Raw genomic sequence first — 72,089 nt, 5'->3', positions numbered from 1 at the left:
TTCTGTCTGAAAATGATTTTTTTTCTGGTGGAAATCTATGTAAAATATGTTCCAGCAATTCTTGAGAATAACAAAACAAAACTCAAAACAATCCCACAAACCCATTATTTTTCCCATAAAAAGAATAACTAAAGAAGTCTGTCTTTTATGAACAGCTTTCATTAAAATAGCTTGAGGAGGAGGATGAAGAGACAAACAGTTGGTATAAACAGGGAAATGTCGATTGGAAAAACAGGACTTGTGGTTGTTTTCACTTGTGGGAAATTTGGCACATAACTTGCCATGGAAATAGCCTGTTTAGAGAGGAAGTGATTTGGTAAATATTGGTTGTGTTTTGACCAGAACATGAATCTTTGGCAACTGGGCTCTGTTTGTATGAAGTAGATTTCTTGTATGTAGCTATGAACTGTCACTCAGTGAAGAGGTGATCTGACAGTGTAGTGAATGAGAAACATTTTGGAAATTTGAGGGGGTTATACTAAAGTTTTGCCTTCACAAAACTCATAAGGTAAGCAAAGCTTTAGCACTCAGAGTATCCAACATCACTAAAACACATCTTTGAAAAGGACGGATGGCTACATCTCAGTGGTCCACATTTTGGATCTTCTTCCAGAGTTTAATTACTGCATGAATTTTGCACACACTCTAAACTAAGAACAGAAATTTAGCTTAAATTTTGATTTAATGTTTTTCTTTTATAGTAATAGATTTAATAATTTTGGTTTAGTACCTAATCTTAGTCCCAAACACTACTTTTGAGACAAGATCCTCATGAAATCTCAGCTTTCTTTTGGCTGATAGTTCATTATGTAAGGTCATTACACATTTTACTCACCACCACTAGTAGAATTTTCCACTTCTGCTACCTTTTTCTGTTTTATTCTACATCTGGGCATTTATTGACATCTGGGTTCAATTTGACTGAATATATAATTGTAAATACAGTGCAAATAATCAGATCCCCTTTTTGAAAGGAATGTAAGCAAGTAAGCCAAATAGCTTGATTTTGTCCCAGATACATTTTCAGCATCACTTATTGTAGAAGAGCTGTGCCTGTCTTTATGCTTCTATCATTTAGCAAAATTGTACTAGTTGTGTGTAGAAGGAAAAGAGCAGAGTTAATCCTGAAAGTAAATTGTAGGCTTTACTAATCACCTGTCAGCTAAGGACTAGCACAGTAAAGATTTGTAAGAGAAGCTGAGCAGTGCCTCAAAGAAACCTGTCACTACTGTGAATTCTGACCCATCAGCATTATTGATGGCGAAACTCTTTATATCTGATTTTAAACACTCAAAAGTTAGGCATTTAGTTTAAACTGGTTACTGAGGTTCAGTCTGTAGGCAGTGGAGAAACAAATACCAGTCCTTTTGGATGGTGGTGCATCCTAGCTTTTAGGTGACGGTGGTGGGTGATACAGGATAAAACATCCTCTGAAGGTGATTTTTTAATTCCATGAGGTTTGGAGAGATCTTCATGCATCACTGCAGGCATCTAACTCTTAAACTCCTAAAATCAGATGAGACAAATCCCAGAGCAATTTATCTACCATCGGCAATAGTCACACATAACCAATTGCTCGAATTCAGCAGTTTATTAAAGGATCCTTTTTCAATGACAGAAATAGCAGGACTTGGCTATGCCCCTTAACAGAAATGTTCCTGGGGTGGGAGAGGTGGGGAAGCTGTATGTGTTTCACACACTGAGGAGCAACTTCTGTGACTACTGAGTCTCAGAGAAACTTTCTTCTTGTTTCTGCCTCTTTTCCAATTTCTGGAAATTGCTGAAGTCTGAGGTGTTCTGTTAGTGCTATTGTATACCTAAAAGTACCTTAGTTGGCATAGTCTTGTGCTGTGATATTCCCTGCTGGGAGTGGTAACCGTCACTTATAAGCATATTTAATTTCCTCATAGCTATAAAGCAGAGGTCACTTCATGACATTTTATAACTTGAGGAATATTATATTTAAAAACCTGTTAGTTTTAATCTTTGTTCTCACATTCACTCCCTTAGCCAGTGCTAGATCAGTTGAAAACTATGGGTTTTCTTCTAACCCTGGAATTAGTATTTTCAGCTGGTGTAAATATGTTTAATTCACCACAAGTTCTTTCCCTTGCATAGATCTTTTTTTTTTTCTAATGAGTTTTCACTTTCTTTTAAATATACACCATGCTATATATGAAAACAGAAAGTGTTCTGAATTGGTAAGCACACACATAAAAGCAAGGTGTGGAAAAGAAATGGTTTCATGGTTCTGAAACCAATGATCACAATGTCACTCAAGACCACCCCACAACAAGTGAGAAATTAGAAATGTTGAGGGCTGTTGAACACCGAATTTTCACAGCAGATAGGCACAAAGTTATTTAGCACAGATGTTTCTGTAATTGTGATACACTGGGAAAATTCTCAGTGTTCAAACTTCAATGGCTCCCAGACTCACACTTCCACCTGTGTGTTGTGGTGGTCTACTCTTAACACACTGGCCTGTAATGTGAACCATGTGGTAACATGTGTCTGGCTCAAAAACCTGTTAAAACCCCTCCCTTCCCCCAGCGGTCCCCTCACATCTTTAGGCTTATTTCCTCATTTCTATTTTTACGTTTAAGGGATTTACAAGATGGAAAAAATAAAGACACTGGGAAGCTCTTGGGACTGGAGGAGTGGGAGAGAGCAAGTTCAGGTACTTCCAATTTAGTAGTGATCAAAAGTTGTTAGCTGTTCTGTGCAGTACATGCCATGGCCTTTGAAAGAAACGTGGTGGTGCTTGTTACAGCTGGCCAATCTGTTTGTCAGGGAAAAAAACATTACCTGAAACATTGCTTCTGTTGTTTGGGTTAAGATACTACCTTAAAAAAAAGCTATCATGCAAATACATTTCAAGTCATTAATTTTTGTTGCGAGCTATTGATTTTGACCAACAGTATTATGATGTCTATTAGCCCTCACATAATACTTTGCCTAAGCAGATGTCAATGTGTTTGCCAAAGAGTGTCCATTATATACTTGCTGTCAGAGGTTTGCTACTGAACTCATAACTGTGTATGTGTGTGTGTGTGTGTGTGTGTGTGTCTGTGAGAACAGATGAGCCTCAACCTCATAACACAGGAAATGTGAACAAATATTTTGCTATCACTTTTATAAACATGTAGTAGCCTGTGAGTAACAGAAATGCATCAATAATTTTTCTCAAAAAAAGGATGTCTGTAAAAATATTGGTAGATAACAGAACATAATGTATACAAATTCAGCAAATATCCTATTGAAAAAAATGAGCAAAATACTTGTTTCTCCTCAAAGTCCTTGTTAAAGCAATAGAAGTAAATTGTATATTATTTAAGTTTGTATGTATAGTCTCACCTACTGCTTGCTATTTTGTTTGAGTGCCTCAATATTGATAATATTCACAGCTAGAGCTTTTTGGTGATTTCCCCACAGAATGTTTTTGCACTGGAAAATTGCTAGTTCACCCAGATCAACTAGTTTTACAGAAGGAAACAGTTTTTAGTGAAGTTGTTTATAAAGGAAGAATAGAGAATTATTTGGGTAAAATCAAACCTATTTATTTTGTTATTTTCCAAACAAATAATTTCAGTTTTTTAAAAATACTATTTATTTTTAAATTTATTTGAATTATAAAGTCTATTTAAAAATATTCTTTGGAAGACATACTTAACTGCTCTAAAATATAATTTCCCAGGGAATTCAATTTTGTAGGAGGCTAATTTTAAGGATTTTTCTTTCTATTAAGAAAGTAAACCTTGTTTCTGACTGCCATTACTTACAATATCCATGCTATTGATATTTGAGAAATGGTGAAGTTAGATAGGGACTTAGAGCTACTTGAGCAGGTTTTTTTTTTGTGGTATCCTTAAAAAGGCAAAACTATCCATCACTAAAATTACAGTTTTACCATGGAAAAACTCTTATACTGATAATAAATGTTTCATTACAAGTACTTTTACATAGGTTAAACTGTATCCAACCTAAAGAAGGTCAGTTTTAATATCTTAGAATAGCATAGTTTGAGTTTATATATCAGTTAGAAATAGTGTCACCTGTGTCATCTAGAGCATCACTGGGTCACCTAGAAAAACCTTTGAGCAGTCAGACCTTAAACCCCAGATTTTTTAAAAGTGTGTGGAAAAAATTAGCTATCCCATCAAGTTCCTAAAAGCCGTTTAGAATTTTGAACTGTTGCTTCTGGAGATATGAAAACTGAGCTGAATTGAATATTGAAGTGAAGCCCCCAAAGACTGACACAACCCCCTTTTCCTAGCTGTTAATATTAAAATAACACTGAGGCAGAGATGGAAACCATGCTGTTTCTGTTCCTGAGAAGCAGAGATGCCTCTCTGGATGCTTCCCACAACCCACAGAAAATGGTTGAGCTTTTGGCAGCCCTCCTGGTCCTCACTGACCTTGGGCTAATGCTTCACCATGGGGTCACCAAACAATAGATTGATCATCCTGAAAGTGCGAGTTTCTCAAGGGTTACGCAAACAACCTTCAGTCACTAAAATTAACCATAGAAAAAGTCCAATTCTCGTTTTTTTAAAGTGGATGAGCCACAGTGTGAGAATGGAAAAGTGGACAAATCCACTGAATAAACTTATCTTAATAAATAATTTGTTTACTTCTAGTTAGCAGGCCTTGTAGATGACAACACAAGTAGAGATGGATGTGAATACCCTCTGTAGCTATTGAAATGATTATTTTTTTTTCACATTTAAATTAGAGCCACCTCAAATTAGCACTGCAGAATAAAGGTGAGTTGCTTCTACAAATGCTATACTAAACTTGTTTTAGTCTAAGGTTGATACATCTGAGTTATGGCTCAAGGAATGACCTCACCTGTACTATGAAACAGAATGAAATAGTTTCCAATTCAAGAAGGTGAAGATTAAAACTGGTTGAAATAGTAGTGATTTCTTAAAAAAAATAAAATAATCTATTTTCATTGAAGTTCAATTTTTAGTTGTTCCAAATGTCAGAGCTTTGACTAGCTTTACAAGTGTTCAGACAGAAGTAGATATCACGTTTTTATAGAGACAGAATGTCTATCAAAACACAACCTTTCTAGAAATAATGGTCTGAAATGTTTTAATTTAGAAAAAATAAAAACGAAAAGTATTCCTATTTTTCATTGAACTTTGCTATTTTGACAAAAAATAAACAGATTAAAACTCAAAACATTATTGCAAGAATTTCACTTTTGGAGATTATTAATGTACATCTTTAAAGAGAACTGAGAATGCACCTAAAATAATAATTATGAATAAGAAGTTACTAATTTTTCTTTTAGAGCTTTGCATGAAAAAAAAATTAGTAAGATCTTATCTCTGTATTTTCTTTTTTCTCTTTTTTAAATTTATTTTCATAGTGAAAAATCTAACGTAGGTGTAAAGAGCTTTCAGAACACTGTTTTTGTGTCATGGACATACCCAGTGTAAAAAATCATACACCGAGGTTCCAGGATCCTGATCTTTTGCATTTTGTTAAGCGGCCAAACGCAAAGCCTACATTTCTACCATTTAGAAATGGTCATTTCTAAATCTTCTGGAATAGTCACTTTTTCATAAAACAATGCTATGGCAGTATAAAATGTTATCTTTTTGTAGCTGATATTTCTGTTCTGCTGGAAATTCATTTTAGTGTAATTAAACATATTTCAGAGTGTCTATCTCAAGTGCTCCAGCTACCTGTAAAATAGGTTGGACCATAGGTCAGAAGATACAGATCATAACTTTAGAGAAGCTCGTGTTTATGCCAAGGATCAAAAAGGTGCAGTGTCAACAGTACGAGGATTAAGTAAAAGGATGACATGCATCTGCCCCATTTTCTTCTTTCCCAAGATGCATCACATTTGCTTGGAGTTACATATTCTCTGCTACTAGCAAAATATGTATTCAGACAAAGTTTGTAATAATTACAAACATACTTCCTTTTTAGTTACTTTTTCTCTGCGAAGACTGTCTTTCTATGTAAGGTATGAAGATACAACATATGTAACATAATGAATTAGCTCTTAAGCTAAGTTAAGTTTGGACTTAACGATTCATTACTGCTTCATGTCACACAGACAAAAGCTGATACAACATTTAAGTTTCTGGCTGACTTTTAATAAGTGTTATATCCATTTAAAAGGCTGAATAAACTCTCCAGTTTCTGTGAAATAGTATTTCTTACAAGAAGCAATGGACCTATTGCAGCACTTGAGTGCTTAGGTTAGAATTCATATGCTTTGTCTTTGAAATTTAGATTCTCTGTCACATCTTGAAAAGGACTCTTGGGAGCTTGAATAAACAGTTTTGAAGAAAATGCTTTGCTTTAATGATGTTTGTGTTTTCTTTGTAAACTGCAGTAGAACCTGGTAACCCACGGAAGACATTTGCGGCTCCAATGTTTTCATCTATAACTGAGAGAGAGGAGGTTACACTGAACTCAGCACTTAGCTTGTGACTGATGCTTTTATATACAGTTTGAAACTCATAAAAAGCATAAAGGGTCCTTCCTTCCCTCACCCTAAATTGCAACAGATCTGGTGGTGGAAACTGTTTGCTAAAGGAGTATCTAAAGAGAAACACAAAGGTTTCGGTAAACTTTTTCTGGAGAAGAGCTGAGCTATCCTGTCCTCTCAGGCCTTGAGAAAAAAGATTAGAAACTTGATACGTTAGGACTGAGGGGAAATAACATCAAAACTATTTTCTGAGGAGAACTTTTATATTGGTTTATGTGTCGCAGAAAAAAAAGGAGCAAGCAGGGCTGGGTAGACAGCTGGGTTAACAGTAGGTAAGCACTTGCAGCCTGGTGACATTTATGAAAATAACAATATTTATCATTTGTGAACTCCTCATTTAGGCAGCCAAGCTTTTTGAGCAAGTGAGATCCCTGCAGAGTGAGATCCTTTCATAGGGTAAACTAATGTGTCTGCATATTGGATGTCTTTTTCCTTGTTCATGTATGTCACTTTCTTGCTCCTCTGCTTACTTTTTGAACTTTTCTGAGCTACTTTTTGTAATAATGACTGGCAGATGTTGTGGATTGAATGTGGATGGCACCAGTTATGGAGCCAAATCAAGAAAAATTTAATCTCATTTTGACTGCAAGTTTAGAAGCCGGTTCTGCAGAAAAAAAAAGAAGCTGGGTCCAAACTCCTTGGCTTTATGCTCTCTGCTTACTACAGCTCCTGCAATTTTACTAATTTTCACTGTGTCGTTATAAAAGTAGTGCTCACCTCAGATCTGACCTGCAGCAGCTCTTCCTGCTGCCAACTTTCAGTGAAATTTATTGCCTTCTTTTATCAGATGACATGAAACAATGCCAGCAATTTCTCCAGTGCTATCTATATGTGATCAAATGGCACCGAAGTTACTCACACTGAGAAAAGATATGTTAGTTTCTCCTGAACATTTTTAACCTGTAAAGTCTACTGGAAACATATTTGTTTGACAAGAAGCAAATAATAGATCTTTAAGCCGGAAGCTTGTCAAAAAGAATACTTGACAAGCCAACATTCAAAAATGCTGGGAAAAGGCATCTTATTTTATACTGCAGAACCCTGCAGTATCGTTTGATTTAGAGGTCAGCCCACTGAAGTTATTTATTGTTCAAAAGGTGTTTTTAATCAATTTGAAAAAGTATGGCTTCTCTCCAACTATGCCTCCCTTCTCCACAAGCACCAGTAGTCAGGATTAAAGAAGTTTAAATAACAACAAACCGAGCTTTGTATTTGTGCCTAGTGTCAACTTGCACTGCTGTAGGAAAAGGAAAGTTGATTTTTCTTTTGTTACAGTGCACTTAAAAATAGTTTAAAAAATCATCTTAGAGTATTTACGAATACCCCAAAGAATTCTCCAAGCCCTCTCTTTCACAGTGCTTTATACCTAAAATCTCTGACCACTCATTCCTTAAACCTAAGGGCATGTCAACATTTGCAGTGGAGTGCGGCAAATATGCTTATGCTCATGGAAATGGAAGTCAGTAAAGCCTCTCTGTGCATCAGCATCCTGCTGATACATTGACAGGAATCCAAAAAGAGGACAGCCATGTTCATGCCTTGCTGTGACCAAAACACTTTGAAGTCATTTGAGACCTTTTTCTCTCAACGTAGCTCAGCATAAATGCAGTGATCTGCTCTGCAAACCGGCAGAGCTGTCGCTGCATTGCACTCTTCCACCTCTCCACCAATATGCACTGAACTCTCTTGTATCTAACATAAGCTATGATCTATTGTACTTTTACAGTCTTTATTACTGTGGCTTCTGAAAACCTCACACATTTTGCTGCATTTATATTAACCTGACTTTCTCTTTAGGCAGAGAATGCTATTAGTCCATTTTACAAATGAGGAATTGAGGCACAGAAAGGTTAAGCAATGTACCTATGGTCACAGAGAAAGTCCAGGGCAGATGTAGTCACCTTAGACAACTTGAAACATGTAACTCAAACCCTCTGAGTTGCTCATTACCTTCCATTGACTTAGTGAACAGCAATGCCTAATTAATTTAAATAGTATTCCAGACTGAATTAAATGCTTCAAATACCTTGCCCCATCTTCACATTGGCGCTCCCTTTCTTTGCTTCTGTGAGATTATAAAGATGTGTCAGCATACAGATTAAATCCTGTATTGTTCAAAACATGAGTAAACCTTGAGTTGCCCTACTGCAGTCCTTGGCAGAAGATTGCATAAACTCAGTGCATACTAGTCATCTGTTGAATGAATCTTTGTGTGTTGCATACCGTTTGATATGCATTGTCTAAGTTACTATTCACCATAAAATCGAGGTTTTTCATGATGACAAACATTATAAAAGATAAAATGAGGAAGATAAAACTGATTACAGGATAGCTTCTGTACTCCAGGTCAATGGGAGTTTGCATGTATAGAGAAAATTTCAGCACTGCTACAGTCAATGGGAATTTTGTCTTTGGCTTCATTGGGGCCAGATTTTCATGCTCAGATTTTCTATGCATTATATTCTCATTTTCCAAAAGTCTACATGGCTTATTTTTAATTTGGTGGTAGAAAGTATGCTCAAAAACTAGTTGCAAATCACAGTGCAGTGATTTAGATATACTACTCTTCATTTTCATGACTTCGTCTGTTATGTTTATTTTTAGCCAAGCAACTTCTGCAGAGTTCTATAAACTTACCTTCTTTCAGTAAACTATTTGGAAACAACCATACTTTTATAATTAAAATTTTCCTTGCTCCTTCCCCACAAACAGGTTGGCAGCTAAGTAAAAGCTGAACTATCAAGTGGTATTTATTTAATTGTGATTTTCTGTAGTTATTTAGGAGGGGTTATTGGGTTAGGTTTTTAAACCTAACTATATTGAACAGAATATGCACTGTACACATTTACATCAAAGTTGTATAGTCCATAATATTAGACTTCTATATCAGCATTTTTGTTCTATTTCAACATTTCAGAAGGTATTTTTTGTTGTGAAAATGTAGACATCTGCATGGAAAAAGCCCAACACCATTGACAGTATTCCACCTGAAGAGAGTCTGCCTTATTGAATAAAGTAACTGAATGGAATATGACTCTGAATATTATGCCTTTAATATTGTATGAGCATTATTCTTCTCTCTTCAGTCCTTTTACATTCAAAAATACGCTGGGGGAAAAAATATCCTTATAAACTCAAAGACTGGGGCTGGAATTCAGTTTATACCCGCCTAAGGTGGAAAGGGCTTGGAAATTCTCTCTTGCAAGGAGTATTCCTATCCATTGGCTGTCTACGTGTGGGACAGAACTCTCTGTAGTGTTAACCCTGGTCAGCGCAGGCGCGACCACTCTGAACTTTGGCTCCATGATGCACCATCCAGAAGAACTGAGCTGACACATGGGAGTGAATATAATTTGTGCCAGGTACCAGACACTTGCTGATCAGTGCAGTGGGAGAAGGGGCTGCGTTATAACTGAGTCACAGTCTAGTGGGCTGCCTCTGGGGCAATGCAACCGCCTGCTGCATCATGCCCTGTGCTTGTGGCTAAGCCATGGTTGATTCCTAAATTAGTTGGTGGCGCTCACTCTAGTTTTTCAGGACATGCTGCATGACCTACACTCTTTGGCCCACATGTCAAGGAAAAACAGGGAACTTGCTATTCACAGATTAGGTAACTGAAATACTTTGATATTGGCTGCAATGAAAAATTACTGGCTGTGGATGCAGAAACCGCTATACTGTATGGAAATCGTTCCAGTTTAATGAAAACAGAAAGGTGACTTCACTGGCATTAGTAAAACATTGTTGAAGTGCTTCTAAAAAAAAAGAGGGGATTGAGGAAAAGGGGTGGGGAGGCCAGGGGAATTTTAATGGGTTTTTTTATCCTTACTTTTTATAGGAACAGTGCTGTTAATGGTTTAGCAAATGCTTGTTTGTCTCCAGGTGAAGGAAGATGGATGTGTGAAGAGTCACCCAAGTTCCAGGGAGAAACTGAGCAAGACAGATTAGTCCCACCTCAGCCTGACACCTAGGGCACGTCCTTATCTGAAGGGGTAAATGGATCAGAATGTTACTGTCCGTTTATTTATTCTCCTTCTGTTTGGAGACTTTCCCTGATTAATTACTCTCTAGTAATTGCTGCTGTTAACTAATGTCAAACCTAATTAACCTGGAGTCCCTTCATCCAGTACCTCCACCATCCCTTTGCAAAGACGAGAAGGTCATCAACAAGGAGGTTCTGAGGATGGCCACACTTTACCCATTCGTTTATTTGCTTTGGGCCTTGTTTGCTATTCCTGCTGCAATGCCTGGCGACAGCTTTCTAGAATTCCCATCAAGTCTAATTGGCCTGCTGAAGCAGCAGTGAACACAAGATTTAAGAAATGTTTTCTTTAAAAACTTCTGGTCCTACAGACACTTTGAGATCAAGTTTCACTCTGCTGAAATCACACACGATTCCCTGTGATTTTCATGAGAAATACTGTAAGAAAGTATTAAAAGAGAAACATGTCTCAGTGGTTTGGAGGGACCGATGGCCAGGGGGGTTGAAGAGTGGGTGGTGGTAACATAGCAAGGCATCTACAGAATCTTTAAAGGTTGCCAAAATTAACACATACAAGGTATTCAGTATCAAAGTTTTCAATATTTGGCTCCATAAACACAATACCGGTTGCAAAAACAAAGCTAAGGATTTCATGCTGATTACTTAAATAAAAACTGTTTAATTATGAACATTTGGGAAATGAAGTTATGAAGAACTGACCAATATTGCTATGGCTTCCTAGTGTTCATACCAGACTGTGAACACTGTGCCAGCATCTTACTGTGTAGATCCAGCTATGGTAAACAGTTCTAAGGATCAGTGTGGCTCAGGCAGATAGCTCAATGTAGAAGGAGGTCTGTCTCATTGCTAAGACCTATCTCTTTCAGCTTCAATAAGGTGTGGACCTTCCAGTCCAATAAAAGCTACCAGCATTGTCTGTGGAGGTGCTGATCAGGCAGGTCAAGTTCCTATCTCCTTTTCTTGATTTTATCTGCTTATAGGCATTTTCATACAGCAACACTAGAAGATTTATTTCAGAAATAAGAATAAGTCATGTTTGTAGTCAGGAAATGCCGGATGACACTTAGATTGGTCAAAAAGACCATATTTGTCTACCTGTTCTTCTATAGTTACTACTGAAAATATGGATCTCTTCATAATTTCTTATCTGGATTACTTCTGTGTCTCTGACTTTCGTTCCTCTCCTGTCCACCATTCTGATTGTCTGTTACCAATTTTTCTGACTCAATTGCTTTATCTCACCATTTAAAAGTCTCATAGATATAGTGCCCATTTAAAGCTTTGGAAAAATAAGTGAAAGTTGTAGAGTGACTATGGTAATAGAGTAATGAGTTGTATGTTCTCATAAAGACGGTTTAGGGTCACACGATTTACACTGTAATGTATAGTGGAGCACATACCCAGTCACCACCTACCAGCTGGTGAGCTCTTGGTATGACTACTATGACGACGTGATCACTTTAGGCTTCTGTGCCCACCCACCCAGCTTCAAAGAGTATTTCTTACTCTATTCGTTTGGCATCAATTCAATGGGTGTGTAACACCTGTTGAGGCTTTTCACTCACAAGTGGGGAGAGTAGAAAACCTCATAAAACTACTGCATTGAACACTCTGTCCTGCCCTATTGTATGGGAAGAAGAGTTGTTTATGATATAAATGCTGCACTGCTCCAGTAGAGAGTCCAGTATTACAGGGTAAACTAGCTTCAATTTTAATTTGCCTTAAAAATGTAGATTACAGCAGTTCAGTTGTTGTTTCACAAGAAACTTAATGTTTATACTGAGGAGAAAAGGAACGTGAGGACAACAGGCATCTCAAGTTTGAAGTCTTTCTAGGCATCCCATATAAGTTGTTCCCAATCAGGAGTCCAAGTTGTAGCTTTAATGATCTGATTAAACCAGTGAATTGTAGTTACAGGGTTGAAGGTTTGTATGTTCCAGCATGATACTCCTTGTGTTACGAGTACTCACATCTTACATCTTCTCTGAACTCCTCTAATTTTGGCCTTGTAACTCTTCTGTTACGAAAATTTTAAAACATGTCACTCTTATTGGCTAGATCTATACTTGTAAGTTAAACTAAGCCAGATAATTTTTCCAGCACAGAAATTTACTTATCTATCATATTGGATTGCTGGTGTGGTGCCTGATTTATAATATCCCTGACATTTTGGCCTGGGTCGTTCTTCATTTGCCTAAAAAATTCCTGCACAAGCTCTGGGAGTTTGCAAATACCAGAGACTACTCCCAGTAACTGGTTTGGGCACAGCCACCCCACTTTAAAAGCTAGGATAGAAGTAGGTTTTTCCATCATACTGTGCCCCATGGCTTTGGTAGGTCACTTTGCATTCCTTCTTTCTTCTCTCAGAAGTACATTACCAGCCATTGAAAAATAAATAATGTTGAGTAATGTTAACTTTTAAATAGCTAACATTACGATTGTGTTCTGCTTCAGTTCTCCTGTGAAGGCAGAGTTGTTGGAAGCTACAAAACTGAAGAAAAAAAATTTCTAGTATTTCTAAGTGAAACACATCACCACCCCTAGCAACAGGAAACCTTTTTGTTATAATGACTGGACCTTTTGGATTTCTTATGAACAATAAAGGAGATGAAATTGATGCTGCCATCTAAGGCAAGAAAGGAACACTTTTTCCAGCTATATGCATACATGCATATATGACATAAAAGTATTCTGTTATTACTAATTTCAGTCAATGATACAAAATATTGTGAGTTTAATGTTAATAAAAACACAGGTGCAAATATCTATGGATTTCATTTATATGATCCTAAGGCCTTAAGCATATTTACTGTTTCGAAGAATGACAGTCTTTTGTATAACATCATTCTGTTAATCACTTACCTTCTCTGTGCAGGTGCTAACATGAACGTGGAAAATGGCAGAATTCCTTCAACTTTTATGTCCACAGAGGAATGATATCAGAGTAAATAAATTTTAACAAAAAGTCTCCTCTCCTCTCTCCGCTCTTCTCACAGTATGGAACAAATGATACTAGAAAAGGAAATATGGGAGAAGGTTTAGCCAGGTACCATGTGGCTAAGGATCTCAACTTCTGGAGCTCCAAAGCTACCTCTGTAATGGCAAGTTAAAGAGTACCTGGAAGCATTCCCAGATACTGAAACTCAACCCTGTACTGTTAAATTGTTAGCACAGCCCCTGGCATGGCTTTGACCCACTCCAGTTAGCCTCCTTCCAAACATTCCTAGACAAAATGCAGGAGTTAGCATGGGTGGGGGACCACTCTCAGGAGGCAGTCTGGGTAGAGTTACAATTTAAGCTAAGAGACCTTAATTATACAGATTTGGCCAAACTGTGCCACTTGGCCAGCACAGAGGTCTTGGCACTCCTTAGTTTACTAGTACAGATGTTACCTGAAACTTCCAAGATCTGTCTTCATGTAGATTCACTTCTGTTACAGATTAGACTCTGTTTTTCTGGAAAGATTTCTAACTGATCTATTGTAAATGCTTATGAAATTACTATTCTGAAAGTATTTTTATCTACATTTACCAGTTCTAGCACATCTGAGAGTTTCACAGATACTTCTATTTATTTTTATTTGACTATACAAAATGTATAAACAAAGCAGGATGATGAACAGATTCTGGAAGTCATTCATAGATCTGGAATGAGGAGACATCTCCAAGGCCATGCACATACACTTCCTCCCCATCCTCCCCCACCTGCCCACCCATACCCTTTTCCATTTTGACTCTATGGTTTTTTTTAGTTGTTTTTTTTTGCTTCTCAAAATGTTGTAAGTGATGTCCAAGCCTGAATCCTTTGTAGTCACATCGAGTCTACAATTTAAGAGGCCTAAAACACATTAAGGAAAAGCAACAGTTAAGAGCATTTTCCAGCTCTATTTTACATCTTCAATAACTGTGCAAATGAAATGGCTTGTTCATGTAATTCCCTCATAAAGATTCGTCTTGACAGAGCTGCAGCATCTCTGAAAACATGACTCAATTACCGATATCAGTACTAAATCTAAATGCTCAGATTTTACATTGATGTATCTGAGAACAGAAATGTTCCCTAATTATTTGTCCTTTTCCTTTTATGAACAGGTCTTGTCTATGTTTAAAAGTGACAACAGTCAGATACAGGTGTATGTATGTTTTTTTTTTTTTTTGGCTTCCTAGCTGCAGTTATACTGACAAACCCTTCATTTTTCTTTAAGAGCATAATCCAAGCAGAAAAACATGAGTTAACATCTTAAAAAAGATCTTTACTGTAAGAAGGCTTGCTGGTATGTTTCTATCAATTAAGCTATACCAAGAAAACTCTTTATGTATAGAGAAGAGCTAATGTTCCTACATACTGAGTAAGAGAAAATCTCCTTGTTAATGATCAGCAACTTGTTAGACTCAGTCTCAAAATATGTGTGAGGGGATTTGTCAGAAGAGGTTAACATTAAAAATTCTGAACAATGTGATTTGTTGTAATGAAGACAGAATATAGTTAAAGCCCTCTTAAGAGTCTTTGTAGTTCCTAGGTGCCCTAGTTGCCTTTATGAACAGCAAGTTACAGTGGGGTTATCCACCATAGACAAAAGTCCCTACTTTTGTTTTTTTTTTTTTCTCCTTGAAGGCTTATGTATTTCTGACTCATATAACACATCAATTTCCACATCTTCTGATGTTTTAGGTCTTCAGAAGATCTGTCATCACCAGAGAGGAAGACATGCTAATACTAGCAGGTTTGGCACAGGATTTCTACTTTTGGGTAGAAAAGCTCAACTGATTACATTAATTTAGGTACTGTGGTTAGAAATACTACAGTATAATATTGGAAATACTGTACAATGCATGTTTTTGTTGCTCCTAAGATGTAATTGATTTGCTTAGGAAAAGTGTAACCTAAGAATTAGCTCCTAACCTATGAGGTAGGCCTTTCCAGCAAGATGTAAGTACACACAGATGAAGATAGTTTTATGAAAGAGTGCAAAAATGAGACAGGAAGGGGAGAACTGAAGCAATAAATAGATTTATAACTGAGATGCAGCTCTAAAAATCTTGGGAACTCACAGCCTAGAAGAATTGTGACTTTCATTCTTGGGTGTTTCTTTGACTTGTTGACAGATGAGAAGTCAAGGAAAACTGTGGGCACTCACTGAGTGTTTAAATCTTGGACGTGGTTCTTTCTTTCTTTCTTTCTTTCTTGGATTTCTGACTCCTATCTCAAATGCAAGATGAGGATAATGACGTTTAGGGTTTGTTTTTCAGACCTAAAGAACTAAAAAATAAGTTTCGTCAGTGACAGCAGTTGGTCTACCTGCTTATTCCACAAAATAGAGCATGGTGCAGAGATCCATGAACTATGAGTTTATTATGACCATTAGTTTACCATATATCCAACATAGATGTGTCATCATGCTGCTGTTCCTCACCTAACTATTGCTCCTGAGAACTCAGGTCTCTGAGTGCGACACTGAACCTTTAGGGACTAAACCAGGAACATGAAATGATGAATGGATCTAAAACCTTGCTTAATACTGTCTTCATGTGGCTTCTTAACACTACAGTGGAGTTACAGACATACTTTCAGGAGTTTTGCTCTGATCTCACATCATTTCTCTGAGACATGATAGGTGATAGGCGAATACTTTCTTCATGACCACTATTAAAATGACCTGACCTGCTACTGGTGGACTTTCAATGTCCAAGAAAGTTTTTATTGCTCTAAAACACCTCACTGTGCCTCTCAGTATTGAATGTTGCTTTTCAATGAGCAGAAGTACCAAAGTCTGTTGCCAATGAGATTCCAGCGTGTTAAATCATAGATTAAGTATCAAACCTAACAGAAAATCTTGCTACGCACATATAAAAAAAACCCTACGACCTCCAAAACTTTCAGTTTTCATATTGTCCAAAGAGCTGAACAAAATTCCTTTATCTGTGGCTTATTCCTGATCTAAAAGAGAAACTTAGTTTAGGGTAAAAATGAATTAACTGGGCAAAATTTCTGAGAGGAATGCATGCAAAAAAAGGACATTAGATTTTAATAGAGCTCCCTGAACTCTGTCAAAATGATTAAGAATACCAAAATTTCCAGAAAGTCTGAAAAATTGCTACAGTAAAATTTAAAGTAGCAGAAACTATCTTTCAGTTATAACTAATTTGTGATCAGAAACTACTTTATTACAGGGAGAATTTGCATTTTGTGCAAGAAGGTATAGATTGGGAAAAATAAAAGACATTAAGGAAAAAAATTAATTACAATCAGACAAAATCAATCAAGAAAAAAAAAAAGAAGAACTGGGCAATCATACTGCAGCTGAAGTTAACTTCCTGTTAGGTAAAACAGTCTGCTGAGAATTTTACAAAGCATATAAAAGCTATCATCTTCCATGTCTGGAGTTGATAACATGCTGTGTCTCATGGTACTATTTCAGCAATGATTTCACTCGGAATCCTGTCTATAGAGAGCTGTGCCACCAAAGTCCTATAGCCAATTGAGCTATAAATAGGATGTGCATGACTCAACAGCAAAGGCAGTTAACATTTGAAAAAATTTGCCGACAAATGTCATCGATTCTACGTTACTGGGAGTCTTTCCATCAGAACTTGTGGCTACAAGATACAGGCTAACATGAACAGAAGCTATCAAAAAGGTAATGTAAGGTCAAAATTCCCTGTAGCCTTAAAAATCCTGAATCTTTCCATCGGTAATTATCAAGATGTGCTTCCTCAGTTCAGTAGTGGAAAAGAGAAACAGAAATTGTCAACTTTGTTTTGCATTTACATGGATGTATTTGAATCTTACAGGGCTGCAGAGCAGTATATACCAAGTGAATATTTAAACGATGCAGTTGCACTTAGTTTGTTGATCTGTGTCATCCAATATCATGAAATGCTCTACAGTTGCCAGGGTTAGAGTAAAACCCAGAAAGTCAGTAACAGTTTACAATATTTATTAAAAAAACCCAAACAAACAATTCTTAAAACATTTGGCATCACACAATAGCATATGTTGTCAGCCCTTTGGCAGCACTGTGTGGCTTGATCAGAATTTCCTCCTGCTTTGGACTGCATTTTGTACTTGCTCAGACTTCTTATGACAGAATTTGAATACTTCTCTCAGAAAAGGGAACCTCAACTGAAATCTCTTTCCTTCCTTTGTGATTAATCCATTCTTTTGCCTTTCTCCATATCTGTATCTTTTACATCTCTTTGACAGTTCACAATACATATATTAAGCTTCTAGTGCTACTTCAGTAAGGAATTTCAAAAGTGTCTGCAGTATCTCTAAGATGCTGGTCTTAGGACACGCAAATAGGGTTGTATTTTAACAAAATCCCTTGCAACATGTAAGAGAGAAACAAACTGGATGAAATTCTGGCCTCATTCTTGTTAGTAGTTATTTTGCCATTGATTTTAAAAGGTTTATTCATAATTTGATCTATATTCCACCCTGTTTTGATATGAGTTGTTACCTGTATTTATATGAGCCCGTAAATTTAACAGGCAATCCATTTTTAGGCAATTGTAAGCAATTCCTTAACACTTTTGCTGTATTCCCAGCTAGACGCAAATTCACCAAACCAGTTCTTCTTAACACATGCAAAATTGTTTTTTATTTGTCCTTGGTAGATTTTTTTCAGGGTTGACAATTTCCTTCACTATCAATTTATTAGTAAAATCTAGGCATCTTTATCCAGTGGTCCCAGCCAACTGCAAGTGGAGCTTAAGATATCTAAATAAGACATCACTGTTTTTACTGACATCTCAGCCAACATCTTCTCTTGCTCAGTTTCCCTGCCAGCTACAAAATGCCAAAAAAATCCAAATACAAGTTCCCACCCTTATTCTTAGCCTGAACTGGTATTTTCTAGATTACTCAGAAGTCAAAGTTAGCTATCAAGGAACGGTCTTAGATATTACATTCTCTGAGCTATACAATCAATCCCTACAAACACAGCTCTGATGCAGTTTCTTTCTTGGCTCCAATTTCTGTGTCAGTGGTAAAGAGAAGTTTCACAGTTAAATACACTTGCCATCTGCAATGTACAGTAAATCAGAGATCCCATTGTTCAAAATGTCTCCTGCAAAGATCCCTTTAAATATCTTTGATGTCATATTTTTAAAACCTGACTTTTTGATACATCCAGATCCCTTCTCTGATGGCATTTCCAAATGTCCCCATTGGTTATCTCTTTCTTATAGATCTAACAAAGAAATAACGTTGGACATTAATTGGGTTCAAGAGATATTTTAAAATTTAGCATCTCTTTCCCTAAAAAACAATGTATGGGGATTCTTACTACTTCATCCATCTTTCTCTTCACCCCGGGTGGCTGGGAAGGACCATCCCATCTTGGCTCTGACCCTCCACTCCTGCTACTGTTGTTGATATTGCTGCTGACTCTCTGTTGTCATGATTGATGTCTTGCTGACAGGCACATAAATCATGCCTGTTCATAATGGTTAATGTTCGTATTTGCATGTATTAGGCATGTTTTTTGCTCTAAAAACACTTAGCACCATGTGTGCTGCATTCATCCCGCTACCTCAGGGTTTTGGAGGGAGGGGAAAGGAGTTTGCCATTTATAGATATTTTTGTTTGGGCAGTGCAGATTGCAGACACCATTGTTAAAAACCCATCCAGATGAAAACGGATGAACTTTGCAGCTGCAGCAAAATTCACTCACACTACAAGACCCTACAGGATATATAGTCTGGCCAACAGCATATGGGCAGCTGCAAACAAAGATATATCTGCAGTATCACTGGATTTTGAACCATGTGCTAGAGTATGAGTGCAAAAGAAAGATATTCCTTAACCCCAAAGGCTTTTAGTGTTTTACACACCCTTTCATGGACACCTGACCTTTTACAGATGATTTTTGCAAAAGTGTAAGGCCTGAGACAACCAAGAAACTGTTCTTATTATTTCATAATATAATTATCAATCATGGATCCTATGTTTCTGTCCTCCCCAAAAGTTCTCTGAAGGAAACAATTTGTTCCAGAATTTGGCAGCCTGGACAGCATGCAGTTTATATGAATCCTCCTGATGGGAGCAAAGTTTTGGCAGCTGATCGAATCACGGAGGTATGTGAAAGTCAAGACTGAAGAAAATCCAAGCTGAAACCTACAAATCTGCAGAGAGATTGTCCCTTTGGGGATCTCTAGCTCTTCTATAGCCCGGGTCATGCAGGTAGTCTGTGACCCTCTCCACGCAGTTGTAGAAAAGAAAGTTAATGACATGAATAATTTTCTCCTTTGTAGACAAGGCTGTTTATTTTACAAAACTAGAGTTGGAGAGCAGATGTCCTAATTGACATTCTCCATTTGTGATGATAATCATCGGTTTTACTTTTTAGTATTAAATTGTTACCACAGTCACTGGCATAGTTTTGGCCCAGGCCAACTTCCACCATTCCAAAAGACACCCTGTATAGCTTGCACCTTGCCACAGATCAGAAATAATTTTTGCATGGTCACTTTGCATGATATAGTTTTTAACTTCATTTTAGCCAACATCAAGGAATTTGTATATGCTTTTATTCTTCCAGCAGTCACCTTAGTATAAAAGAAAGGAAATATTGTAATGCAGAACATTGCAGAATGGACCCCAGTGAGGTCTAAGCAGACATCTTTCAAAGAAAATTTACAGCAGAAGCTGTGATATAAGTCCAGAAGCACATGCATTTAAAAAAAAAGGAACACAGTTTTGTGGACATTGCATTCTATGGAGAGAACTTTTTTTTCAAAGGGTTACATTTTTCTAAGCCATTTGGTAACCATACTCGTTGTATAGTATTTTTCCATTAAATAATGGGCTACATTACAGCGAAAAGTCGTCATCAGAAGTCCTTATGATGATAGGTCCCTATCCTCTATGCCTGGGAATTGAACCCAAGCCCTTTGTATAGCAGATAGCAGCGATTCTTGTAAATGTCAGTGCTGATTAATTAAGAGCCTTGCCTGGACATACCTATTAAAGTAAAGCTGTTGTTTATTTCAGAGGGAAATTTGCTTGATCAAAATAAATCACTCAAATTTTACGTAGTTAAAACTAGCACTGAATTTAGAAAATGCTAGTTTTGAAAACAACGAAGGGCCATCCTCCAAAGAAAGCTTTTCCAGGCAAAAATGGCATGAGGCCATGACTATGGATTTTTGGTCAGGCTCATTTGTTTATTGCTATTTCACAGAAGTTCTTCAAGTGTGAGACACCAACCCAAGGACAGAGGTCTAAGACCTTTTAGTTTACAAAACCAACATGTTCAACTGCAAAAAAAGGGATGCATTATCTTGTTACCTTCTCCTGTCCGTTTTCAGGGCTCTTATAGACTATCAAGAGTCTTTTACTAGGGAGCATGACAGTTTTCATATTAAGTGACAACCAAGGAAGAAGAGAGAATCTTGGGCAGGTGAGATGAAGAAGTGGGTAATGTACAGTGTGAATTCTTAGGCAACAATAAGGTTATTGGAGGAAACTCCAAGGTTGTTTAAAAAAAAAAGAGAGCGAGCAAAGGGAGTAGGAAAATGAAGAAATACTACGAAATTGTCAGTTAAATATACATGTCATCATATACATCTTAAAAGTTATGCATTTTTTTTTGATTGCAATAGTAAAAGGTGAGCCAAGGAGAAGGTGCCTGTTTTTTTTTACTACAAAAATTCTCACAGTTTCTTGTCTTACAAGTTTTATAAAGATCCCAAGGAGTAAATACTTTTTGTGTACTCCTCTGATCATCCGTGACATAGTAAAGTTTAGACACTGGTCTTCCATCAGGATGAGACTTTCTGGCACAATTTTTCTTTAAATTTGGAGACTTAAAAAAAATATTTAATTTGTTAATATTTTAAATTGACTTCTATCTCCCTGAAAGCATAGTGAGATAAGCAACTTGTCCTTACATAAAACATTCCTTCAGAGGTGCAGAATATATTAAGACACCTCGGAAACATTCTTCCATGGATTCACCAATAGCATAAGGATTCAGCAGATGGCAGGATGTGGCCACTTCAAGACAGCCAAGAATCTGGGCCTCCACCCCTCCTTTCTGAGCATGTGTAACCAAGCTGTCTGTCTGTCAGACAGTGGGAGAGAGACCAGTGTGGGAACTGCATGTATTATTGGAAAGCTTTTTAATGAGTATCACTGTCATAATTAAGAAATTATCTTTATGCATTTAAACAGAGGCCCCACTTATGTGCTGTATGAAATTCTTACTTTGCATCTCTGGAAATCATAGAATATTTCTTTGCATTTGCTAGGAACCCACAACTTAGCACATGCATTATGGTAAGTATGAAAAGACTTTTTTTATGGTCCATTAAGATTAAGAAGTACACGCACCCCTTGCCAACAAGCACATCATCTAATCAATCTTGCATTCCATTATTTTGTTTCATACTATTTTTGATGGGAAAATTCCACTGGGTGGGCCATCATGCCTTTTATAAATTAAGGAATAAAACAAACAAACAAATAACCCACCCGCAACTCAGATTCATTCTAAGACTCAGAAGGATCTCATATATGAAATGATTGCATCCGAAAGTAACATCCATTTTGCATTTGACTTCAAGTGATTTCAATGAAAATTAATGGCAGTTGTGCACATTTGGGAAAGGAAAGATAGACCCTGAAATACAACATTATTGCCTGTCAGTGATGGATTTGGAAGGCTTGCAACCCAGCTTCCTATCAGAGGAGAAATCAGTGATACAGAATATCTTAGAATTGTTTATTTATACTATGTACAATAGTCAGTGAACATAGGTGGTCATAGACTACATGCAGGCAAAAACTTATTTAGAAGTCTTAACCCAAAAGCTGCTTTCCAGTTCTCAGGAAATAATTCTCACCAAGAATTGAATCTAATCAAAGGGCATAAGATAGGTTGAACTCTCTGGTTGTTTACAAAAGCTCCCTCATAAACCTGAATCACCAAAAACTAACAGTACAGCATTCCTTGAAAGTGCATGTATTCTTTATAGACTAAGAAAAGGAATGTGTAAGATTATATTTGACATGACCACCTGGTGACTCCTATCATAACAAAAGAAAGTTAATATTTTCAAAGATGCTTAAGACTCTCCGACTTTAGTGGAAATAAGTTTTATGTTCCATAAAGGATTAAACATCCAAGTCCACATACAAACAGGATTCAAAAAGTAGTCAGCAGGTCCAGTGCTGTTGACTTGAATATTTTCTAGACACAGAGGTGGGGTTCATCTGGGCAAATCCAGTCATCCGCACTGCAGGAATCTGTACCTGAGCTCACTGCTGACACTCTCTTTTCAGTTCATGGAGAGTTATAGTCATCTCATCCTGAAAAAAATGTCTGAGCTAGGTCAGATAAGACTTTATCAACCTTAAAAAGATATGGGGAAGGAGTCTGGCTGGGGCATTGATTTCTACATTGCAGAGGTCTACATTTGGGTGAGATGAATCCCACTACTTCTGTTTTGGCAGTTTTCAAATAGGGAACCAGCCCAATTTTGACAGTAATGAGTGGCTGGTCACTTAATTTGTCCTTGGACTCAAGAAAGCTCTAAAAGCAAGGTGTCTCTCTTCTTAAATCCTTGGGGACATACAGGCCTCTCAGAGGTCACCAACATGCTCCAACAAGTGAAAGGTCTTGACAAAATGTTGCTTTGGGTTTCTTCTTTCAAAATCCCAGGCAAGGACTCCCACCATGTATACAACCATGACTGTGTCCTTGTGGCAGAGGAAAGGTTGAGTTCCCCTTCACCCTGTGGGATTCTGGAATGGCATCTCCCACCTTCTCCAGAAGCATCCTAACCCTGTTCACAGGAGAAGGGGGAGAACAGACTCTGTCTTTCTTACTGGAGATGTTCTGTCAGACCAAAATAATAAAATATTTATTGAGCCAGAAAGAAATAGCAGGTAGGACTCTGATATTTTATTGCTAGTGATTAAGGACTTCAGGGCATAGGAGAAGGGAGGATTGGGTGAACTGGATCACAGACAGTTCTCCGAGAAATGTTGCACTGCTTGGCATGAGACAAATCTTGGATAAAATTTATGAAATGCAGAAACAAAAAAAGATATGTCTCACAGGAGGAAAAGTATTTCACTTGAGTAAAGGAAATCAGAGGTAATATTGTAGTTTCCCAGTCCATGCAGTTTTTAATGTAATCTGTGGGTGACTTGCTTTTTGTGTAGCATAACGCTACAGAAAGCAGACGACGATGAAAGTGTAAAACTGTAGTAAATCAATAACAAATAAACCCAAAGCAGTTTAGACATCTAACCAACTCTGCATTTATACAGCAAGCATGAGATTGAACACAGCTTACATAGTTGTGAATTCTTTGCGTTTGTCCTTTGAATTTCAAGAGCAGAAAGCAGGAGTCATGTTTATTAAAGGTGATAAGGGAGGTGGAAGATTTTGCAGGAGTGTGCTTGAGCTTGCTCACCTCTCCCAGACTTCCTTAAGTTAACTTTCCTGTGCGTCTCCAAATCCCAGAGGCTTTGGAGCTCAATCCTTAGACTGTAGTAAAGTATTTAAGCAAATATTTTAATAGCTTTTCAACTCCTGTTCAAACACATGCATTGCTCAGCAGCAGTTCAAGGGTTAACAAAAACACACAAACATAATTTACTATACTTTTTTTTTTTAATGTGTATAATGAAGACATTTTCGGTTACACTTTAGCCATTTTGTAGCTCATATAACGTAAAAAGGAACAGTTACAGTGGCATGTGAATTATGAAAACATTTGATTTCTCTGCTGCTTTGCACTGGAGGATCTCAGTTCACTTTCTGTCAGGAAGAACAACATTCTCATAAGTGACTCTTCACGTCAGGGCTTAATTTACTCCACACCTGGAGACTGCACAGCTCTGATTTTCACAGCAAAGAAGACCTTTATGTTCTCCTTGGACATTTAGTTCTTTCTCTGGAAAAAAGAGTCCTATCCATCTCAAAATTGGGCATCCAGAAACAATAGCATTCAAAATCTGTGGTAAATTTGTATTCTGATGATGTTAGTCAGTATTCAGATCAGTAAAATCTTCATCACATGAGTTTCAGCAAGCACTGAAATGCTGTACAGCAGTTTCTAGAAGGAATTTTAAAAGTATGCTGTATGGGAATGCAACTGCTTGGGGAAAGTGTTATGACCCAAGTTTGTATTTGTTCTGGACAGAAGGATAAGCATTACAAAATTCACTTTGGGGACTTTAATGACTTTCTCCTGTCTACCTTCAGGACAAAAACCTCTTCACTAAGATCCTGCTGCATATGCTTAGTGAAGTAAATGGAAGGGATCTACAAATGTGGGACAAGTAGGTGAATCTCAAAAGCATGAAGGCTTATGTGAGTGATTTAAATGCCTTTGCTCTCTATTAGGGGATTGGCATCTCATGAGAGCATTCTTACAAGATGTCAAATTGAATAGAAAGAAATGTACAAGCAGCTACTCTTGAAGTATCTCAGAAATTCTGCTTTCAGCTTCTTTTCTCCTAATTCTGGAACTTCAGGAAAGATTATGGTTTGAATTTAAGGCTCTACATAAGAGTTCAGAAGTGTCCTTATTTCATCCAATTTGGGTTTCTATTAAATGGATGTTTATTTCTTCATTTTGTATAGACATTGGTAATAACTTAATATTCGTATTTGTTTGTTGATGGAGATATTCCCAAACTAACAGGCAGATGCAATTTTCATGTAGCTTAAATTTGTACAGCTCTTGTTATGTTGTCTCAATAGATTAAACCCAGAACTCTAGATTAAAAGAAGTTTCAAGCTTGGGATAAGTGTAGGCAGAAGTTCAGATTCAGTTTTACTTACTGTTAAATCATTAATTTTATTTTTAAGTTACAACTTAAAAAATCCAGTGGTTTGTTATTTCCTATGACTAAAAGCTGCTGTATTACAATGATTTAAGTACATGTCATACCTTATTCGGATATATCCCCTAAGTGGTTTATATTTACCCTGTAAAGTTTATCTCATACAGATTGTTTATATTCACCACTGTTAATGACAGAAAGTTTACCAATAAACCAAGGACCTGTATTCTCAGATACTTTAAACCAAGCATTTTAAAATAAAACTCCAATTTATAATTCCTCTACCTTTATACTGGAACAAGATGGTTAACTTAGGCAAGTTAAAGTCTTGTAATGTTTCTGTTTAATTTCCTTGGCAGTAGAGATGAAAATTCTAGACTGAAATGATATTGTATGACATCTGAACCAACAGTCTGGCTAAATAGAGTCTTTTCCTTCACTTTTGGCTGTCTGGATCAATTCTTTGATGAGTTCACTAACAAAGAACAAGACCGATTGTAATCTCTACTACGTTAATTTTACATGAGTGTAATTCTACTCACTTTGGTTACTTTACTTCTGATTTACACCAGTGTAAGCAGGATTACTGAGGAGCTGCTGAGGATCTCAGTCCTTGTTGGTATAAAGAGATGCGGCGTTAATGAGAGGATCATGATCATGTACCTGTAAACAAAGAGAGAAATAAAATCTTACTGTGATCACTTTTAAACTCAGAATTACTGTTTACACTGTCTAGTCAAATAAGTCAGTTTAATTCCATAAATAATAAACGTGCATTTCAGGTCCTTTGCCAAGAGGAGTATACTTAGCAAAAGGAAGGAATGCGGAGGTCCACCTGTAAAATTATTTGTCCCTATAAGCAACAACAGGCATATGTTCTACATCACATTTGAGTCCAGTCTCTGTGGCCCAGAACCAAAGTAAACACATTTTTCTGATGTAATTGTTGATTCTAGTTGAATTAGTGCAATGCAGTCATAGCTGTGAGAAACATTTTATTTGGACCAGCTCTCAACCAGAGCTCAGAGAGGTTGCCTACCTGGCAAACCAGCAACAGTAGCTTGTTTTCACAAAGTTTTCCAAGTTTTGTACTCAGAGGAGCATATAAAAACATTTTAAAGCATGGGTTGTGGTCCTTTTCCAACTGACACTTGAGTAAATCAGAAGTAACTCCAACAAAGTCAAATGCAGCCCTCCTGGTATATATGAGATGGGCTTTATGTTCCATTTCCTTGCTGTTTTCCACTCTGACGCACTCAGAGGAACATACTCCTATACTGTTTGGGGACACACACCACACTTTCTTTCCTCCTCCTTTCATTTCCCTAGCACAAGTGTTGGCCACCAGATGCATGTGTGACAGTAATAACAATAACTGGAGGTTACTACCTGAAAGCTTTGCTGAAAGTGTCTGTGTTGAACTAAATATTCCTTTGAAATGATGCCACCACTTTCACTCTTAACTTTTCTGATTCACATGCTTAAAAATGGAGGGACAATAAGAGAGGAATGTTCAACTTTTTCACCCAGCACAGCAATAGCAAATACTTTATACGTGATACGTTTCTGAAGAAGAAGGGTAAAGTTACAATAGAAAGATTTTTTCCCCAAGTTTTAAAAACTAAACATAAGCTTCTAGATACACTAAAGTCAACAAAGCTCTCTGTTTTCACTTTGGGAGGCTCAGGGTTTCACTAAGTTTTAGGAAGGATAAAACCCCACACGCCTTTCCTAGATAAGTATATTAATAATAAATGAGCCACAAGTAAGCAGCTAAGGTTCGGAAACACGGGAGTAAACACTTAAAAATAGTGGCTAACTAAAACTATTTGCGAAATCGATGTGCTATTTTGTATATATTTTCAGGTATGAAAGGAATTGCACATTTTATTTATTTTAGATTTTTGTGGGTTTTCAAGACGGAAGTTCCAAATTTTTATTCTTAAAATGTATCTTAAAAAAAAAAATAATTTAAGGGACAATCAAAAGTCAAATAAAAGATTTCCAAACCAGCTTTTTTTACCAGATTCCTGAAAAGGTTTCATTTTGTGTTATTCTAACATGAATTATTCCTTTTCACCCCTTCCCCATTATACAGAGATGTGTTGATAACTTGCAAGCTAACTCATACATCTAAAGTAATCATGAGAAGATTCAGATTATTTCTTACCAGCATTGGAAGGGAAGAATAAGAGAGAAAGAGAAGATGGGAAAGGAAGTGACAGGGAATAAAGGAGCAGTTGTAACTCTAGGCACTGGGAATGTCCTTTTGCTATGCTTTAACAATGACCAAGCCAAGTGCAAGAACAAGAGCATTTAATCACAAAAGTTTTTAGTGATAGGAACAGTGTGATTGCATGAAGACTGAACTTAACATTTTGTCACAGAATGTCTAATTGAACACTCTTACTGACATTGTATGCGCACATTAAACAGTATTGATATAGCATATCTTTATCCAGTATTCCCAAGTGATTTGCAGCAGAAAGTCATTCAATTACCTAAGAGATAAATGATATTCCTTTTTTTCTTTTTTTTGCACATATACAAATAACTAATGCCAAAAGCTATCTTTCTTCTGTTTCTTATAGCATTGCACAGGTGGCTCATTCATTGAAAACACCTTCTGCTGTTCCAGATAAATTATTGTACAAACAAACAATGGAAACCTCTGCTCTGGCAACTGAAAAGAAACATCCCAGCCATTGAATTTGCAAGGTTTCTCCAGCTTTAATCACTCTCTTCAATCAAATCCTTCTGTGAATCAAAAAGAATTAGGCATAAGCCATTTTAAACAAAAGACGTACATCTGGAAAGAGATTACCTAAGCACAAATGTACAACAGAAATCTGGGAGTCACTAAATGATAATCTCTCTTCATTCTTAAATGTCTTAAGCCGAAACACTTTACTTGTATTGTAGGTTTTCTTATTGAGCCCCTTCCGTCTATATTCTTTCATGAAATGAACTCAGCACCTGAAGGGAAATCTGGTTCTAGATGGTTAACTGGATTGACCAACCTGTTAATTCTGATACTGTGAGCCATGCTGACGTTCTCTAGTGTAGATGTGGCAGTAGCCAATATAAAATCAATCTTTATGTATCTAATTTCTCTTTTAAAAATTTCCTTCACTTGTTAGTTTTTCACTCAGCTGATAAAGGCTATTTTTGCATGGAACATAAGGTTTTTAGTATCACTTTTAACCTGGTTCCTTAGGTGATTAGTTGCAGAATCTAACTCCTGCCTAAGACACAGGCATCTAAAAGGAGTAGGCACCTCTCTTAACTGAAAATCTCGCACAGACATTTTGCAAATTTTACTGTTCATGCAATGTTAAAGATGTCTGCTGCTGAGACACAATGTGAACTCTTACCCACACAGTGATCCAGGCCAGTAAAGTCTAAATTCTGCCTGATTTCTCCCAAGCAACTGAAGTTAGCATGCTCAGAACTAGAACTAACTAGAAATCAATGGAGGCAGGAAAAAGAAAAAATTTTGTAAGTAATTGCATTGAATAGCAAGGAAAAATGAAAACAGATGAGAAAAAGCCAAAATCTTCCGTTCCCTGTCTGATCAGGAGAGTGAGATAGGAAAGTAACAAGTTTACGTATGCTGACTCTCCCTTGTAAGTCCTGGGGTGTCCTACCTTTCTCCATGGACAACCTAGGCAACTGAGGCAGCTACTTTAGGGTTGCCGAAACCTAGGACTAACTGCCTGTGTGCTCAGCTAATCATCCTCCCCTGAAAACTTTTGATTTCACTGACTGGTTTCAACCATGTTTTATATATCTTTCAGATATGAAGTTCCAGCACGCACTGTAAAAGCAGACATCTGATTAAAGGAGAGAGGTCTTACTAATGCTGCTGAAGGAAAGAATGTGGTGCAAACTCAGCTTTCACCAGACAACAGAGAAAAGCTTCATTTGAGATGTGCTCATAATTAGTCACTGGAGAATGTAGAATTTTCTCCTCTGAGGATTATGTGATATCTAATAATTTTTTTTCTCACTTTGGAATATTTACAACACCTCTTTCCCATGTAGATTCTCTAACACCCATCAAGAGTGAACTCATGCTGCAACATTGGTATCTTTCATCTAAAAATATCAGCCAACCATGCAACACAAATCTGTTGGAAAACGGGCTTCATTTTTTTGGCAATCATGAAATGACCTCACTTAAGTAATTCAAACACAGTTCTTAATAAAAGAAAAAAAGGAAAAAAAAAACCACTTTTTTTTTTCCCAGTAGAAAATAACTCATTGAAAGAATGGAAAGAATGGAGTGAAATTAAAAAAAAAAAAAAAGAATTGTAAGAATTGTAAAAGGAGAATGTTTGTAAATGGAGAGATTGTCTTCTGAGGAGGCAATAAAAACAAAATCATAACACACTGGTAGAACTGTACTATTGGGACTGACATACTCCGCATTGGTAAAAACTGCTTTCCTAGTCAAAATGAGAATATTTCACCTTCTGATACATTAAGTTTAGCAGCCATGAGGTGGACTTTACTTATGTGAAGGGTGTAATGCAGGATACCCCACACAAATTATAGATTGCAGTCATACAGAAATGTAGAAGTAGTTGGAAGGGCAGTGGTGGTTTTTCATGCACCTCAAACATCCCAGGGATTTTATTCCATGATTACCACTCCTTTTCTCTAATTCAACTGCTTCAATGATGAGAAGCAGCCTGGGAGAAGACACATCTTTGATTTTAAATGGAATAAAGTAACAAATAACCCAGGGAGAGATCTCAGATCAGTGCTAAGATAGGTAATAAAAAACCTTTGGAATGCATACTGAGAATAAAAATTTGTTTGCAAATGTTATACATTTATTATGATGGGCTTTTGCTAAAATGGGCAAGAGAAAAGAATCTAATTTTCCTTACATTTTGTTGAGAAAGGCAGGCAGCATTAATCCTACATGCTCTAGAATATAAGTAAAAGCCAGGGCCAGAGTAGCACCAATGTCAGAGCTTAGACTGAGAATCAATTGGAGTCTTTGATTTTCCACAGACCAACTGTACGAATTTTACAGGAGCGCCAAATGAGCTTCATTCCAGTAGAACTGACTCAGTCAAAGCCAAAAGAATGAAATTAAGACTTTGCCTCTGTCATCTTATTCTTCCTCAAGGTCTCAAAAGATCTTTGAAAAGAGTTAGGAGGTGTTCATGAGGAAGTGTGCAGTAGCACCTACCTCCGCACATGCTCTATAGTCCATGCAATTGTGCATAAGTTACCACAGGATCAGCAAGGAGGTGCGTTTGCATAGAGAGGGAAAAGCAAACAAACCATTGCTTGTGCAACAAAATAGCATTTTACCTCTTTGGAGATATTCTGTCATGGCTTCCTTAACTCTGTCAGCTAGCCTGCTCCTACATTTGAGACAGACAGACCTCCTAATGGAAGTGTCTGAGTTCCCAGTACAATCTGTGGTAAGAATGGTTGCATTTGAGTGCCTCCAGAAGGAGATCCTGTTTGTGTTTCTTATGTTCCTGTAGAAGAAATAAGACCTTAATGTAGGAACTCTAGTTTACTAAGCCCAGAACATTTAGACAGAAGTTCAGGACTTATTTTAGGTGAACTAGATGAGCTTATGCATTCATCAGAGCCCCATACTTTGCGACTCTCTTCGCATACTTTGTCAGAGTTGGTTGACTTTGTATTACTCATTCACAGTCAGAGCACTGAAATGTTTGAGGACCTGACTGGAGTTATTTAGGCAATGCATCAAATAGTCCAGTGATTGGTCTTGGTTTTATTGTTCATTTCTATAATGAAATCTCATGGACAAATATGGTTACTGTTACGACTTGGATTAATTAAAGGGGATTAGTTTCTTTTCCACAGTATTTCTTGATTTTGTCACAAGTACAAGACTTGGTCCCCTGGAGTCAACTCTCTTCCTTTACGTATCTGAGACAGCTTATAATACATCTGAACACACATACAGATTGTTTTAAAACGCATTCAATCTGCTGAACTTTAATTTTTTTATGTGTACACCAGGTGGATAAATGTTTTTAAGAAACTGCCTTTACAGTTGTGTTTTTGTGATTGTTTTCCTCACAGATTTATGTTCCTCATACCGACCTTTATTAATGGAGAGAGAAAAATGCAAAGATGTAAAGATCCTGCCCTTTCCTTAGCACTCATTTTGGAGATGTATCAGGGGTACACTGAACAGCCTTGTTTCAAGTCATGAACTTATGAACTGATGATTTTATGAAATCCAACTATTACTGTTATTATAATAAAATCCTCATTCCCTTCATCACCCAATTTTTCTACAAAATCAGACTTTGTTTTATTTTCCTGTAAGGTGACACGGATGTACATGCCCATTTCCATCTGTCGTACGTTGTGACAAATGTAAGTGATCAGGTAGGCAGCTACCAAATGCAAGCAGCTCCTGCTGACACCAATGGCTGCATGCTTTTCCTTGGCAGTGGGTGCATGATTCAGTCCCAGGATAACAATGTGTTTGGCCTTCTCACCTACTTCCTGACAGTTGACTGTAAATCTGGTTTTGGGCTGCTTCTTTTATTTCCATGTTAAAGAGTGAACTGGAAAGCCGTTTGCAGTTCTTTTTCTGAATCCAGAGTAAAGGTAAGTTGTTATTAATTTATTATTGTCTGTGAAATTAATGCATTTCCATCAGCTATTTCTTTTGCTAATTTATAGTTAAAACACTGTTTTCCCACAGAAGAAGATTGCAAGAAACCGTACAAAAAACATAGCAGAGGTAGATCCAGCAGCCAACCATTTGTTTAGGTCCACTATAGAAGGAGAACTAAGTGTAATTAAGTCTATTCCCAGTTCTGTCATGTTAATGGCGAAAAACAGCCTAGAAGCCCTCCTCAGGGTGGTCAGGCAAGGAGGAGAGAGGTGGTAGGTATCACCAGATGGCGCTGGTAGATACGGTGTCCAAGAGCCGCTCAGGCTGGCAACACTGCTCTGCTTTCGCTTGCCTCTGGACAAAGCCTGTTGCTTGAAATGTTGTCAGGAGGAACATCACAGTTGCTTTCTTGCTGGATTTTCCCCTGAAGAGCTCTTCTGAGACGCATTGTTTCCCGGGCAGTTGGGTTTGGGTGGAGGTTTCAGGGAGGATGTTTTGCTTGGGTGTTCAGCATGCAGCTGATGGCAAAGGCCTGGGGTGGGAAACTTGCTGCGCTCCTCTGCCAGCAACAGCATCCAATGGTTCAGCAGTGAGCAGTGAACCTTGGGGTCTGAGCCTTGGACCTGCCTTCTTGAACCTGCTTGGCTTGCTTCTTTTGCTGCTACACTTACCTAAGAATTAAATATTAATGTTTCAAAATATTGGCTGTCTTGTGGCTGAATAAATTCTGATCAACTTTCTGGTTGGACTGTATTGTATTGATTGTGTTATATTGTATAACTATATGACACTATGCATTAGTGTTTTTCAGTTGGTGATATCCCCAAATACTTTTCAGTCTGATAACTATGTGGGAAACTTCTACTTCTGTGCATTGGAATTCCTCAATTTCAGATTTTTTTTTTAAAAAAGGCAAAACAAAAAAAAATCCCCACAAACAACCAAACACCATCAGTAACTGAAAAGAGACCAAGAGTTGTGTGCACTCTTTGGGGCCAAAAGGTGAGAATACAGTTTATTTCTTTGAAACTATTTGGAAATGTAGGGACTATCACTAGAGTTGAGATGACTTTCCCTCTTGTATACGAGTACATGAGGACATTTTTCATGTTCAGTTTCAATTAAAAGTGTAGTTTTAATGAATTTTTTTTTTTGTTTAGAAACTTCAAAATTTGGAGAAAAGTCATAGAGAAATTTGAAAGCACCCTGTTTTTCTTCTGCTTGAGAAAATGGGCAACATTAATTTATTTTTAACCTTTGGTAGCAAATCTTTACTGGTTTTGGCTAGCTGTAGCCGTTAACTATAACAGAATCCTGCCAGGACTTTAAAAATAACATATTTCCTTTCTTTCTTTCCCATTCCCTAAGAGTTTGTGAATTATTTTCTGATCACAGCTGGTTGAAGAATCTGATTTGTGGTTCAGTATTAGTGCACTGAGAAAAACTGCCACCTCTTGCATTATTAAAATCACTCCCTGCAGCCTCTAGGGATCCTTATATGTCTCTGATTCTTATATGAACCAGATTGATCCTGTTTAGCTTGTAAAATTTGATAGGATCACAGCTCAAAGTGCTCTGGTAGGTGTACTGTCTGATTTTAACTCCTTGAGATGTTCCTGTGAATCCAGATATACACATACCCATCTGGGGCTGCATCCAGTAAGGTGCAGGGCAATGTGGCTCTGCTCCAGCAAAGCACTTAACCAACTGCTCAGTGTGGAGCCACTGGGCTCAAGCCAAGAAGGAGGTACTGCGACATGACCTGCATTGTGAATTGCATTCAGATTTATGGCTAGAATTGGTCTGAAAATGAGGATAGGTAATCCAAATATGGTGTTTATTTTATATTGAAAGGAGGTATTCACGAAGGTTAGCTGAGCCTAATAGAGTCACTCCTAAAATCCCCCTGGAGAAGTCCACCTTGCTCCTCTCCCTGTAAAGGATGTGTCTAGAGAGATTAATATTGTGATGATAAAGTGAAGCTTTATGAATATTCTCCCAAATGTCATGCACATCGTATTTTTTCTGACTTGCTACAGTCCTTGGACACTGGTTAATGTTTCTGAAAGGTTCTAAAGCATTCCAACATTTTGGAAAGTGTTACTTCTTTGCTTAATCCTCAGGTGGATTGTGTAGTATCTGGAACTGTATTTAGAGCTGAACTTTGCTTTCAAATGTTGGTGTTAAAGACAGCTTTTTCCTTTCAAGTTTTCTATTGTTCCTCCAGTTTACTGACTGAGGTGTGTCACTGACATGTCTGTATATCATATGATGTTAATTCTTTCAGTGATAGCTCCAGCAAAATTGATACAGTTTTCCAAGTTGTTAAAGTAGCTCTATGACTTTCAGCAGCTTTTTACCTCAGCCAAATACAGTGACCTAGGAAGACTAAGATATTAACAAGGACAGTAAGTATACAGCAAGTGTGTAAGCTGGATGATAAAACAGGTTAAAATGATGATACATGACCCTAGGATATTTTGTAGTATAAATCCATGTAAGAGTGTGTCAGAGCATCTCCTTTTAAGTTCTCTTTACGTTCTTGATTTTAAGTCTATTTTCTTCAAAGCATGTTTAACTTTGCTGTGTGTGCAGAATTAAACTGGAGGTTGGTCCTTTGGCACAGTGGCACTCATAATGCTGTGGCATGAAGGGTAGAAAAGAAGAGGACATCATCACAGTGAACAGGGCTGAAGATGATCGGTAGCAACTGGGTCCTTGATAATTTAGATGTGATACATGAACATGTTGTGGTACATGAAGGATTTCAAAGCAAGAGTATAAGTTTAGAAGATTTTAAGCACCTTCCAGTTCTATGCATGGGTTTTGATCATCTATTGTGATTGTGCTGGTTCTTTTTAAGCCAGTTTTCCAGTGCTCTATCTGCTCAGTTCCTTCAGCATATAATGTATATTCCTTCCATCAGATGATAACTCTTGCATCTGGGCATTACTGTAAAAAAAATAGTAATTTTATTTGGCAATTGTTGTCCTTTACAGTTTGATTATTGATGGTGGTCTTTGTCCTATCTGATTTAGTTTCATGTTAGTAACTTCAGACAGTAGCTTTAAATGTGCTTCCGCCTGCTTGAGCCCAATTATCTTAGAATCACAGAATCACAGAATGGTTTGGGTTGGAAGGGACCTCAAAGATCATCTTGTTCCAAAGCCCCTGCCATAAGCAGGGACACCTTCCACTAGATCAGGTTGCTCAAAGCCTCATCCAACCTGACCTTGAACATCTCCAGGGATGGGGCATCCACAACTCCTCTGGACAACCTGTTGCAGTGTTTCACCACTCTCAGATGGAAGAATTTCTTCTACCTTCTTTCAGTTTAAAGTCATTACCCGTTGTCCTGTCATTACACGCCCCTGTAAAACGTTTCTCTGTAACTTTCTTGTAGGCCTCCTTTAGGTACTGGAAAACTGCTATAATATCACCCCGGAGCCTTCTCTTCTCTAGACTGAACAACCCCAATACTCTCAGTACATCTTCATAGGAGAGGTGCTCCAGCCCTCGAATCATCTTTGTGGCCCTCCTCTGGACTCTCTACAACAGCTCCATGTCCTTCTTATGTTGGGGGCCCCAGAGCTGAATGCAGTACTAAAAGTGGGGTCTCACAAGAGCAGAGTAGAGGGACAGAATCACCTCCCTTGACCTGCTGGCCACGTTTCTTTTGATGCAGCCCAGGACATGGTTGGCTTTCTGGCCTGCAAGAGCCCATTGCTGGCTCATGTTGAGCTTCTCATCCACCATCACTCCCAAGTCCTTTTCCTCAGGGCTGCTTTCAATCCATTCTCCGCCCAGTCTGTACCTGTGTTTGGCATTGTCCTGACCCACGTGCAGGACCTTGCACTTGGCCTTGTTGAACTTCATGAGGTTCTTACAGGCCCATCTCTCCAGCCTGTCAAGGTCCCTCTGGATGGCACCCCTTCCCTCCACCGTGTCCCCAACACCATGCAGCTTGGTGTCGTCAGCAAACTTGCTGAGGGTGCGCTCGATCCCATTGTCCATATTGCCGATAAAGATGTTAAACAGCACTGACCCCAATACTGACTCCTGAGGAACATCACTCGTCACAATTCTAAGCAAAGAAAAAAACCCCAGATAGTCAAAGTACTGATTTTCTTTTTGTGTGTGAAATATTAAACTACTGTCTTTTCTCTGTTGAAGTATGAAAAATATATCTTATACTTATTTTGGTCTTGTTCTTACAACCAATATGTAATTTTAAAAAAGTCAGATCATATTCAAGCAAAGGAACGAACTTAGCACTAATAATAAACTGATTGTTTTTTTCTATATATTTTTATTGCAATGCATGATAATATAATCTAATTTTCTGTTAGAAAAGATAGAGCTTAGAGAAGCATCTGTGCCATTTGGACTGCACAGCTCTAGAAGTTACTCACTACCCGGAGGGAATGTTTTGACTTACTATCACAGAAATGGAACTGTTTCCTAGGGAAAAGGAATCCATTGGTAAAAAGTTCATGTCCTCCAATAGATCTGCTGATTCACACATGCAAAAAGAATCTGGTAACAAATATCCTTGAAACACATTTTGTGGATAATCCTTTCACATGGTGGTGTTGAAGATAGATGGAGAAGGATGAGGTCCACTCTCCAGCTCACATCTGTCTTCTGAAGTGCAGCGTCAGTATAGAACAGGAGACTCTGTTTTGATCCATAATCAAGGCCTGCATTTCAAGCCTACAAAACACAGAGAATTTTTGTTTCTGTTTAAAAAGAGGTGAAGCTGAAAACACATGCTGAAGCTGTACAGGCTCTGAGCTGGAATAACTCCTGAAGGATGCTAGACCCAGTGGGAATTAAAAAGCCAGACCCGCTTCCCAGCTTCAAGCTTCCTCTCCCAGGCATGCATCAAATGTGTTATTTACTCCTTGGCCCTTTGCACAATAGGCTGACCTTCCCCTCAAATAAGTCAGCCCAGCATGAGAGCAACATACGGAGCCTTTTGGGTCTTCCTCTGTCCAAAAAGTTGTGTCATTTTTAGGCAGTATAGGACCCCCAGTGAGACTGACCTTCCTTCTCTTGAAATAAGTATCAAGACTCTCATTGACTTCTGTGGAAAGAGAATTGGGCATAGAGCTTGCCTATGGGAAAATAGAAAATAAAAAGGCAAGTTATATGGATCCCTGAGAGTCCATAATACAGGCATTACTCATGCAAATACAACATTTAGACTATTTTAAATGCATATTAGTTGGAACATACACAGCAATATTTTGTAGTTTCTCTGCAAATAGATCTTCTGTATGTGCAAAGTAGCTGGTGATGTTGCAGTGGCATAGTGCAGTGAGTAGCTATAGTGGGAGAACAGTAGATGGTATGGAAAGGCTGAGGCAAACCACTTCGTACCATGTCCTTTGTTTTGGAGAGGATCCTGGTGTAGTAGGTTGTGATATTGACCTTCCGCTCTGAGGCTCTTAGAATTTCCGTCAGATCATGAACACGATCATTTGTGTTTTAGCTGCACTGTCTTGGGAGAAAGTTTACTCTGCATTTTTGTGGAAGGCAAAATACAAGTTTTTTGAATGTATGGGAGAAAAACAGTATGAGTTTTCTAACTTCTGCAGTACTGCTTTAAGCCTAATGCACTTAAAATTGATTTCAAAGACTTTAGTTCTTCTCTCAGATTTGCTTGTGGACAAATACAGATCTTGGTGATCTCCCATCCCACTACTCAAAAAAGGACATGAGAATCTGGACTGTCTTTTGTAAAACAAAACAAAAAAAATCTGCAAAGTGCTACATAAACCCCCAAGAAGATCTTAAGGAAGAAATAGCCAAGGTTAGAATCAGGTGCACTGTGACGGGTGGAGGCAATGCATACAACTGTAGAGTTAAAACTATGTACATGCTTCTATGGTAGGAACAAGTTAGTCCTTCTGCTTGTACTCCATACCTCACCATCCCTATGTATTAATCATGTGTGAACTGTAATGATAGATTTGTCAGGTAATCAGTCCAAATATCTTCCTCTTACTAGAAGCTATACAAGAGACTCTGTAAAACTATGGCACAGACAGGAGCTGCTAAAGCAAAAAAATCTCCTTTGTTTTGATCATTCCAAAGTACTGCTCACTCAATGGTTATTGGGCAAAACCAAACTTAAGGAAAAACAGATTCATTCCCATGTTTATATACCACTATAAGTGCTCTCTACAAATCAGGCGGTGTAATGATGGGACTGACCTCTAAGTGTGGGAGTGCAAAAAGGTATAATGGATCACCATCTTTCCATGAGAGAAACCTTCTCCTGGAAACAGACAAGCCAGGCAGTGTGCATTTTAATTAAAATCACATCCTGGGCATTTAAGTTTTCAAAAATTATTAGTATGACAGGGGTTACCTTTTCTTGTGACTACTATTATTACTGTCAGACTGCCTGCTTGAAGTGGGGGGCTGAAGGTTACATATGGGATGGGGGAATGTAAAGTTAGTTGGAAGGGGTTAGTACATGGGGCCGTAGCCTTGGAATGCTCTTTGTTGGCTAGCAGTCTCTTGCTGTCTTGTCTACAGCTGTGCAAAAGACCCCTTAGGACATTATGTATAGCCCTCAGCAGTGACTGCAGTGCTATAAACTGCAGGTGACTCTGGTCAAATCCAATTTCTCTTCCTGATTGGAGCACATGCAATCACTGCTGCATATTCCTTGCCAACGTAAACAGGGATAACAACTTTGTGGATTATTAAGAGAATTTCTTCAAATTTATACTTGATATTGTTGTATTTCTTTAAATAATTTTGCACTGTTTGCATTCCTGCACTTGTAATTGAAGCTGATGGAGCATAACAGAATAAGATGACATTTGGGTGTATATAAATAGTTTAACAGATGACAAGATGAACTGTTTAGCTTAGTAGAGGACCACACTTGTCTTTCATGTAGCAAACTTAGGACTCACAAAGAGGCTTTCTAGGAATGTCTTAATTTTTTTTACTATTCACGCTGACATTCTTATGATTCCTCGATGTGTATTTTTCGAATAAAGCTGTGCCACCAAAGGATGAAATGACCTACGCAAGGCTGCACAAAAACTTGTGGTGCAGTTAACAGTTGACTCATACTGCTAAATCTCTGTTCCATTCTATTGTATTATTCTTTGGCACCTAACACTTGTGCCTTGAGAAGTCTTCCCTTCTGGAAACAAATTTTTTTTTCAGCTCTGAGGAGCATAACCACTTTAAAAACAGAGGAGGAAAAAGCATAGGAGAAACAAATTATTTCATAGTTTAAAAATCTACTTTGAAGTGCATTTTGGTGATTATCAGATAAATCCCTAAGAATAGAATTGGAATGACAATATACATGTGCTTGAAGCAATTCTCTCTTTAATGGATCTTTTGGAACTTGCCTAAGTTGCCATGAGAAGCCTGTTTTTATCATGCTGTACTGTAAATATTTTAGTACCGAAACTGGCTTTTGATAAAATTAACTACAAGTCCAAAATGTTTAACGGACTTGATGGCAGTAAAATTACAAGAATGTCATTTTGTCTCTTTAATGTGCCCCTAAACATTCTTGCAATGAATTAGAACGTTGATTGTTATTTTTCAGCTCAGGACTTGGCAGGTGTGTAACGCGACTCCTGATAGCAGGACAGCAGATTACATTCTCCTATAAAACCATTTCTAATGGAATTGGCACAAAAACTGTTATTGCATGTCTGCAGGTGTTTAGTAATTGGATTAAGGCAGAGCAGAAGGAATGTCTGACACCCCAGCACTGAGAAACGCTGAGGAAAGACACATTCATTTCTGAGAGTAACCTGGAATGCATGATGACAGCCTGTTCACACACATAGAGCCAGATCTAAGCCTGCAAGTTTAAAATTAACTGCTGTGAGCAATCACCTTCCAGAGAAAAGTTTATCCAAACCTAAATACAATAACAGGAGCTCTGTAAGTAAGGAGGTAGGGAGCTTTGGGCTATGTTTTGATCCTATTCCAAAAGCAACTTGCATAATCTTAACAAAAGTCCTTATATCATGCATATCACGGATCCGTAAAATCCTAGGTGTCTAATAAAAATGTCCTTGATAAACATATAGACCCTCAAAATTCTGTAAAGTTATAGAGAATATAATATAATCTCAGATCAAGGGCTTTCAGGATAAATTGATGTTCTTTTAAATATCTTGATCATGAATTAGAAAGGCTTTTGTAATGGCCAGGGACCAAACACGTAAATCTTTCTATACTGATGAAAATATTAAACTAAGAAGTCCATTTGAACTAGTAAACACTAGAAACACAATTCTAAAAGGGTCTCAGCTTAGGCCCTGTCAGTGCTCAGAAAAACACTTGCATGTAATCTTTGGGTTCACTAAGTTTCGATGTACAGCTGACAGGTTGTTCTTGAAAATTCACTTGAGTGTGGGTACTGTTTTATAAAGTATCCTTTGCACATATGGCTTATAGATTAACTTTAACAGCAGAGGGATTTAGGGATAAAACCAATTCTTTATGTTATCCTGTGCTGGGAAAACAGGACACTGAGAAACAGTTCTCTGCTGTTAGGGCTCCTCTGAGGACAGAAGTGATGCGGGTCCAGTGAGGGTAGTTTAAGAAGTATCATCTTTTTTATCTGTCAAGGTAGTATTCTCCAGGTCTACACTGTGAGGAATAAAAGGTACAGAGGTGATGGACCAGTGCGCTTTTTGGCTATCCGGTTCCTCTGGAAGCAGTGCTAGCTAGATATATGTAGGAGAGTCCAATGCCTTGTAATCAGGCTGTTGGTTAATTAGAAAAAACACCAAGTTTGGATAATGTTCATGATTCATGCTTGTTGAGGTTTCCACAGTGCTTCTTCCAGACCATGGAGATGTCTCAGGTGAGGACCTAAGTCCCTTTGGCTTTTGCCCCATCTGTCTAGCTTTCATGAACAAGGATGAGGTGTGGGTAGGACTCCATGTCATTTTCTTATGTTGATTGGTTAGAACTACAATTTACTGAACTAAGCAGTTGATTAATTTCAAGATGAAGTAAAATCTGCAATTCTTTATATTCTGGATATGAATTTACAAGCAAATAAGAATCCTAAGGGAGGAGAATATATTCTTAAGGCTAAAATAGATACAGTACATTTTCCTTACACCCCATTGCTTATAGAAATGATAAGTTTTCCTTGGGGAATTTGATCAAAGTGCCCCTGCCTTTTGGGAATAACACTTGAATATTTTACTATAATTTTAAAAGATCTGTCCTGTGCAATAAATGACATTACACTGGGGATAAGGAGTTTAATGACTACGGAGTAAATGACAGCCTCATGGAGGTCATTGAGAATTCTGCACTGACATACAGATGCAACAGTCACAAGTCAATCTCACAGCAGTTAAAGTTGTCAAACTTCCATTATACCTTTGTCTTTCACATGCACATAGCTTTCTCCAGGCTTGATCTCTGTCAGAAGGCTTATTGTTGAGGATATGGACAATAGAGGATTGACTGCATGTATAATGGAGCTCATATTGCATGGATAAATACACATGCACAATCTACTGCTTTAAAAGTTCTGAAGGAAAGGTTCCGTTTCCCTGAAGGTCAGGGAAAATTGTATCACCATTCCTTCCACAAAGGTAGTTCTGCCTCAGTTTAGATCCTTTCTATGCATTGCATGAATCAGGCCCTAGTGTGGATGGTCCATTTCATGTGGTATGGGGAATGCTTCGTTTGAATTTTTCCAGCTTTCAGACGTTTGACTGTGGAGCTTTAACATTCCTTGCTCATCAGCTTTTATGATTTTTTTTTTTTTTTCAGTGCAGGAAAATTAAAAAAAGTCTGTGGTGAATCCACAAGCTCGAGCATTGCATTCCTGTGGCACAGAACTGCTGAATGATGATGCTGACCATATAGGCTGACAGCAGGCTGTTCTAACAGGGAAATTGATATTGCTTGAATGACTCAGAGAATAATAAGAGCATCCAGTTCTGGATCTAACCATCCCTTTCCCCACAAAGGTGGTGGTGTTTCCATCTAACCTTTTCAAGCTTTACTCCTCAAAATTTGATTAGCCCTTGAAAAATAACTTCGAACAATTTCTGAAAAAGTCCCTGAAGCTCAATGTTCCCTGTTAGGTGAAGGAATGGCTGTGTACTAACAAGCATCCCAACGGTGGGAGGTAAAAGGACATAAACGGATAAGTTTACAGATGTTTGCCCTATTTGTACACTCACTATGAATACACTCACAGCTTATTGTTGAACACAGAAGAAGAAGTTATCTGGACCTTTGGTTGGACTCAATACAGACTGTTATGTTCTTACGTAAGTCTGAAATCTATATAGTTTGGACAAATCCAGTTGCCTCAATTCCCTTCACTGTCAGTGGAGACACAGTGATTTATGCCACTTTTCTTGAACACTTGGCTCAGGAGTTGCCTTCTAGAGGTACCTGTACTTCTCCACTGACTTGAAGGGGACTTTGCACAAGTCTTAAGTCTGTCTGAGACTAGAAACATACTTTCAGACTATTGCATTAACTGATCTGAATCTCATTCCAGCCTGCAATATCAGGAAAGGTTCACTATGCATTGTTACAGTGAAACAATACTTTCTCCTCTGAACATAATGAAACTATCCTATAAAAATTTTACACTATTAAAACAACTGTAGATATAGTTATATTAAGCAAGCCTCACATCTCTTCACAGAGCTATACAAGAAGATTCTGCAGCCTCATGAGCAGATCTTGATATTTTCCCTTTCTGTGAATAGAAGCTTTGTCCATCTTTAGTCTCACTGATTTCAGTGAGCATCCTCTGGGAGAAGGCTGCGCTTCAGTGCAGCAGGGCTGATTCACCTACTCTGTGTGTTTCTTGAAGGGAATTACAGGCAGTATTGCTCAAGAAAACCAATGTTTGCCATCCTTATCGAAGAAGTTTGTTAGTTCTCCTTTCACGTTAATGTTAGTATTAAAAAAGAAGGATCTCACTAGAAGGTCTTAGTAACACAACAGGCAGTTTTAACCATTGTCCAACCCTATATCTAGACTGTTTCTTCACATTGCACTCTGAGAAGATTTTTTCCACAAGTGCAAGAAGAAATGCAGACCTCACTCCAAGGACAGATGTCATGATTATTCTTTAACAGTATACATGCTTTTTAGGAATAAATATGGGTGAAATGGGTTGTCTACTTGAAGTATTAAGCATTGTGCCCTGTATTTTTAAAGGATCATCAACTATGCTATGGAATATACCTCTGTGGGTTCTTTTTAAAAATGTTTGAAATTCCTATCAGGTCATAGTTTGCTTTAGTTTCTTTCTTCCATTTTTGTATTTTAAAAAAGGCAGAAAATGGAGAGAATTGCCAACTAGAGGTAGAGATGTGTTCAAACTTGTAACCTTACAGGCTCAGGAAGACTTCAAAGTTGAAAGTGTTAGGATCTGGTTACATTTCATCACAGAGGATAAATTTATGCCTGTAAGCCATAACCTTTGGTCAGTCTCTGTTTCTTCCTATTGGCTAAGAGATATACTTGTGTTATTCATGTGTCATGCAGTCACACTGAATAAAATTCTCTTTCTTTTGTTTTCCATTTGTTTTACTGGCTTCTTACATCTTCAACAAAGATGGGAGCTATCCAAATTGACTGTGTGCCTATCCACAGAAGACAAATCAAACTTTAAAAAAAATTATATCCACTGTACTAATGCAAAGGTCGGTGATCGCTGGGGCTGCTGTGAAACCCCAAAAAGTAGAACAGTTGTTATTTGCATAGCAACTGAATTGAGAAAACATTCAGTTATTATTAACACTATGTTTGTGTAGTCACAATGTAGAACTCCGAGATTACATTTATACCAATAAATAAAATAGACCAGGGCTCTCCCCTGGCTCTGTGCCCTATTGACGTGAGTGAGCTGATGATCACTGAGCTGAAATCTTCTACTCTCTGAAACTGTGTGGTTGCCTCCAAATAGACTGTTGTTTTTTGTGTCAGCTAAGACCTGAGAACTGTGTCTAGGCACTATCTGCAAGAGTACTACTTTGGATCAAAATGGTGTCAAGAAATGTGCTAGTAACTTAAATTCTGACCTGGCCTTGTTTAGTATGCTAATATAGAAGCAGTAAAAAATGCCAGGTGTTGTACAGAGCCAGAAAACAGCACGATGCCAGTCAGACCTTGATATATGCAGCAATAGTGAGAAGGTAGTTATATATGTAAACCTGGGTTCTGCAAAGATATAAATGATTTTCCTTCTGCATTACAGAGTGGAATAAAAAGAAACTAGGTTCTTCTAAAATTTGGGAACTTGCTGCTGCTCTTAAAAGTCTGGGAGAGGGAATTTACTTTCTGTCATTCAAAAATGTACCTTTTATCAAAGGAAGGCAGTATGTGAAAAATATATTACAAGTTTGTCACGAAAATCCAGCTTCACAAAACCAAAACAATATGAAGCATTCTCTTCTCCCCAAATTATGAGGGTTTCAAATTTCAACCTGAACGAATAGTTCTGTTTCCCACCCAAACATATTTCTTGGACGACTCCTGGAAACCTGATGCCTGAACACTGCTCTTTATGGGAGCTCTTCTGAGTCTCTGTACCAGTCTGCACCTGAGGGTACACTGAAATATGACTGTTCATAGCTGGATCCATGAAGCTGTGCATATGTGTCTTGCATGCCTTCATTATGAAGTGCACTTGCTTCTGGTTTTAGCACATAATCACTGTACTGAATTCTGATGGTGTGTCCAGTGTGGGTCAGCTGCTTTTATGGTGAAGGAACTAACGCTCAGGTTCCTAGTTCACCTGATTGGGCATCCTCTGGATCCCATCCTCATTTTATAATGAGGGCAAACGGATTAATTTTTTCTGGTCATGAGCAGATGATTGTGGAAGACTCCAGAGAAGAGTCAAGTGCCTCAATTTATTGTGAAATCGTGGGTACCTTAAGTGGCTTCAGGACAAAGCACCTCCAGATTTTGCCTGTGAATGAGTCTAGTCCTAAGAAGGACTCAGTATGTTGGTTACAATTTTCTTTTATTGCTGGCTAAGCTCATCTAACACAGAGATGTGCTGCTCACCAGCCTGGGCTGCAGCACCAAGGACGCTGTTGCATCCTCCACAGCCAGGAGGAAATGGCCTGCCTCTTGTAGGCAGGATAGGTACCTTGAGTTGATTAGAGTAATTAGTAGTAGTTCATTATCTCAACTCAGTCCAGCTGGGTAAGAATGATTGGTGCCATAGAGATGTAGTGTTGATTACCTGAATTAATTCTGTAACAAAGACATTCTATTCAGATTTTATTTCAGGAAGCAATTCTTGACTTTGAGATGAAAAAAATTTGGACGCTGGGCTTCTGAAGTTTCTTTCATAAAATAGAGGACATTGCTAGTGAAATTATTGGCTCTAGTTCTCCACTGCTCGGAGGCATCTTATTGCTAGCTGATGATACTTACCCAAGGTGGTATTAAAACCTCCTTGCGTTCTTAGATGTGTGGTGCGCCATCCTAACCAAAGGCAACTTGATGTTAAAAGTACAGCTATACTGCCAAGCAGTGCTTAAAGAAATGCAGGGCGCAGCTGGTGTTGAATAAGGCTCTCCCACATTTTTGTATAACACAGGCTGCAGCCCAAGATGAAGCCACTAGAAAGCCTCAGCACAGGCAAGATACACAAGACTCTATAGCCAATGATAACAGGAAAGTTTTAACACTAGATCAACAGAAGTATAATTAGCTGTTTCAAGTGGAGACATTATTCTTCATTTCCTGCTCTCAGCTTGTTGCTCTGAACTGTTAAACAATAGCTGCGTTTCATGCAAGAAGGGTTGGGTTTCAGAGGCTGGTGAAATGGTTCCCCTGTGGGATAAGATCCAAAGAGAGACAATTCACTGGGAGTGTCACTGGGTTGCTTCAGGTGGGCCAAGACAGTCTGACAAACACAGAAATGGTGGGGAAAGGTAGCTTATTTGACAACAAAAAAGCCATTAGAATTATTTCAGCAGTATTTTCCTCCAGCTGATTTCAGTCCTTTTGACTCACATAGACTTTATACTGACGGTACTAAAACATGATCAACAGATCCACTTCCTTGTTTCTGGTGAGATTCAAATTTCTAATATGAGGGGAGATTTCCTCTTTCTTTTCCCTACTAGTTTCTGTGCATAACTCCTTTTTCTCCTCACTTTGCCAGTCTCCTTCATCCCTTTCCCACCTTTCAGTCATATTCTTTCAATCATACATTTTTCTTTTAGTGTTGTCTCTGCTGCATATTAGTAACTTCCAGATGCACTGAGATTTTTTTCCATGGATCCAGACCTCTTCAAGTCCCAGTGAGACTTGCCCTTGGCAAAGATCACTAACCTACGGAAGCAGGCTGGACACCATCTGAGTCAAATTCCTGGGTTACAGGTAATAAGAAGCAGCTCGATCCAGGGAAAAGCTGCCCTCTTGTTTTTGGTGATAGCTTATCCTGCAAGTTTTGCCAACATCTGAACTTGGTATTCTGTAGTGAGTCTAATGTGAGAGTGGTCTTCCACCAACTTCATACCCATCCTGCAAAATCAGCGGGGCCTGGCATCATTCTGTGGGGTAAGAAAAACATATAGAATTGTCCAGTTGAAAAGCTTATATAGTATCAATCATTTTTTTTTTGCATAATATATGTGCAGATTATAGTTATGTGCATCTGTACCTTACAATCTTTGCCTGACACAGTAAATATTTGATTATTTTTCCAAACTTTCTGCCATTTTCAGATGGCACACTACAAAAAATATATGTTATGCACTCCAAACACTTAGAACTTTTCTGCACGCACACATGCTATTGATGAGACCAATTCTGACTATCTGCAGATGCAAACAACATGACATGCAAAAGGGATTATACATAATTGGAAGATGTGATGTGGAAAATTACTTCTTTCACTGTCACTCTATGCCTTTATTTGTTCTTGAATCTCTTATTAAAAAAAAACCAACCACACACAAAGAAACAAACATGTACACTATACATCAGGACCTGGAAATCTCCCAAGCCACAGTCTAACTATTGGCAAAACTATCAGATAAAATTCAACAGAAAAACTACAATGTGACGATGGGCCTATTTTAGAGACAAGACACAAGACACGTACTTCTGGTAGGATTCCTAGATAACAAATTCAATTCCTGCTTCTGCTACAGGTTCCCTACGTTATCTTAAATAAGTAATTTGTGATTTCCGCTCCTTGATTTCCCTTTTCTGAAAAATAAAAAACCCAACACCTTTTTTTCCTCCCACAATTTATCTGACTTCACTGTATATAATACAAGTAAACCTTTGCAAATAACTCTGCAAATGAGCAGAATAGACCTTATACCTAACAAGAGTCTATTGTCTCATAAAGAATACCAAGCTCATGCATTTAGATAGTATATATATTTTTCTGCAAAGAGGTTTGGTTCTTGGTTATATAAAACAACGAGTCATTCCTTTCTTGCACCAGACATTTTTTCTTGACCTCCTTTTAAAAAGTACACAAAGGCAAAAGGAAAGGTTGCACAGGAAGTGTGAACCAGGATAGATAGGACAGAAAGATTGGGAAGAAGCTGCATGGATAGCTTGGGAGTGTGTATAAAGACTTTCTCTGCAATTTCTAATCTTTAAGTAACATTAAACTATCTGCATGAAGTCTTCTTCAGCTGTACCACTCTACACAACAGATGTTGATCCGTGAGTCTTTCAAGTGAAAACATTCCATGATTCATAGAAAATTTATGATTAAAAGATGGTATAAAGATGAGAAACCACCCGCCATTATGAGCCACAACGAACATGTGTGCAAAGTTATTGCAAAGACACTGTGCGTTCTACTCCCAGAAAAGGGAAAAAATGTTCCCTTTGGTTGAATAAAACATATAAATTAAGTAAGATGGTCCTCTCCTACTGTTTGAGTCTTTTATATCAGTTTACAAGCAGTAAAATCATAAGAGCTCAGCAATAAGTACAACATTACTTCTACTCATCTGTCAATTTCAAGAAATCAGAGTATATAATTTGTTGAGTAATCCTTTGAATTCCCATCTGAACATTAAAAAAGAAATGTGGTATCACTTCATGTACCTGTCTGTGACTTATCAGACTGTAAACAACTCTCAGTACATAGCTTGATTTGGCTGTCTGAAACCATGAGGCAGACATTTGTAGTAACAAAGGGTTTGTTTAGAACTGCTGTTTTTATCTAAAGAACACGACAATCCTTCTCCCTCCTGAGGGCACACAGAAAAGGCGATGGAGACGGTAGAATTTTCATGGTGTTTCTACTTTGTTTTGCATTGAGCAAGAAGAAAATGCCATGTCAATTAAGTAACTATGTGAAACTGAAAAAGAGTGAAAAACTCTGATATTCATTTCATGGAACAAGAAAACCTAAAAAGGTATACTGTGAGTTATGAAAACAGAGCTGAAATATAACTTTGCAAATTTTATCTCAACCTGTCGCCGACCTTCTGTCTCAGGATTCCAGAGGCAGCATGGACTGCCCATATTCCTGGAGGACCCAGCACACCACAGCTACGTTTCTGGACTGGGAGCGGTACAGGTTTACAGAGGAGGAAGAGAAGGTGAGTAAGGTCTCCAAGCAGGCAGAAGACAGCAGTGAGGTCTGCCAGAGCCAAGGGTGCAGAAGGGCGGGACGTGGCAGCCAGAGCCTGTCCCAAAGCCACGGGAAGGGATCAGGGCAAGCATGGCACTGGCGGGGGTAGCTCCAGCCTTAGACACTGGACACCACCCTGGGGATGGGGACAGGCCAAGGCCGGGTGGGACTCGAGAGGGCCAGCAGGCAGTTCATGGGGTCTTGGAGGGGCAGCACAGGCCAGCACCTGGGATTTGATCCTTCCTAATGAGATTCCTGAGGCTTTGCATGGCCTTGCACAGCGACAGGTCTTGGGACCATAAGGGTTGGCCATGGTCCAGCTGTGCCGAACTTGGTCCACCTGTGCCGAACTTGGTCCACCTGTGCTGACTGTTGTCCACTGCTCAGGTGACTGTTCACTCCCTCCGTTCAGCTCAGCTCAGGGAGGGCTACCTCCCTCCATTGTCCCTGTCTTCATAGGAGAGGTGCTCCAGCCCTCTGATCATCTTCGTGGCCCTCCTCTGGACTCGTTCCAGTAGCTCCATGACCTTCTTGTGTTGGGGACTCCAGAGCTGAATGCAGTATTCCAGGTGGGGTCTCACACGAGCAGAGTAGAGGGGACTGGCAGCCCAGAAAACCAACTATATCCTGGGCTGCATCAAAAGAAGCATGGCCAGCAGGTCGAGGGAGGTGATTCTGCCCCTCTACTCTGCTCTCATGAGACCCCACCTGCAGTACTGCGTTCAGCTCTGAGATCCCCCAACGTAAGAAGGACATGGACCTCTTGCATCAAGTCCAGAGAACATCATTACAAAGATGATCCGAGGGCTGGAGCATCTCTCCTCTGGACAGGCTGAGAAAGTTGGGGCTGTTCAGCCTGGAGAAGAGAAGGCTCCGGGGTGATCTTATAGCAGTCTTCCAGTACTTAAAGGGAGCCTACAGGAAAGCTGGAGAGGGACTTTTTGAAAGAGCGTCTAGTGACAGAACAGGGGGCAATCGATTTAAACTGAAAGAGGGTAGATTTAGATGAGATATAAGGAAGAAATGTTTTGCATTGAGGGTGGTGAGGATCTGGAACAGGTTGCCCAGAGAAGTCATAGATGCTCCAGCCCTGGAAGTGTTCAAGGCCAGGTTGGATGAGGCTCTGGGCAACCTGGTGTAGTGGAGGGTTTCCCTGCCCATGGCAGTGGGGTTGGAACTGGTTGATCTTTGAGGTCCCTTCCAATTCTGACCATTCTATGATTCTATGATTTGTTCATTCTCTGAAATAAATGGAAATTATCTACAGAACCTGAAGTTAGCTATCAACAGAATATAGATCTAGTTTGAACTACTCATCTTTTCAGTCAGTGCTGAAAGACAGGCACCTTCGAACTCCAAATAGCAAACTGTTCGCAATAGGATAGGAACATTCATTTATTGTGTGCTGTAATAATAAACGAGGGTGAAACACAGAGAAACCTTTTGCTTTTCAAAACCTTCTTGCAATAAACCTGCTGTACCCATCTTGGTGTTCATATGTTTCATATTTCTATAAAGGATGTCCTGGATTTGATAGAACAAAGCACTTCAGACTATGCCTTTTTCTTATTCTGTTTGGTATGCTACTTTTTTAATGGCAGTTGGTATTATGCCCTTGAATGAAAAGAGAACAACTAAACTACAGATCTTGCCTGGAACAGAGATTAGGAATGCTAAAATGTTGTAAGACCTTGGCAGGGTCCTACATTAAAGGAAGATTATCTCTGAGGCAAGGAATTATCATGATGTCCTCTTCTGTTCTGCTGATAAGCTTCTTAAGTGAGAGACTGGTCAAGGACATTTTTATTCTGTTTAATGGCATCTTGTAATATTTCTGTGTGCTTTTTGGATAGAGCTGCAATATGAAAATATAGCTGTTGATCAGTTAAGGGAATGGACCTTTTTTTTTTTTATAATTGGATACTCTAGAAGCATTTTCTCAGGTATCCTTGTCAGGCATTTTTGAGATAGTTCAGAATTTGCTTGATCATGTTCCAACATGGCTGTTAAAAGAATGCCTGCCTTTTCTCGGTCATGCTATCCTGAGAGTTGTGAATTGCTGTCTTCAATCTGGGATGGTTCCAAAATAATTTAAACTGCACTACAATCGTTCTTTTGTTAGAGAAGATGTCTTCATCCATGGATGTTTTGTTTAATAGCCAACCAGTTCATAATTTACACATTTCAGTTAATAAGATGGAAAAAATAGTTTAAAGTTCAGTTGAGATTTTACATACATTACAATGCACATCTGTCCCATGGTTATTAATAGTGTAACTTTTTTCATCGAGCTCTGTTCTTCTTGGTAATTTACTTTTTGGCAGCAATTTGGCAAATAACTTAAATACCTGATTACATTTATACACAAACCTATCGCTGTTTTTGTGCTTGCCCCTGTACATAAAGCAAGATAATATTAGTATCTTCTAAGTGGAATGTTACTAGTAATTCTGAATTCAAAATGAAGTTTTAGCAATTCAGTTCTAATAAATTATCAACATGATTGCCAGGAAATGAGTAACTAAAAAAAATAGGTGAAACATTGCAACAGAAACCTCAAAGATATCTAGTAAGTCTGATCAATCTTGCCTGAAAATCAATGACACTGAGATTCACAAATATTTCCTAGATTTCTCGGTGGTAAGTAGGGAGAAAAGGGCGCTTTCAGAGAGTTATTCACCAGCAGGTGAGTCATATTCTGGAAATGCCCATTTTTTCCATTGCTTCATGAAGGGGCAAAGTTCCCTAACGGAGAGTAGAATTTTGCTTTCAGGTGTTAAAGTTCAGTGAGATTAGACTTGAAGGCCTTCTCCGGCACTGAACTCTAAATGAGATATCTTGGGGCTCTTCAGGCTTATGAAGGCCAACTTGTTGAACACCAGTGTCAAAGTTATGGTTTTATTTAACATCTTTGATTGACAAGGCGCACTGGTCTGTAAGCCTTTTATAGTTTCTTAGAGAATGGCATAGGATTGCCAGCTCTCACAATTCTTTTTTAATGGGAGTATGGTGATCTTTGGTAGTTTCTCTCTTCTCTCATTGTTGAGTTATATAATATGTGAATATTCCAGAATTCATTTGAAAAAAGTTTTTCTAACCCTCAGGACAGCATAAAAGAAGCAATAAAATAGGAACCATATATAAATAATAAAATTGTGATATTTAATGTTTCTGAAGAGTTGTGGGATCTGAAGTATTATAGCCTGATAGCACTTTGAATCATCTGAGAAATACTCCCACTCTTAAGATAAATACATATTTTCATAATACAATCTCTTGTCTACTAGTGAATTTTAATTACTGAGCTATTTGTCAAGGAAAAGTTTAGCTAAGTGTCAGAAAAAAATCCTGCTTTTTGTAGAGGACTTCAAGAAATTATCTTTCCAGTATTCTTTGTACCAACAGTGAGGAGAGTTTCACTGAGAATATAAAGCTTTGTGTGAACTTGCTGTTAGAGACTGTGAACTGCCTTCCAGCTCTTTCAGTATCAGTTGGAAATGAAAAATAAAACCATATGAAAGATTAAAACAGCATGTTGATGTTTTATTTCAGATATCACACCAATCTTTCTGGTGATGTGAGAAAAAGAAATTGTCAGAAATTCCCAAAATCATAAAAATATTTTAAAATGCTATAAAGTAATTTTAAAAATTGCAAAAATGCTTTATACTTATTCACTACTTTAAAGGAAATTAGTTTGGCAAGGGTAAGGACAAAGGAAGAAACAACAGCATGAACACAAAACACTTCATTTAAAAAGATAGGTTCCCCTAACGCAGATTATTTGCTTTTGTAAGCCTGACTAAAACCTTGCTATGGTGAAATTGTGAACATCTGGAATCCTCAAAATCAGTAGGAAATTATTTTAACACAGAGTATGGGATTCATTTGCTCAAATTTAGACATCTACAATGTAGACATCTAAATCTGAACTAGTTTTCCAGGCCCTAGGTAATCAATAAAGAGAAACAGGCTCTTGCAGAAAACAATTCATTCCCGTTCTAAAATGCATCTGAAATGGTCCAGATGAATTACTCCCAGAAAATGTTTACTTTTCTCTGTTGAACACAAAGACAGACATGATTGACTACCTTGGATTTAAACATCTGTAATGTAGTGTACAGTTAGGCAGAATACCTTCATTATTTTCAGAACTGTAATAGTATGTAGACTGTCTACTCCAAATTTGACTATGGAAATCAGTTACATGGTTCAATTTCCCTCGGATAAGCTTGGTTACCTCAAAATCTGTGCATACATGTGCACACATACAGATACCTACTTGTGTTTATATGCAGGATGTATAGTCTCTGTCAAGACTTATGTCAGAAATACTCATCTTGCTAACTTGCTTCTTCAGTGTCACATATAAAAACCACTCATGCTACTCAGACAGGATTTTCAAACTAATGCTATGGAGTTGAGCAAGAATATTAACAGCACTGGGGGTGGAAAGTTCCTTCACTTATTTTGTAAGCCTCGACTCCAAATCAATGCCACATCATCTCTCCTAACTCATTCATACATGTGTTTGGAAATTAAAAGGAGAAAAATTCTGCATCAGAAGGTTATTGAAAGTGGCTTTACTACAAGCATCTTACAATACATAATAGACAAGATGATAAACTGTAGAATTACTTAACCTGTTTAATCCACAGATCATAAAATTGTAAGAATCATTCTATAAGAAATGGTCTCATAGAGCCAAGGGGTCACTTAGCTGTTAGGCAGTGCTTAGCAAAATGTGAAATATTTAGAGTTCTGAAGTCTGTATGAAAATCTTTAACAGGCAGGCAAACGCTTAATTTCCACTATGTTTGCATAAAGTCTGTTGTGAAGTCGTGAAGACATTGATATGTGTCATAGTGCTCACATCACAAAGATAAAGCTCAGGTTTTGTCATACAGTATAGATGAAAAATAGTTCTGACAGTCATTTCTACCTAAAAATGTCAATTTACAAACCTGTATATCAAGTGCTGAATCGTTTCCCATAACAGGAGCCAATGTAATCCTTACCATTTCCTCCAGCTCCTCCTTCCAACACGCCAATCTTTTGTGACAATATTCTCTCGAACTTTAGCCAGTAACTCTAAGCTATTTTAAACTTCTTTTCTTCTGTTGCCTTCAATAAGACAGATGTCAGTAGTTATCAAATCGTCTTGATGTCTTCATGCCTTCCTGACACACAGGGCATGATACAATTTAAGGTACATTCGGACGTCAGGAAGTAGGTGTCTACAATCATGCTAGGATCTGAGATCCCATTGGAGCCAATGGAGAGCTGAAGCTCAACACATTTGCCTAAACCTAGGCCTCCAGTGGCATTTAAAATGCCCTAACATACCTAAAAACAACTAGACAGGGCTGAAAGTTGTGACACAAGCCCTTTGGGGAGCTCTCTTGGTTCAGCAGTTGGCGGCCTGGCAGGAAACTAAGGCAAACCAGCAGGCGCTAGATGCCTATTTGTAGGCAACTGAAATTGAGCCCTTGTGGTCTGGGATGTCATTCACAAATCCAACATACAGGCTATCTGTATTTGTCACCATTCACAGGTTCAGCTGCAGGTAGCAATGAAGGAATTGATCCGGCATGGAACTGTAGCCCAGCTGCTGAAGCCAATTAACCTGGAGCTGTGGGTATGGCCCGAAGTTACAAAGGTGAAGAAAATTATTTTCCCTAACCTTGCTACCCTTTGGATCAGGCCATCTGTGCATGAAATAGATTCCAGGATCAGACCTATCATGACTTCAATATTCACTGCAGATTTAATGAAACTACTTCAGCGATATAAACTTGATTGTAAAATACAGATTCTAAATCAGCATTCGGTCCTAGCAGTGTTTTATGCATGTGCTCCAGTTACAAACCTTCATTAAGGAAGCTGGGTTAAAGTCGTTGAGGCATAGTTTTTATAAGCTTTGTCTCCTTCAAATCTTATAAAAATAAATTTAAGTAGCTTACATATCCGTAAAAAAGCTACAACAATAGTATAGCACAGTTCAGGTAATTTAGTATGTTAGAAAAAGTTTTCTTGCTGGTTTTCAAAATGTTAGAGCCTTGCCGGATATATCATTACCACCAAGTTGGTACTGACTTGTGGAGGCTATAAAACAAATAAAGTCATTAAAAATAATTTGAACAAAAGGAGTAACTTGATATCATAATGCCATGCACATTTGGTTAAAATGACTTATTTTAAAGCTCCCTTTCATCTTACTAAACAGATTTCCAAAGTTAAAAAAAATGTGATTAATAAATTATCCTCCATAAATCTTATGATAACTATGATAGTCTTTGGAGAATTATGAAGCCACATCTGGAAAAAGTATTTTACTGCCTGTAAAACAGCATGCCATGAATTTTACTAGTTCACATTAGTAAGTAAAATACGGTATATAATTTTTGCATTCATCAGTGTGAGTGCAAAACACATCATTTTCTTCTCCCCCAAACCCTTAGATTTATTTCACAAAGAATGTTCTTGTAAAGTTTATACGGAGCTTGTTTTCTTTTATTCATACAGAGATATTTCTCCCTTATATTAGCTGTAATTTACAAGATGAACTGGAGAGTACCTAACATCAGAACAGAAGTAAGTAACAGTAAGAGTAATAGGGTTCATTTGTTATTATTATTGCACCAAGGCTAAATGAGCAAGGCCAAATCACTGAATAAATGCCAGAGCACTAATCAAGAGAGAGAGCAAAGAAGTTAATTTTCTGCTACGTAATCCAACAATAGCTATTACGTTATTCTTTTCATTAATGACATTTTAAAATATATAGATTAGAGTCGCAAGTCATTCAAGATGAGTGGCTGTAATATTTCTGGAATTAAAAACTTGATTAAACTTAAGTATTTCTAAAATAAAATGAGCAATGTTCTTGTAGAGCCAAGTATATCCCAGGGAAATATAAAACCCTTTTTATTTCCAAGCAGATGTTTGCAATAAGAAATGGATGGTGAGTGAAAGGGAAGAACACCATTAAGCTAAGGTAACCCCTAAAGATTTTATATAGTTCTGCAATCATAAGCTCCATCAGTGATAAATATCACAACAGTGGTTGTAATGTACCTGGTTTATTATGTGTAGACTCTTGAATATGCTTTAGCTCAAGTAATATAATTTGCTTAATGACCATAGAAAAGCTGTATTTAATGTACACGAAAGCGGCATAATTTTTGTAACCTGAAAAGGTTCTTTCTGTAAAGATAGTTTACAGTAAATGAGGACAATAACATCTGTAAACACGTTTTTGCTTTTAGAATAAAAATAATTAAAAATCGCAGAGAAATGCTTACTAAGAAAATATATGTGGATTAGATTCTTCTGGCGTCTTCTTATTGCAAATTATATTCTCACAATATCATCATTTTAGAATTATTTGTATAGCGTGTTCCTCAGACTTATGACATGGATGACATTCTGGCAATAAAATTGCTCTTGCAGTAGATCTCTTCTGTTCTGGTTTGAAATAGCTGTTGTCTCATAGCCCAATATCTCTGCAGGATAAACCTGCTACACGGAGCATGGGTTCTCCATGGGCTGCAAAGAATACCTGGCCTGGCACTTCGAGCACCTTCTACTCCTCCTCTGACTTCAGTATTCCCTCACTTGTTTCTCACTCTTTTTTTGGAGAACCCATGCTCCATGGAGCAGGTTTATCCTGAAGAACTGCAGCCCATGGGAAGGACCCACACTAGCGCAGAAGAAAACTGTGAGAAGGAAGGAGCAGCAAATAGAAAGTGCTATGCTTTGACCACAACCCCCATCCTCCATCCTCCCTGTGCTGCTGAGGGGTGTGTAAAGGAGTCTGGATTGAAGGAGTAAAGTTGAGACTGGTAGAGGAGGAAAGGTGTTGGGTTTTGTCTTTGTCTTTTTGATCCTCACTAACTAAATTGATTATAATTGGCAATAAATTATTCTTTTTTCCCAGTGTTCGGTCTGTTTTTCCTGTGATGGTAATTGGTAAGCAATCTCCCTGTCTCTTTCTCGACCCACAAGCTTTCTGATCCAATTTCCTCCCCGCTGTGACCCAGTGAGGGGTGGTGGTGAGAGAGACAAGTGAGTGAGCAGCTGGGTGGGTGTTTGGCTGTTAGCCAAGGTTAACTCACCACAAAATAGCATAACCGTAAAGCATTAGAAGCTACATACGTAAATAGACTGGTACAGTGCAAACCATATGCAACAGATCCTTACTTTTTTAGCATGGACGTATGTCTGTGTTAACTTCATTCTCACAAAGTTATTCCAAAGTGAATGTAACCCATTTTGAAAGACAGCTACAAAATTTGCCTAAGTTCATCAAACAATTTTCTGTATGAATTCCAGCAGATAAATTGTCTTGAAAGAACATCAGTGTGAAAGATTTGTCTGTATAGACAAGTATCTCCCCTTATCATCGAGGTGCGGGAAACACATACTCTCATTCTGCAAACTCTGGATCACATATAAGAAAGAAAAAACAACTGCACAAACTAGCCAGAAAGCATCAGTGTGGAAAAGGCTCTTGAGACTATAGGGGAGTACAAAACCTGTCCGTTGCTCTTTAATGCTGCTGCAAAAAAGACAACTGTCATTTGGGAGTGTGATAACAGGAGTGTTGTCTCTGAGACAGAGGAGAGAATTATTCCATTCTACTCAGCACCAGGGAAACCTCAGATGGAGTACTCTGCCCAGTTTCAACACCACATGTAAAGAAACATGTAGACGTATTGGAAAGAGTCCAAAGGGGAGCAAAAAACCAAGAGATTAAGAAAACATGACCTCTGTGGAAATGCAAAAAGAACTACTCTTTTAAAAGGGAAAATTGCAGTTGAGTGGAGTGGGACATGAACTGGTGAGATGATAAGATATGTAAAAGACCTAGGAAGAGAAAGATTATAGGCTTTTTTCTATGCCATTCATAAGCATGATAAGAATAAATTGACAATTTAGCAAAGAGGAAATTATAATCAGATAACGGAAAACTTTCAAACTAAAAGAATAGTTAAACTCTTGCAATTGTTTAACTAATAAAAATGTTGAAAGTCAGAAAGCTTGTTAATTACCATTGCATAGGGATAAGACTGGGAAAATGGTCTAGATGATTCATGGCTCCATTCCAGTCATAACTTTGAGTGATCCATAAATTTGTCTCTTTGAAAACTGGTGCTGTGTACTACAGGTATGAATTCTGATATGAAATTTGACTAGGGATAAAACCTGGGCCATGACTTTGCTCTAGAACATGCAGTTCTTTAATCTAGTGTACAATGGGTGGATTTATATTAATGTTTTAGTGAACTGAAAATGGATTCTTCTTAGGTGCAAATTTATTTTGCAAATTACTATCTTACTATATGCACTCAAGTGCACACCTGAGGCACTTGAAGTAGTTTCCTTCCTAGTGTAACTGAATTTGAAGTCATTCCCAGAAGCACTATTTAGAGTATCCACTTGTAATGCAGATGCCTTGTCCTTCAGTATTTAGCTCTCCTTGCACACATAGCGTGTGAGTGGCACCAGTAACTGGCATGAACTACAGTGCTGGTAAAGACATGGCATGGACGCATCCTGCTAGAGCCATATGGATAGCAGTGAAACAAACACTTACTCGTCTGTCTTCATGCTGCACCAGTTAGGAATGTGGATGAATCCAATGTCCAGAATTTAACATGAAATGTTACATATGTAGGGTCAGTGCATCAACTCACAAGTAATTACCAGGACTTACTCAGGAAGCGTTGTAGAAGATGACCTTCTGACGAATCCTACCATGATTTCATTGTGAAGATGATGATTCTCTTCTATTTACCTAAAAGCCTCTTGCAAACCCAATCCAAAATAAGTCCATATTTACTTCTTTCCAAAAACTGTTGTATGAGAAGTGAATGACTTTTGTAGTTTTGTTATTTTTTAGTATAAAAAACAATGGCTAGGAGACATTTGAAAAATTCTTATTATATTCCTTTCTTATGCATCCTATTCTTTCAACAGGCTAACTCCAGTTGCGTGATGGTCTTTCAAGCTGAAATAAAGTTGCTTTATTCTTTTCCTGATGTATCTGCATTTGAGTGAAGCAGCAAATGATTCCACGCATATGTACACTGTCCTGCTTTGTGCAGGCAAAGTCTTGCAGCAAAGTAAAAGCACACATAAATGAGTCTGGTGGAAGTGATGATTCTTTCACTATCAGAGCAACATGTCTGTTCTTGGCGTAGACGAAATCATCTTTGAAATATGGAGTAACTGTGTATAAAATATATGTTTGGTCAAATTATCTAATTGTTTGCCTATTTCTAGTAAATGTGCTGGTAAATTAAACATAACTCAGTAAAATAATTTTCTTTTAGTAACAGTACATTCTTTTATAATTGCAAAGAGACTGTCTACTAACTGTAATTCATAATTTCATTTCACGCAGCACTAATAAAGCTGGATTTACGCAACACTAATAAAGCTTAGATTTCCCTTGTAATAATAATTCTTCACCTGACTATTTAACTAAATGCATAACCACCACAGGTTACATTTACAGGTCAGTAAAAGAAAGATGGGTGCTTGCAGAGGGCAAGTCATATCTTTGGATGGGTTGAATGGCTGTTGTGGTTTAGCCCAGACGGCAACTAAACACCACACAGCCGCTCACTCACCCTCCCCCACCCCTGGGGAATGAGGAAGAGAATTAAAGGGGAAAAGGGAAGAAGACTCGTGAGTTAAGAACAATTAATAATGATAATACAAAATTTAGAGTAATAATGTTAAAAATAATATATTAATATATATGTATAATGATAATAATATATACAAACAAGTGATGCACAGTGTAATTGCTCACCGCCTGGTGACCAATGCCTGTCCCGTCCTGGCAAATGATCCCTAAACAGATAAGTCCTGACACCACAATCCTGGACGAGCTAGAGGCTGAAAAGAGAGCAAGATAGAGATAGCACTATGAGAGCCTGAGAGTCTGATAGAGAGTCCTCCAAAGAGAGTTCCTGGAAGAGCAGAAGCCCTTCTTCCCAGTCAACCCTCATCTATATACTGGGCATGACACTGCATGATATGGAATATTTTATTGGCCAATTTAGCCCTTAATCCTAAGTCTAAGTTTGAATCATAAAGGGAATTGTGGACCCTTTGTCCCGGCCATGTGCCACCCAGCCTGTTGTGTTCCTGCACACGGGCAAAACATGGGAAGCTGAAAAGTCCTCACTATCTCAGTACCAGCTATAAACATCAGTGTGCTATCAAAATTCTTCTCATAATGAACCATATGCTAAAACCAAAACACAGAGCTCTTCCAGCTGCTAAAATAAAAACTAACTGTCCCAGTCAAAACCAGGACAATGGCTTTCCAGAGGTGCTTAGAATCGTAGAATCACGGAATGGTTTTGGTTGAAAGGGACCTTTGAAGAACACTTATTCCACCCCCCCTGACATGGGCAAGCACATCTTTCACTAAATCAGGTTGCTCAAAGCCCCATCCAACCTGACCTCGAACATTTCCAGCGATGGGGCATCTACATCTTCTCAGGGCAACCTGTTCCAGTGTCTCACTATCCTCATAGTAAAAAAATTCTTCCTTGTGTCCAGTGTAAATCTACCCTCTTTCAGTTTAAAACCATTGCCTTTTGTCTTGTCACTGTAGACCTTGGTAAAAAGTTTCCTTCCATCTTTCTTATAAGCTCCCTTTAAGTATTGAAAGGGCTCAATAAGGTCTCTCTAGAGCCTTCTCCAGGCTGAACAGCTCCAACTTTCTCAGCCTGGCCTCTCTCCACTGATTATGGACAATTAGCTACTAACTTAAGAGGCTTACTAAATTACTGAAGTCTGCTCTATATGATGGACTACTTAAACTGGTTCCTCCACAGGTTCCTGGAATAACCTGGTTCTACTGTGCTTCAATGCATTTTCTAACATGTCTAGTAGACAGTGCTTCAAACGCTCAAAAGATAATTGATACCAAGACAAAGAGAGGAATATCCAAGACGTCACTGGGGTGACTAATATCCTTGTTAGTGTGATGTCAAAGGTACCTTTCACAGGCCATAGCCATGGGAGCTTCACACGACTCGTGACTCCATATGTGCTTTGAGAAAGCTGGTCTCAGGACAGAAGGAGCATCAAGAAGCATGAGCTTGTTCTGAGGGTACATATGTAACAGCCCATCACATAGTCAGCTGCTGTTGTCAAGATTTCCATTAGAACTGAAGCAAACAGACTGTGAGATACCAGCACTTTAAATAAACATGGAAACATGTAAATGTCCCTTGTTTGGAGAGCCACTGTTAATATGGACAGAACTTTTATGTCTAGAAGACTTAGGGGAATTCGTTTGTTTCTTTTAAGCAACATCTTTTAACTTCTCCTCAACTTGTCTCTTTTGGTTGAAATTAAGATATTACCACATTCCTTGTAAGAGATATATTAAATTATTTCCCACTGTTTTACGTGTATTTTAAAACCACTCTGTATTTCTAGGCTGCAAGATTCTGATCTAAATATATTAAATAAAATATTGTTTGGTTTTCTGCTGTTGTTCAAACTCAATAAAGGTCTCTAAGAGGCAGAAGACATGACACTGAAAAATATTAATGATACTGATCCTCTGGTTATTCTAGAAAGTTTCCTGTATTTAACTTTCCCATCTCTTTGCACAGAAAATCATAACGTATCTCTGAGCTTGTAAAACTCCTGGAACTCGAGAGACAGCTAGTGCCATTGATTTGATGATGTGTGAGACTCAAAACCTGACATTTTCTAGGATAGCAAGATGGATAATTTAGGGTTTTTGTTCTCAATTTCCACATTCTTATAAACACAAAAATGATTTGTTTAAACAGCATTGTTACAAAATATACAGCAAGCTCTTTCAAAGTGTGTTTTTTTTTGAGGAACCATGTGGGGCAACTGCTTTGTCAGAAATACTTCTTTAATTTGGAATTTAAAGCAGCAAGGACTATAAAGATGATGTGGTTCCAACCAGAGATGGAACTGGTGGGAGAGTCACAGGTCAGCATAGCTACATGGAGTTCAACTATGTTAATTTGGGCAGGAAAATGTGCTCACCTGTCACTTTGTCACCTGGAACACCAGAGAGGTAAGTTTACCATTTTCTGAATTACCATTAGTTCAATGGAAATGTAAGATACCAATATGAAAATCCATAATTCCAGGAATTCATCTTGATATTGGAGTGTTTTTCTAATCTCACCTCTAGGAAGTGTTGCAGGAATTTTTTGTTTTGAATTATCTACAATCTAGGCTAAATCACTGTGAAGGTATGTATATAGATATTTCCAGATTATTTCTTCTGTTTTGAACACTAGGAGAATCACTTTTATATAAGCATATGAGTCTCAGATAAATCTTTCTGATTCCTTCAGCGCACCAGAATACCAGCATTTTCCCATGGAAAGAGGCATAAACTACATTGCATTTTATTTTCATAACAATCATAGGAGATTTATATTATGAATTATGATTAGAACATATATTTATATGTAAACAATTAAAATAGACACTAGGTAGATGTGCTAAAATATATTGGGCAAATTTGCAAGAAACAAAATGTGTTCCTTCTAAATGCCTTACTTGGTTTTTGTTTTTTGATGAAATGTTTCCAGCTGTTTTGTCCTTCCCCACACAAGAAAAATAACTCTCTCATTTACACATCTTTTTTTTTACTGTCAAGAAACTGGTGGTGAAAAGAAGCATATGAAGAAAAAGGGTGAGAATGCAGAAAAAAGGAAGAAAAGTCTTAAAAACTGAAGGTGAATAATAACTCAAAGTAGTAAAAGTAATTCAGAAAGTGCTAACTACCCAGCTCCAAAATGTGATCCGTACAACTGCCTTCTACATTCACACAAACTGGAACGTGGAGATGGCATTAATGACTCTGAAAGGTGTCTCCTCGTGGTTATGGCCATAAGAAAGCTCTCCATGCTTGGTGAGCTGGACCTCTCCTTGTTTTTGCCATAGTCAGCACCTTGAGATTCCGCCATAACCCAAAAGGAGAAATGGCTCCAACTGCTTCTCTCTGACTCTTCAGAGTGCAAATCCTTCTCTCCACCTTTTTCAGAACTCAAAGGCAGAAGACTAACGGAGTCCGTTCTGATTATGCTTCTTTTGGTGAATGAATGAAACTGGTTAGGCTGGTTAGTCTGGCCGCACTGTATTGACATACAGCCTTAAATATAATTCCTGCTGCTTCTACCACCAGCACATACATTGCCTCTGAATAAAGCAGCCCAGTTGGAAGCAACTGTAGCATTAGCATTAATAACACTAACAGTAACTTAACGTTCTTGTTGCTTGGCGGTCTCATGTCTAAGACAGTGTAGTCAGACTGATTCATTGAAAAATAAGTTTCTTTCCCCTCCAGCCTCTGAGGAAATTGCATCCCTTCCTCCTGAGGGGAGAAGGAGGAGAGGTGTCAGTGATCTGTATGTTTGCAACCTCATTAAAGGCTTCATCTGAAACTGAGTGAGGCAAAATTTCCAGCTGGAACAACGTACAGCTGCCACCTTCCTGAGGTCAGAGATAGCATGAGTGTCTCAGATTAATGTTACAAATCCTCCAGTGGCCATCAGTCAGATCCAGAGCTGGATTAGTCTTTGATTTTAATTTTTAATCACTTTCCAGTTACATAAAAAATTAAACTGCAGTCCATGAACACGCACTAATTGGCATCAGAGGTTTGAGGCAAAGCAGCTGTTACAGACCAGGATGAGAGGATATAAACTGGAACATAGGAGGTTCCGCTTAAATATGAGGAAGAACTTCCTCACAGTAAGGGTAACAGAACATTGGAACAGCCTGCCCAGAGAGGTTGTGGAGTCTTCTTCTCTGGAGATGTTCAAAACCCGCCTGGACGCGTTCTTGTTTGATCTGATCTAGGTCGTCCTGCTCCGGCAGGAGGATTGGACTAGATGATCCTTTGAGGTCCCTTCCAATCCCTAACATTCTGTGATTCGGTGATTCTGTGAATGTCCCTTCCTCTCAAAGACAGTCTTCCTACCAAGAAGGCTATAACCATGTGAGCACCCTTCTTTATTCCTAAACTCCATGCCATTTCTGCTTCCCAATCTCTGAACTCAAGCAGAGATTTAATTCTACAAAAAGGGAAGTGTCAGATGCTTCATGAACTCCAATGAGGACCTTTCTGTTTGGGATGGGTGACTTGCAAATGCTACAGCAATGAGTGACAAATAAAACTAAAATAAATAGACAGACTTACTGAAAAAGCATTGACAACACCATTATTTAATGCAGAAAGTCTAAATAAGTGTAACACTGAGATAGGATTATAAACTAATTCTTAAAATTGCCTGGTAGATATTTAACTATACAACTTGTTCATACCATCAAAGAGTAAAATTTCCATTACATCAGTAAGGAAATGGTGTAATGTCTATCTTGAAATAGGAAAAATAGCATGACAGCCCTCCTGACAGCTGACAAATAAGGATTTGGACAGGAACCATCAGCACTATAACCATGAGCTACTGAAGCTGGAAGATGTAAGCTAAATTTCTCTCCTTTTCTACAGTTATGAGAAGTGTGTTTTCTTGTCAGACACAGAGATGGAGCTTCAAAGCTCACTCATCCCATTACTTCAAGACAACATATGAAAAAAGATGTGAGATAGCAGGAGTGTTCTGCATTTTATTTCCCTAAAAGTCTATGTAGTAAAGCCCATTTATCCTCCTTGATTATGCAAACTCTTATCACAGGTGAAGTATTTTGCCTGGTTGCAAGAACACTGGTTGTCAGGTATTTCGTGAAGGTGCTTCAGGCTCTATGATGGCTGATCACTTTTCCCACTATTCATTGACCAGTGTTGCATCAGGTTTATTCTCCTCCTTTCTCCTCTCCTCTCCTCTCCTCTCCTCTCCTCTCCTCTCCTCTCCTCTCCTCTCCTCTCCTCTCCTCTCCTCTCCTCTCCTCTCCTCTCCTCTCCTCTCCTCTCCTCTCCTCTCTTCTCTCCTCTCATCTGTTTTTCAGATAGAAATTCTGTAAAAAAATAAATTCAACTCCTTCTCTGGGATAGTTGGTAAATCAGCACTTGTTTTCATCCCCAAGGGAGAAAGGAATGTGTTGCTCTTAATTTGTCTTTTTTTAAAAAAAAAAACAAGCAACCCAAACACTTGATTGTTTTGATTAACATCACACTCCTAAACATCTGACAGCTTAGTTTCCTAAGTTAGCTTTCACTTTGGATGTGTACTGTGGTTTAGATCCTTTTAAATGTTGTTTGGAAATAGAAATAACTGTTTGATGAGTCTGTGTGCTATCATGTCACATAAAGAGAAAAATACGTATCTTATACAGAATACTTTTATGGATGGAGAAATGCATTAGAGATTAGAATCAAACTTGGTTTGAATAAAACAAGAACTAACTTTTCCTCCCATTTCAAACTCGTTTGTGTTTCTAGTTTTCCATTTTTATATCTGCCTTTGTTTTTGTCTATTTTTTTTCCTTTTTTTTTTTCTCTCCCCTGCAATTCCTGGTTTTGACTTCAAATCAGAAATAGCAGAGTATCAAGAGACAAGGGTGTTTTCAAGATTTTTAATCTCAACAGAAGCTAAGCTAGTTTTCCATTTTGCATAATCTCAAAAACATTTGAATTAGATTTTTTATTTGATTAAGCATTATTATTATTACTTAATAACTTGCTTACAGCAAACGCACTTCCTTTAACATCGGGTTGAATTTAGTGTCCTTGTTTCAGAAATTGTCTAATTTCTGCATGGAGTCTTTAGGTGAAATTAAATCTTATTTGTGTGAATAGAGCAATAATTTTTTTTTTTTTTTTTTTTTTTTTTAGCGATCATGGATTATCAGCAAACGATGAGGTGTTAATCCAGCCACCAGAGGGCACCCACAGGGCCCCGTGAAAGTAATACGATTCTAAAGAAGTTGCAATAGAAGAATTAATAACAATTATTAAATGAGGTCAACAGATGTCAAACAAAGCACGTTCACTACTTCCTGCCAAATTCTACATGTGTGGAAAATTAAAATGATGCCTCTCAGTATTAAACAATCTTGAAAAAAATTCTGAATCCCCTATTCAGGTTTTACTTAGGAGATAATCTCTTGATTGCCAGATCCTGAAGTCGATATAGTTTTAACCACTACCAGTTCTAGAAAGCTTCTATTGATGTTATCCTGAGTAAAGACTGACAGAATATTGACCAGGTACTATATCATTCAACTTGCAGAGAAATTTTCATGTCTACAACAAAAAGACAAATGGATATTTAATATTTGGCCCCAGACAGTGCGTTATGATGCTAATAGGATGTTGACAGCGCTCTTTGTAAAAAAAAAGTACAGAATATGAGGAAATTATTTTCCACATATCACACAGCTAAAAATCATAGCTTTTTACACTGTGCATTCCATAAATTGTAGGTTTAACAGGCCAGGAAGGAATGAAAGGTCAATGAGCTTTTGCCCAGAATGCCAGTTTTTCAAAATCATTTTGAGAAAAGCCTTAATTGTCACAATATCACAAAATCTGAAGACTTTTGAAGACTGCTGGTTTCTAAGGAGTTTCAGGAAGAAGCCGTATTTCAGGGTAGTCGGATTTTCTACTTTTGGAAAGCGTATCTTAGTAGGACCATGAGACCTCTAGAAACTGTAGCTATGCCAAGAACCGTGCTATTTGTCTTACTAGGTGCTTTCTACCACCATATCCTGCTCCCAGACATATTAATATTTTGGAACATTTAACAAATTATTTCATATTTGCACCGTTACGTTCTAAGCACTGAGGGTAAAACAGAACTCATTAATGACCTGTTGATTTTGAGGACTGTCACCATTGCTGTCAATATCTTCAGAAAACAGCCTATAGCATGTGATATTTAGACTGTTTGTCCTTTTTTTTTTATCCTATATAATCAGTAGGTGATGAACTGTTAAGCTAAAAGCAACACTCAAACCCCTTGTAGTTATATTGCTTGTGACTTGCTTATATTCTCTTTATTTTAAAAATGAGCCCTAATCTTTGAGATATTTATGCAGTTTATTTTGGGAGTCAGTGCTTTCAAGTCTGAATTATGCTTTACAGAAGGAGTTTAACTTCAAGACAATAGTGCACCAGAGGCAGAAAGGAGATTTGGGGGTTTTCAGGAGTGCCAAATAGCTCTCGGTGGTTAGACTAAAGGTAAGTATCTTTGCAGAAGATTTCAAGCAAACTTGCTGTCAGAGATAAAGGATGAATAATGCTCTTCAGTTCTATATATGAAAAATTGTACATTATTGCAGAAATTCTTACTAGTGGCCAAGTATGGTGATATGTCTTATAAGTAATTAGTTTAACTGTTGTGGAATCACTATAACCCAAAGACTTCAATAATTGTTTAAAGATTTAAGTTTCACAGTTGGTTTCATAAGCCAGAATAGTCAGCAGCCAGGTTTGTGGCTCACTTGTGAAAGTTAACAGAACACTGTGTCAGAACTCACTTTAAAAAATATTAAATTAAAGTCATGGGGTTGGAAGTGAAGATTTTCAAGCAGAATGCAAAATTTTACCTGTCACAGTTTAACTAACGAAGAAACCTGCAGGGTCTATAGCAAAGATACTTAAACTGAGACAAAAATTTCTTCCTGTTTGAGTTTGTTGGTGCAGACATTTTCCCAGTAAGATTAGAAATAAGAACAGATGCTAACTGTGATAAACCAAGAAAAACAAATACATATTAGAAAGAAAACTTGAAGTACATGCAAGTTTTCACATGACAACATATGTGCTTGAAGATACTGCACCCATGAACTCCGGATATTTTCTGTAGGCTTTAATTTGATAATGTTGCAATGGCTTTTTAAAAAAGAAGTATGGCTTCATCCATTTAGGGAGACCCAGAAGGTTCTCCTTTCAAGATAGCAACTCTGAGATGTAATTAAGCATGAACAACCCAGAAATTATTTTGGCAGTCTCTTCTTTGAGAGAGAAAGCAGGTCCACTGTAATAAACATCTTCCTGCAGTGATAAATATAAGCCTGTAAATTAACCAAGCTTGTATTAATTAACTAAGTTTATTTCTAGAGACTTTTTTGACAGCACAGATTCAACATTAAAGACTAAACTGTCCCAAGATCCAAATGGTGGAATCCACTACTGAGAGCAGAGGAATATTTGTGGAGAAGCAACATAACTGCTTTTTTCCTCCACCCAAACGGATCAAACTTTAGGATACAGACTGCCTGACATTAACCTGCCTAGGGCTGAGTGGAATCTGTCTGTAGTTAGCAGAGGGAACATACATGGCTAGCCTCAGCTAAATATCTGTTTTAAACCACTAAAATTTAGACAAGAGAAACCTCAGCCTTGTCTTACTGCACAGACTTTTTCCTGTGTACTGTAAAAGTTCCTTAGTAATTTTTTTCCTGGAACCTGAGAAGATAGGATGTGAAATCTGTTTTTCAATTTAAAGCAGTATATATTAAAAAAAATACATAAAATGCTCTGTATTGAGATTATATGAAGTTAGTTTGTATCTGAAATGAAATAAAACAAACACTGGAAGTTTCTTACGATGGTGTTCACATTCTCTGCTAAGTTCTACAGGCCCTAAAACAGATGGTGGGGCCTTTTGCAGTCAGATATGCCACACATCAAGATGAGGAAAATGTTTTAATTTTCAACAGACAGAGCTGACGACAAAGAAATAAACTACTGTACAGTTGCTTTATAGGTCTGATGTTCTGAAGAGGCACAAGAACTACCAGATCTAACAAAAATTAGGATCATTTCACTACTGGGACATTTCATTTGAGATAATGAAGAACTGATTCAAAAGAGACAAAAGGAGTCAGAGGAAAAAAAAAAAGAAAATAAAAAGGAAATTAAAACCCTTCTCCTCAACCTTTTCACACTTTCGGAATCAAGCTGCAACCAAATATTTTGAAGTCCTGGAACAAGTAGAGAGATAGTTTCTGTTTTGACAATCGTAATTGCCATCAAGGTCTGAAACTGTAACACCACAAAAATGATGTTTCTGGCCAGCACCTGAAAGGTAAGTGCCAGAAATCTCACATGAAATGCTGGTTTTCACGAGACTGCCAGTTCAAGCTGGAGATTTGATAGGTTCAGAAAATTTCAATAAACATTCAGACTTCTGGATGATTATCTGAACCAAACTTGCACTTTGAACTTTTCCATTCAACAGTCTGAATAGAAAATCACATGTATAGTTTATAGACAATAGCATTATCTAAGGAATATATTACTCAGGGAAGAATATTTAGTCAGCAGCTTCTGACCTTATTTTTTCTCACCATTACAACCTCAGTATTTTTCAGAATCACAGGATTTGGGAGATTTTTGTACCTGAAATTTGCTTTCAGGAAGCTAGAAGTAAAAACAAAGACTTTAGTGAGCAGTGAAAACACAATTCATTTATTTGTTAACCATGCTGACAACAATAATTCCTTGTGTTTTTCCCCATGCACATCACCTGCACTCTGATACCCAAGAACATTTGATTTTAGTTATATATTTACCCCAATAGTACTTTCTTTTTCCTTTCAGTTGAGAGAAATCTCTGAAATGAAGAGCTCAGGCAGATTTCTGATGTGTACAATAACATAGTTTTTCTGGACATTGAGGGCTTATGTTAAACTACCAACCTCCATTATATCACAACTTCAGTTCAGATTTGTTTAAACAAGTTTCCACCTGCACAACAACCCCTTTTACTGCCAGTGAAACCCACTCTTCCCCAAGGAGCCCAGTATTATAAATCACCAAAGTGCACATGCTGCTGCTGCCAGCATGAGAGGGGTCTGGCACGATGAATTTGGGGAGTAACGAGGGACGTGGAATAGCCCACACACATTAGGAAAGGAGAAGCCTGAACGTAGCCTTAGAGTGTAGAAAGTAGTGTATCAAAAGCTTTTAAACACAGCCTATTGCATTCAGATATGGAGCTCTAATCTGCTAGCCTAATCTGCTAGCTGTGACCATGAGGAGAGCAACCGGTCTCAAACAAATATACACCATCAGATAGCCTAGCATGCACGTGCACATACACCTGTGCATCATAAAACAAGAATAAACTATAACATCAGGCTGCACTATGTGCATTTCATCACAACAAGAAGATATGATCTTCAAACAATTGGACAAAAACCCTACTGAATTGAATAGACTAAAATCTGAGACCCCATCCTGCCAAAGCTGCACATTTTCACCACTTTACCAAATTTACTCAACTGATTTTTTTCTCAATAAGATCTCAGGAGCTAGTTCCAAGTATGAAGAAAAAATTACGCTCAGCTCCTCTCCCTAGACGCAGTTCCCATTGGTAACAGCAAATTGCTTTCTGTTGCAAGAGCCTGTAATGCTTGTAGTCTCCATTTACCCTTGCCTCCTTCCCATTTCTGAAGGAGACCGGTGGTCTTACAGCATCCTGGGGGTGGTCTGCAGACCTCCTCTTAGCTGCAGTTGCTCTGGTTCCTGCCTATGCTCTCATCAGTTCATACCCAGCTCAATGCCACCCACAGTGTGCAGTTGCATGTGAATATCAGAAATTTCTCCAAAAGATGCCAGCTCTATCTTCCTTTGATGTGCCATATTAAGTCCTAATGGGCCAAATTCTTCCCTTACACACATGCAGCTCCTGCTGACTTCAACCAAGGTTGCCAATTCACAGCATACGGCTTTACGCTAAGTAGAGACTAACCACAGTTTCTGAAGTAACTCAGAATAGAGCTCCCTCCAGTACAAGAAGTCATGTTCTTCAGTGCCTCAGCTGTACCAGTTGCTGGAATCTGTCCCCACAAGTGGTCCATATCCATGTGTAAACACATTTTTATGGGTACACTATTGCAAAAGACTAATTGGATTAAAGAGTTCTCACCGCCTGAGGATTTTTCTGTACTGTGTCTACAAATTATACATGTAGGCACAAGCTGTTTCTAAATAAACTAGCCTGGACACTACTAGAAATGTAGTTATAAATGTAGGGAGGGATCCAGTGCAGGATGCAAAACCCACAAGGAGGCTGGGTAAGATTCATGGAATTTACCAGTATTGTGTTCTGTACTGGGATAATTGCTCTCCCAGCAGTACCTAATGAGCTAGTTTAAAGATGAATCAGCCTCAACAACTGGTATGAACTGCAGTCATAGTACAGATCTCAGTATAGCCACCCCCCAAAACAGTGATCATTAAGCTTATGCAGTTCTCTGTAGGACTGAATCTAAATCATACCATAGCTGTTCCACTCCTTCATCCACCACATGTGTAGACAGTAAAGCCAGGTTAACAGAACATGACATTCACATGCCTGTGGATTTTTGGTTCATTTTTTAATAATTGACATATATTTTATAGTAGAATTACAGTTCTGAAAGCAATCAGAAACAGTTATTTACATTTAGTTTAGAAAAATGCACCATATGTTGAACCCAAGGCAGTTTATAAAGTACACAGGGTAGCAGGAATACTTCAGAACTATCCTTTCTCTATTTTTTCAAGTTTTTTGAAAGATACATAAGTATGCAACTGTCAATACCGACCTGAAATATTCCCACGTTGTGCACACACATTCCATACTTTTTGCCAAGTGTATTGGCACAGGATTATCCCAACAGCAAAGGCTATATTGAATTTAATATAGCAGAGACTCACAGAATTTGTACCCACATCACTCATTCTGTAACAGCCTGCAATTAATTTGTCGCAGAAGGATAACAGATTATTCATCCTTAAGTAAACTTAATACAGGCTGGAAAATCTGGTGGAAAAATTAGGATTGGACTATTCTCAGATAGCTCTGACAGGAATGTCTTGATAAGACAAGGCAGGGCAAGACAAAATAAGACAATATAAATCAAGATAAGTCAAGGTGCAAAGTTAAGTGGCGTGAAGTGGTTTGCAGAGTCCCTTATCACACTCCTACTAGGGAACTGAAGGGTTATCATGCTACCATCATTTAATTTCTCTGTATAGCTGTTTTCAGATTATCTGCTCAGATATCATCTGCTCAAATGAAACACAGGCAGTAGTAGTCCAGTTCAGATTAAATGGTGGGATTAGTTGCTCTGTAGCTCCTTCCTTCCGTGTCTTTTTTTCTCCTCTAACCTCACGAGTTTTCCCTTTTGCAGGGTCACGTAACGCCGCAGATCTTGCGAAGTGTGCAACTTCCCCTGCATGCTGATTGACTTGGCATTCATCCCTGAGAGTCATAAGGCCTAAAGCTGTGACAGTCCAACACTCATTTTACTCTGCCATGTTTCCTGGCAACACGGTGGGAGAGAAACTCTGCCAAAACCCTCAGTGAAACAAAGTGACTTCACAGAGCTGGTTATTTTAGATTTCTTTGAAATTAAGGACAGAAGAGACAAGCGAAAACTGTTTCATCTGGACCTCCTGTTTATCCTAAAACATTAAATGCTATATCTCCAGTCCAAGCAGCTATTACCCTAAGAATTGTTCCATGTAATAGTTAAATCCTAACTCCATCCTCTAGCCTCAAATAGATATTGAGGGCTCAAATCAGAACACAGATGGGGTCTCACC

Source organism: Tauraco erythrolophus, chromosome 2 (assembly GCF_009769465.1).
Source record: "Tauraco erythrolophus isolate bTauEry1 chromosome 2, bTauEry1.pri, whole genome shotgun sequence".
Lineage (NCBI taxonomy): Eukaryota > Metazoa > Chordata > Aves > Musophagiformes > Musophagidae > Tauraco > Tauraco erythrolophus.
Note: the sequence above shows the minus strand (reverse complement) of the source record.